This window comes from Euprymna scolopes, chromosome 46 (genome assembly GCF_053919585.1).
Source record: "Euprymna scolopes isolate OS-2025 chromosome 46, ASM5391958v1, whole genome shotgun sequence".
NCBI lineage: Eukaryota > Metazoa > Mollusca > Cephalopoda > Sepiida > Sepiolidae > Euprymna > Euprymna scolopes.
Window position 1 is genome coordinate 163080217 of NC_136527.1, and position 72089 is coordinate 163152305.

A 72089-nucleotide genomic window follows, 5' to 3' on the forward strand; every position below is an offset into this window, starting at 1 on the left:
TTCAAGTTTAACAAATTAATAATTATCTGATAAGCTTATTATCTTCAAGTTTAACAAATTAATAATTATCTGATAAGCTTATTATCTTCAAGTTTAACAAATTAATAATTATCTGATAAGCTTATTATCTTCAAGTTTAACAAATTAATAATTATCTGATAAGCTTATTATCTTCAAGTTTAACAAATTAATAATTATCTGATAAGCTTATTATCTTCAAGTTTAACAAATTTATAATTATCTGACAAGCTTATTATCTTCAAGTTTAACAAATTAATAATTATCTGATAAGCTTATTATCTTCAAGTTTAACAAATTAATAATTATCTGATAAGCTTATTATCTTCAAGTTTAACAAATTTATAATTATCTGATAAGCTTATTATCTTCAAGTTTAACAAATCAATAATTATCTGATAAGCTTATTATCTTCAAGTTTAACAAATTAATAATTATCTGATAAGCTTATTATCTTCAAGTTTAACAAATTAATAATTATCTGATAAGCTTATTATCTTCAAGTTTAACAAATTTATAATTATCTGATAAGCTTATTATCTTCAAGTTTAACAAATTTATAATTATCTGATAAGCTTATTATCTTCAAGTTTAATCAAATAAATAATTATCTGATAAGCTTATTATCTTCAAGTTTAACAAATTAATAATTATCTGATAAGCTTATTATCTTCAAGTTTAACAAATTTATAATTATCTGATAAGCTTATTATCTTCAAGTTTAACAAATTAATAATTATCTGATAAGCTTATTATCTTCAAGTTTAACAAATTAATAATTATCTGATAAGCTTATTATCTTCAAGTTTAACAAATTAATAATTATCTGATAAGCTTATTATCTTCAAGTTTAACAAATTTATAATTATCTGATAAGCTTATTATCTTCAAGTTTAACAAATTAATAATTATCTGATAAGCTTATTATCTTCAAGTTTAACAAATTTATAATTGCACTAAAGGTATCTGATAAGCTTATTATCTTCAAGTTTAACAAATTAATAATTGCACTTAAGGTATCTGATAAGCTTATTATCTTCAAGTTTAACAAATTAATAATTATCTGATAAGCTTATTATCTTCAAGTTTAACAAATTAATAATGATCTGATAAACATATTATCTTCAAGTTTAACAAATTAATAATTATCTGATAAGCTTATTATCTTCAAGTTTAACAAATTAATAATTATCTGATAAGCTTATTATCTTCAAGTTTAACAAATTTATAATTATCTGATAAGCTTATTATCTTCAAGTTTAACAAATTAATAATTATCTGATAAGCTTATTATCTTCAAGTTTAACAAATTTATAATTATCTGATAAGCTTATTATCTTCAAGTTTAACAAATTAATAATTATCTGATAAGCTTATTATCTTCAAGTTTAACAAATTAATAATTGCACTTAAGGAAACAACGAGAATACTAAAAAGAGCTCTCGGTTGGTTTCAGTAAAAACAGAACAATATTGGCAGGTGTTTTAGACCCCCATACTCAGCGTTACAATCTTCAAAGGATGAAAACTAAAAAAGGGAAAAGCCACATAATTGTTAAGTGCGTGAATATACTTCTTAAAAATCACAGTAATGCATATTAAACTTCACACTCCTTAAAAGCCATATACTTGTGAAGTGTGTGAATATTCTCGTTCTACAAAATAAATACTTAGTCATGCATATGAGAACTCGCACTGGGGAAAAGTGCCATTTGTGTGTAGTGTGTGGATATTCCCGTTCTGAAAAATCAATTTTAGTGAAACATATAAGAACTGACAGTGAGGAAACACCACATATCTGTGAAATGTGTGAATCTTCTTTTTCAAGTAAATCAGTCTTAGTTTAACATAAGATAAGTCCTTAAAAGTCCTTGTGAAGTGTGTGGATATTCTTGTTCTGAAAAATCAAGCTTATTAATACATATACGAACTCACACTGGGGAAAAGCCATATACTTGTGAAGTGGGTGGGTGTTCTTTTTCTCATATCTTAGTCTAACATAACTCATACTGGTGAAAAGCCACATGTTAAGTGTGTGGATATTCTTGTTTTCAAAAATCAAGCTTAGCCAGAAATAAGATAACTCACACTGGGAAAAAGCCACACAGTTCTTTTTCTAATCAATCAGGCTTAATCATACATATAAGAACTCACACTAGAGTAACAAGCCACATACTGTTATGTATTAATTTTAATATAGATGACAAATTATATATTTGTTGTTGCGTTTTCATTTTAGAGTGTTCATATTAGTGAGATAGAGTCAGGGTACATTTTAATATAGAGCCGGGAACATGTAATACACAATGAGAGGGAGATAGATATAAAGATAGAAGAGATATCGACATTTATACAGTTCTGACAGTTCTGGGAGTGTTTCTATAAACATATTTCTTTAACACAAATGTTTTTGAGATGATGATTATCAGTTCTTTTATCATAAAGAAGGAAGCAGTCATTACTTATAATAGATGACGGGAGAAACATTCTTAAGATGATAGACACATTACTTATATGAATCTTATACACATGAGTTGAACACAAGTTGTTATAAATACCTTTGTTGAATGAACCAACACAAGACAGCTGTTACAAAATATGATGACATCCTAAATTTCTTCGATTGGTCAATGGTTTTGCATCAATGAGTTCAACATCTTACATGAGTTCATTCTTCTAAACCTTTGCTTCCCAAGGTGGATGTCAGCTCTGTCTGTCCGACCAAATCCGACCTCTGACACGGCACTGACTCGACTCTCTCTAACTCTGTCTCACTAAAACTCTAACTATACCGACAACTCATCTCTTAGCCATGACGTCATTGCATGACAAAACGACGTGCTCACGTTGTCTAAAACACACTGTTCACATGTCTACAACAAGAGTTCTCTAACCTATTTCGGCCTAACCAACTTTCAAATATGTTATAACATTTTTCATATTTCGTTTAAAATTCCTTTTAAAATAAGCAGACTTAATCATCAAATTCCTTTTTCAATGACATTAGTAAACAACGAATCTCTTTTAACCAAACATCTGCTTATTTATTTTAAACTCTCGATAAGAATTCTCCTGAATCTTAATTCCAAACATAGCTTCCCAGGTTCGAATTCTCGGACTATCCTGTCTCATTTTTACTTACAATAACAGGCGACATGTTCTCTAACAATACTTGTGAAGTGTGTGGATATTATTGTACTAAAAAATCCGATTTAGTATCACAAATGAGAACTCACACTGGGAAAAAGCCACATACCTGTGAAGTGTGTGGATATTCTTGTTCTGAAAAATCCTTCTTAGTGATCCATATGCGAACTCACACTGGGGAAAAGCCACATGTTTGCAAAGTGTGTGGATCTTTTTTTTCTCAAAAATCACACTTAGTCATGCATATGAAAACTCACACTGGGAAAAAGCCACATATTTGCGAAGTGTGTGGACGTTCTTTTTCTCAAAAATCAAACTTAGTCATGCATATGAGAACTCACACTGGGGAAAAGCCACATACTTGTGAAGTGTGCGGATCTTCTTTTTCTCGAAAATCAACTTTACTGACACATGAGAGAACTCACACTGGTGAAAAGCCACATACTTGTGAAGTGTGTGGATATTCTTGTTCTCAATATTCAAGCTTATTCATCCATATGAGAACCCACACTGGTGAAAAACCACATATTTGCGAAGTGTGTGGATGTTCCTTTGCTACAAAATCAAACTTAGTCATGCGTATGACAACTCACACTGGGGAAAAGCCACATACCTGTGAAGTATGCGGATCTTCTTTTTGTAAAAAGTCAAGCTTAGTCAGGCATAAGATAACTCACACTGGGGAAAAGCCACATGCTTGCGAAGTGTGTGGATGTTCTTTTGCCCATAAATCAGGGTTAGTCAGACATATGAGAACTCACACTGGGGAAAAGCCACATACCTGTGAAGTGTGTGGATGTTCTTTTACTACAAAATCAAGATTAGTCACCCATAAGATAAATCACACTGGTGAAAAAACATATACTTGTGAAGTGTGTAGATCTTCTTTTACTACAAAATCAAGCTTAGTCAGGCATAAGATAACTCACACTGGGGAAAAGCCACATACTTGTGAAGTGTGTGGGTGTTCTTTTGCTTATAAATCAGGGTTAGTCAGACATATGAGAACTCACACTGGGGAAAAACCACATACTTGTGAAATATGTGGATCTTCTTTTACTCAAAAATCAGTCTTAGTTACACATATGAGAACTCACACTGGGGAAAAGCCACATACTTTTGACGTGTGTGGATCTTCTTTTACTACAAAATCAAGCTTAGTAACCCATAAGATAACTCACACTGGGGAAAAGCCACATACTTGTGAAGTGTGTGGATATTCTTTTACTACAAAATCAAGCTTAGTCAGACATAAGATAACTCACACTGGGGAAAAGCCACATACTTGTGAAGTGTGTGGATATTCTTGTTCTAAAAAATCAAATTTAGTGAGACACATGAGAACTCACTCAGCAATAACAACAATTGCTGATTCCACCACACAGAAGTAGAGAATGTTAGCTTCTTGACATCTAATTGTAATGTCATATTGGTAACGACTATTATACAATGTTACATAATGTAATGTGTAAATAACTCCACTGTAAAATCTTGAATATTCCATGTATTAGCAAGTCTTGGGAACATGTACCAGAAACAACAGTTGGTAATAAGTCATACACCATCCATTATGACTACAAAATTCCTACATCTACATACATAGAAAACGGGATATTAAGCCGGACATGTTGATATGGGACAAGAGGGAGAAAGTAACAACTCAAGTTAAAGTAAGCGTCCCTAATGATGCTGGCCTGAACAGAGCTGATAGGAAGAAAACAGCAAAATATTAAGGACTTATGTACGACATGAAAAGAAACTGGAATCAAAAGATCTGTCATTCCACTCATTATAGGAACAACCAGGCTATTGAAAAAGAATTTCAAAAACTATTTGGCGAACATACTCGGTGAACCAAGTGAAAAAGAAATACAAACAAAGAAAAGGAAACAGAAGAGGCCTAAAAACCCAACACTGGACAGTTGCACAAAAGAAGGTATTATTATATTGTTACCATAATTCAAAGTTTGAAAAATGGAGCAGAACGTTGAATGAGATCCTACAAGAGACAATCAAGAATTCTGACCTCCCTGAAGACAATAACAAACAAATTTTGTGAGACACGTGAGAACTCACTCAGCAATAACAAACAATTGCTGAGTCTGCCACACAGAAGTAGAGAATGTTAGCTTCTTGACATCTAATTGTTGGGGAACGACTATTATACAATATTACATAATGTAGTGTGTAAATAACTCAATTGTAAAATCTTGAATATTCCATGTATTAGAAAGTCTTGGGAACATGTGCCAGAAACAACAGTTGGTAATAAGTTATACACCATCCATTATGACTACGAAATTCCAACATCTACATACATAGAAAACGGGATATTAAGCCGAACCTATTGATATGGGACAAGAGGGAGAAAGTAGCAACTCAAGTTAAAGTAAGCGTCCTTAATGATGCTGGCCTGAACAGAGCTGAGAGGAAGAAAATAACAAAATACCAAGGACTTATGTACGACATGAAAAGAAACTGGAATCAAAAGATCTGTCATTCCACTCATTATAGGAGCAACCAGGCTACTGAAAAAGAAATAAAAAACTATCGGTGAATTAAGTAAAAGATAAATACAATTGCACCACAATAGACGGTTGAATCATAAAAATATCTTTCAATTTGAGTCACTAAAATAATTGGAGAATGTTTGGCATCTGGTGGAAGGCTCTGGTCCCAACAAAAACAAAGATAAGATAAAAAGCCACATTCTTGTGAAATGTGTGCCTTTTTCTTCTAAGAATTTGCATTTATTTACATGAGAACTTCAAACAAGACAACATTACATGTAACACATTTGAAATGACTCATGATTGATGCAACAATTCTAAATGAATATTGTCATAATAAAGAGAAAAAGAGAATATAATATTAGTAAATAAATAATCACAAAGACTATAATTGGGTTCAACTGAGTGAAAAGTCACAGACATGGAATAAAAGTATATAACAGTATATATTTGTGTTATAGTGTTTTGTTCAGAAGAAGATGTATTTCTTGTAAGATAAAAACCACCAAGAGAGCGAAGGTCAATGGGATAAGGTATGTTTCCCTTTTGTGTGATGTGCAATGCAAAGATGTCTATTCGTTATGTTAACAGAACTGTCTCGCATACGGTTCTTGTTCCGGTTGTAAACAATGTTTATGTGTGTATCTCCACACACAGGGAAAACCACAGAGACTGTATACTAACAAAAAATGAAAAGAAAACATTATACATACATTAATAGATAATTTTACATGAACACGGTTACATAGACACAATACAACCTGACACGTACATATGCACGTTATGTATATGTATATATGAACTAGTATACTACATCACATGCTTTCTTATCTGTCCCATGGCTTACTAATATGTACAGTCGAACATATCACATTAGAGAGCACCTTTCTTACAGCTCATTGAAATGAGAACAAGACAGATGATTAAGGTCGCTTCAAGCATTATTTCAGATATAATAACTGAAAAATATGCTTAATGTATACACCAGGAGAGCAATGTGACTTTATATTATTATACTATATATATATATATATATATATATATATATATATTTAATCAATGCCACATTCTTTGAAGCCTAATCCAGTTCCACTACACAGCCACGTGACTTTATAGAAAGCATATAGCAACAATGCGACACTCTGGCAAACGTAATCGAGTTCACTTACATAAAAGAGATAAACTTACATGAACACGTATGCACGTTATCTATATAAGTATATACACCAGTATATTACAATGCATGCTTTTACCTGTCCTATGGCCTACTAATATGTACAGTCGAACCACCTTTCTTAGATGAAAATTGAAATGAGAACAAGGGAAGTGATTCAGGTCAGATATTTATAACTGAAATAATGATTAATGAATTATGTCTACATATGTTAATGTCAAGATGTTTAAAGTAAAATGTTTTCTTTAATATTAATAGGTGGTGGTTAAATATATTTTTTCCTTTTATTTTCTTATAATAAATAAATAAAACAAATCAATTGTTAATTGTCTTCCCTTACTTTTTGCATGATCAACTTGTTTACAAATATGAAAAAAAATATTTGAACAGACAATAACAGATTATGTTATTAAATATTTTATTAGAATATCTTTTATTGAGAAATATTCAAGTATTTTTTACACAGAAATCACCACTTATCAAGGCCCGGAGGCCACTTGAGGATAATGGCTAATGGGTATACATTAGTCAATGTGATTATAGCGTAGTAAACATAAATGGTAGGAATTTTATAAATTGAACTACTTAGGGGGGACGGCTTATCAAAAACTTGTTTACAGATTGTAGTCAGCTGGAAAGCAGCCAAGCAGAAAAGAGTTCCACGGGCGTGCAGTTCTAAGAAAAAATCTTTGTTCATGGAATGCACATTTAGGTTTAGGCACAGATAAAGAGTGTAGGAAATTATTGATAGTGGGTTTTGCTACACGAGTGTTTTTCGTGAAAGTTTGGTGAGGGACCATAGATTAAAGCTCACATGATCACTTGCCATGAAAATAACGATAAAGCAGTCTTGCAATGTCTATTCTGTAGGAAACAGGTTGCAGGGAAGAGAAAAGGGCATCTCCCACTAAGCTACGAAGTTTATTTTGAACTCTGTCAAGGCAGGATAAGCTGCTTCTAACAGCTCCTGCCTAGATGTGGCAGCAGTACTCCATCATTGAATGTACCTGACTTTTATATAGGTAGAGGATTGGGGGGGTTTCAAATTTTTTCTGCCTGATGACCTTATTTTGCGCATGAGCGGCACGTGTTTGCTCCAGCAATGCAGTTTGGTCTAAGTTGTTAATGCAGCTGTAAGTCGATGGTGAAAGCTCTTTACCATCCCGTTAGCAGAAGGATGATAGGCGGTTGTTGCTATGTGAGAAACTTTAAAGGTTTGAAGGATTGGCAAAGGTCTCGGAAGGTTTGTGATGTAAACTGGGAACATTTGTCAGTGGTAACAGTCTTGGTACACCAAAGTTAGAGATCAAGTTCTCTACAAATGCGTTGGCTATGACGTCTGTTGAAATGTCATACAAAGAAATTGCTACTGGCGAACGTGTAAAAGAGTCTACCATGGTGAGCATGTGGCGATGACGATATCAGAAGGTCGCAGTGGTCCAACAATGTCCAGGTGATCAAGGGAGAAACGTGCGTCAGATACAGAGAAGCTGCCTGGGGTAGAGTTTATATTACGATGAACTTTTGTAGTTTTGCGTGAAATACGTGCCTCACTTCATCGACGTATATTACCAGTCATGCTAGGCCCAAAAGAAAATGAGCTGTGATAAGCTTGACTGTTGCCTGCTTGCTGGGTTGTGTCAAGTCCTGAAAGTGTCGAAATACTTTCTTACAACAAGAAGGAGGTAAGTAGGGTTTTTCATGCAACAGACATCTCGCACCAGATTAGCTTTCTGAAAAAAAATGTTTGATTTTCACATGAAGTCTGTCAATGACGTGTGTCATTCCTGTTCAGTCGCGATATCATCTTAATCCAGATGTTTGTCAAAACTGTTGAGGTCACAGAAGCGGGAAAGGGTGTCAGTTACATTATTCGTTTTTCCTGGTAAATATTGACTGTCAGCAGGATATTGCGTCACAATTCTTTGGGTGTATGTTTTCTAGGGGTGGAAGATGTAAGGTAAGCGATCAGAGGTTTGTTGTCGGAAAAAATTGTGAACTGTCTCCCTTCCAACATAAAACAAAAATACTTTACTGATAAATACATGGTGATTTGTTCTGGACCGAAAATGCTGTATTGGGCTCAGCTTAACATAAAAGAAAGACAGTGGTCCTGTTTGAACATTTATCACCTGGTTGAGTACGGCACCAACAGCTACACTAGAAGCATCTGTAGAAAGAAAGATTTAGCTTTGAGGTCACAGAAGCTGTCGGGTCAGGATAAAGGTAAAATGTCTTTGTGAAATTCACCAGAGCAATTTTGGATGCGTGAAAAGATGTGAGGTTTCGTGAGAGAGTCAGTCTCTAGGTGTATCAGAATTTTTGTAGGAATTTTTGACACCCCTAACACGAAACTGCGAATAAAATACAAAAAAATCTCGTAATGTCTCTGTTAAAAGTGGGTTATTTATTTTCTTTATGGATTATACTTCCAAAATAAACTATTAAAGTTGTTTTAAAAGTAATAGAATTTTTTTTAAACAGTAATGAATTTTCCGAACTCAATATTTTTCAATTTTTAAACTTTAAAAATCTATCAAAATTTTTCTATTGATTCTATTTTTACGATATTTTCAGGGTCAATGTGAAATTTTATGTTCTTTCCAATAAACCGAATATAATATTTTAGACAAACGTTTTTTTTAATTCACGCCCCCCCCATTTTCAAGTTTCTATTAAAAAGTAAATAATTAATTTACTCACCGAAAAGTAAATAATTAATTTATTCACAAATTTAAGAGAAAAGGTCAATAAATAATATATTCAAATTTAAAACAAAAAACATGTAGTGTTTTTTAGAATTTTACATGTAAAGTTTAAAGTTTAAAACCTTTTTTTAACCACGTTATTTGTTTTTTCTTTTTTTTCTTTTTTAAATGGAACCTTGGTCATTGCTCCTTTAATTGAAAAATAATTAGGGCTTGAATTACATTTTTCGAGGAGTTATAAGTTTGGAAAGACAGGGGGTCGAATAATTCACGCCTCCCATTTTGAAATGTCTATTAAAAATAAATAATTAATTTATGTACCAAAGTCTTATATATCATAAATTCAAGAGAAAAGGTCAATAAATTATATATTAAAATTTAAAATAAAAAAAGAACTGTTTTTTAGAAATTTACCTGTAAAGTCCGAAGTTTAAAACCTTTTTTTAAAAAACACGTTGTTTTTTTTGTTTTTTTTTTAATGAAACCTTGGTCCTTGCTCCTTTATTAGGGCTTGAATTACATTTTTCGAGGAGTTATAAGCTTGGAAAGATGGGGTGGAATTATTCACTATTATCACGAAATTTCTGACACACCTAGTCAGTCTCTGAGTTTGGACAGGTTATGTGAACAGTTGGCTATGAACTGGCGGTAGTAGTTCACAACTGGAATGTAATAACAAAGTTTACACAATGAAGTGGGTACGGGAAAATCCTGGATTGCTTGCACTTTTGAAGAACTGCCACTGAATTTGCAACATTGATTTTTAATCAAAAGGATTGTAAAGATTGGGAGACTCGGTGTTCTACTTGTGTGGAGCTTGCGATCAGGATGTCGGCGATGCATGTATAGACCAAGAGTAGTTCATGAAGGACTTAATATGTGAATCTTTGGAATGCCTGGGCGGCAGAGCGAATTTAGCAGGTGTAAACAGTTCGCTATGATTTTATTGTTAATTTACTAATGTCAAAATTTAATGAAGTTCATATGTTAATTTTATTCAGAGTTTATGAAAAAATAAAGGAAAAAATGTAAATATTAATAAATTGATGAACACTTGTCTTTAACAAGGTTGTCTCCCGCAGATTAAGCAATATCTAAAAATATAAACAGATTTCATGATAAAATGTATATTTAATCTTTTATTATGTGGATAACAAATATGTATTAGTTGAAAAGGCAAAAACACTATATATAGTATAGTTCATATACAAAAGTTCTGATACACTTGCAAGGATTCTGCATAATTTCAAAAAATTTTTCGTTGGGAAAATTATCCCTACCACAACAAGTGTATTTCTTCCGTCATAGTTTACTTTGTTTTCAAGTCCTTCTGTACCATTTGATTCTCGAGATTAATTTATATCTATAGGTTCTTTAAAGGATAACTTACCTTTTGTTCATATTAAGTACAGATTGAAATTACTCTTAAGTACACATCTGTATTACATTGTATATTGGTAAATGATATTATGTTAAGGCAGCATATTTCCGGTTTTTATGTAGCATGGTGGTCAGTAATGCAACATCCATTAGACGACAGTTTTTGTCAGGTAATTGATTACATTTATTTTAAGTGATATTTCGATGTGAGAATTTGAATAAGGCGCTTATTTTCATAGAAGTCACTATTTCTTAAGGCCTGGAGGCCACTCGGGGATAAGGGTTATTGTGTGTACAGTACTCAATGGAAAAATATCGTAGTAATCGCTAGTAATGGAAATCTAATAAAGTGCCTTACTTAAGGGGGCGGTTTATCAGGAATTTGTTTATTTTGGACTTTAAGACATCCAAGTTGTAGTAAGGTGGAAAACAGGCAAACGGAAGAGAGTTCTACGGGCGTGCACTTCTAAGAAAGAAGCTTTGTTCATAGAATCTACGTTTGGATTTAGGAACAGATAAATAGTGGGGAAAATTACTGACAGTAGTTTCAGCTAGACGGGTGTTTTTCATGAGAGATTGGCGAGGGGGACCTTAGATTGGAGCTCATACGAGCACTTGCCATGGAAATAAGGATAAAACAACGACAGGCTCGCAATGTCCCTTCTGTGAGATATAGGTTGCAGGGAAGAGAAAAGGGCATCCCCCACTAGGCTACGAAGTCTATTTTGTACTCTGTCAAGGAAGAATAGAATATTTTTCGCAGCTTCTGCTCAGATATGGCAGCAGTACTCCATCCTTGAACGTATTTGGCTTTTATATAGATAGAAAATTGCATCAGGAGTGAGATATCTACTGGAGCGGTAAAAGTATCTCATCATTTTCCAGCGACCCTGGCAACAGATTTAATGTACGTGTTCCATTTCAGATCAGGAGTAAAGGTCAAACCCAGGCGCTTATCAAAACATGGAGCCTTCCCAAGACGAGGGCATCCATTTCAATTGATGCCAGATGAGATCAGAGCGTTGATGATGTAAAGATAGAAGCTTGGTTTTAGATGCATTAAAAGTGACCAGCCACCTCTTCCTTACGTTTTATATATTTATATATTTTAAGTAATATTTCTTATGAGGGTATTTGTAATAAGGCGCTTTATATATTTTTAGTGATATTTCAGGTGTGAAAATTTGATTAAGGCGCGTTATATATTTTAAGTGATATTTCCAATGTGAGAATTTGATTAAACGCTTCATATATTTTCACTAAAACTTATTTCTAAACATCCAAGACTGATATAATCTTCTTGAACCTTGTTTCATAATCCGCCAGATAGCATCCTAGGTCTTCAAAAGATGGCAGTTATTTTAAGTGAGATTTCTTTTATTATGGCGGTTGATTAATTCTCCCCGAACCTTATCTCTCATCATTCGAGACTGATGTACTTTTTGGACCATTATGGTTCATCATTTGACTCGTTATATACTCTTTAACTACGAAGTATTTACAGCCAGCATTCTCTCTTAGGTATTCAAAGGAACAGGTGGTTCTCTTGGTTTTGTTGGAAGTTTTAGCTCAGGTTGTTTACATCTTCTCACTTATTGACCAGCAGATTCATTGTTACACAATATGTTGTATTTAAAACCTTGAAAATCTTAGATTATTACATAGTTGGCAGTTTTAGTGCAGTTGTTAATACTTTCTCATGTATTGATTAGCATATGGAACCAATATATTTTCTGTAGCAAATTCATTATGTTTATATTACTTTCACACTATGTTAATATTGTTAATTTCCAGTAAAGTGTTGTAAAAGTTTAAAATTGACAAAGCCATATTTTGGGGAAACATGCATAATCTTTTACTAAGTCTGGTAAATTCAAACAAAGAAAAAAGTCTATAATATTGAGACATAATGCCACAACAAGTCCACATAAATCTGCTGTGCCTCTACAATATATAAGTTTTCACTTTCCTAGTTGCATACTTCATCTATGAACCATTCTTGTCTACATCGTCTATTATAAAATAACCAACAGTATGAAGCAGGAAGTGTTTTGGCATCAAGAATCGGTTGCTGATTAAAAAGAAAATCACTGTGCGTTGTAAGAAGCTGCGGAGAAATCTAAGCATTGCTTGGATTGATTACCAAAAGACATACTATACTGTACTATACACGTATCTACTACGATGCTTTGAATTACCATCAAGTAATAAACACTAATTGAACAAATAATATTTTACATAATGATAAATCTGCTAATTAATTCTCAGTTAAGAAATGTTCATTTGGAAATATTCGTGTTTTACTAGAGAATGTTCAATAAGCCTAGGCGATGGCAAGAGATAGTGTTATGTAGCAGTGTGTACATATATCAGTGTGTGTATGTATATATCGTGTGTACATGTATCAGTGTGTGTGTGTATACCGTGTGTACATATATCAGTGTGTGTATGTATATATCGTGTGTACATGTATTAGTGTGTGTGTGTATACTGTGTGTACATATATCAGTGTGTGTATACCGTGTTAACATATATCAGTGTGTGTGTATATACCGAGTGTACATATATCAGTGTGTGTATATACCGTGTGTACATATATCAGTGTGTGTATATACCGTGTGTACATATATCAGTGTGTGTGTATATATATATATACTGTGTGTACATATATCAGTGTGTGTGTGTGTATCGTGTGTGCATATATCAGTGTGTGTTTGTATATACCGTATGTACATATATCAGTGTGTGTGCATATCTATGTACATCAGTGTGTGTGTGTGTTTGTGTGTGTATATACTGTGTGTACATATATCAGCGTGTGTGTATATACCGTGTGTACATATATCAGTGCGTGTGCATATACCGTGTGTATATCTCAGAGTGTATATCGGGATGAGAGATAACGGGGGAAACATTTTTAACGGGAATGACATTTATATTCTGGGAGAAACATTTATAACTGATGCTGAGAGACATTTATAACTAATGCTGAGAAACATATAAACTGGGGGAGAATTTAAAATTAAATAAAAACTAACTACACTTTTTTTTAAAGATTTCTAAATTTGATTTTTTTTAGCTTTGTAAATATGGATTTAAATTGTATTTTTTGTTAATCCTACTTTGTAAAATGTATTTCTCAAATTATTTCACTTTAAAACCATTTAAAAAAAAGGAATACAATAATATCGAGATTAATATAGCAGAAAAATGCCTTAGGCAAGGCAAGTACCGCCCAGCCCTTGAAATTTTCAAATGCATTTCTATAATTAAATGGAATTTTAATTAGATATTGAGATAAATTTTAAATTTAAAAGGTTAATTTTAAAATAAATATTAGAGTTAATATTTAAAAAAAATGAAATTAGACTTTAAACTTAATAAGGCGCATCCGATAAATATGGGTGGGGGTGGGGGTGTATTTCACAAAACGAGAGTTAAACGTGAACTCCTTATGTATATATATATATATATATATATATATATATATATATATATATATATATATATATATATATATGTTTCCACTTCTCGTTATAAAACAGATGAGTATTGGTTGGAGAGACCTTGAACTAATCTAAGCTTTCTGTAAACACACACACACACACACACACACACACACACACACACACACAGCCAATATATATATATATATATATATATATATATATATATATATATATATATATATATATATATATATATATATATATATATTGATGTAATGGAATAACCTAACATCCCTCCATAAATGAAATGAACTAGAGATATATTGACCCTCTGACGTGACTGAGATAGAAGGAAAAAGACAGGAAGAGAATAAGACAAGATGTCGAGTAACTCTTCCCTTGTAAATAAACCCCTTTGTTTATTATTGTATTTTTATTTAAAGTAAGGATAGATAGAACAATCCATTCCAACCCGAATTGGAGAATTGTAATGTTTACTAGTAAAGGGACATAACTTTCAGAAGAGTTACCTTTCCCTTGCAATATATATATATATATATATATATATATATATATATATATATATATATATATATATATATATATATATATATATATATATATAGATATATAAATTAAATAAACAAGTAGGGTCCAAGCAAATTACACGGCGATCTGAATGTTGTTAAATATCGATTTTTTTCTCATATTCACACCTTGGATGCGGGACATTTTACAACATTGCGTTTCTTCTCTATCAAAGGAAGGGGTAATACATGGGTGGGCGCAAAACATGACAAATAAAGCCAGATGTAAACAGTGGGAATTTTGTAAGTCTGGAATTATAAGTTAAGGTCATCGTAAAGTTAACGGAATCAAATCTGATAAAAATAAGTCGCAATTTCATAATGTAATCATTGTTTTGTTTCTTGTTGGTTCAAATCTAATTTTTGTTATTTGATTGACTTCGCTATTTGTTCAATTCCTTCTTTTGAATTGTTTATGTGAAATATTCAGTTTTGCATTTTTTGATATTTGGATTATTTGGATTACTGTTCTCATTGTGGATGTAAACAGTAGTTCGACTAATCCAAATCATAATGAAATGTTCAATCTTTTACACGAGGAACAAAATAATGATTACACCGTTTTACGATGAACATAAGTTCTTTGTTCTGAAGCAGTTGATTTTTTCTTCTTATAATAATTTCACGTTTAAATCGTGTTTTTTGTCTTTTAATTTTGATTCTTTTATATTTTCATATATTTAATTGCTTAATGAATTGGACACACAAAACAAAATTTGTATCAATTTACTAAAGATCATATTAAGAAATCCTAACAAACAAACAAATTTTCTGCGTTGTTGGACACAAAAGAAAAACGTTTTTTTTTTTCGTATTAAATTTCTGGAATGGAAGGTAAGTTTCTTTCTTTATTTTTTTTTTACTTGACAACAATATTATTCAACAACTTTAAAATAATCTTAAATATTAAAATAAGTTTATTTTTTATTGAAATCCAAGTTTGGGGCTAATTAATTTATGTTTTGTACAAACAAGGTGTTTGTTTTTTTTTTTTTTTATTTTAATTCAATATCTTACGACTTTACTTTACTAATTATCTTTGAAATAGACCCAGAAAACTTATACTTATCTTTTAAAGGATTTTTTACGATGAATTTATTTAACTTCAAAATTTAGCTGAATTGGGTAGCTCGCCGTGAGAACATTTTCATAACTTCTTTTTCACGTGTACAAATATTTTTTTTCCCTTTTGTAAATTAATCTTTCAAATACAATCATAAAGTAATCGGAAACCTACAAAAAATTATGATAAACCTGCTTTCAAAACTGTCCTCCATTTTCCGCATATTTTTGCCCGTACCTATATTCAATGTTTAAGGTTTGGGAATAATGGAATAAGGATGCTTTTATTACGTTTACATAAAATGATTCTTTTATTACGTTTACATAAAATGATTTTTTTTATTTCGTTTACATTAAATGATTCTTTTATTTCGTTTACATAAAATGATTCTTTTATTTCGTTTACATAAAATTATTATTTTATTACGTTTACATGAAATGATTCTTTTATTACGTTTACATAAAACGATTCTTTTATTACGTTTACATAAAATGATTCTTTTATTTCGTTTACATAAAATAATTCTTTTATTACGTTTACATAAAATGATTCTTTTATTTTGTTTACATAAAATTAGGCACCGCCAAAAATGGCCGCAAAATCAAGTTGTTGTTGTTTTTTAAAACGAAATTACATTTATTAAAATCCATTATTTCTGAGTAACTTTTTTTTTCCAGAAAGATAAAACCCTGAATTTTATCATATAGAAAACAGAATAATGTAAAACTTTTTCTACTATTTTTAATTCAATTTTAAATGTTAAATTTTCCCAAAAAGTTAACAATTGACATTTTTTGTCTTGCACAAAAAACGTACTTAAATATTTAAAAAAAAGGGTTTTTGAAATAATTAATTAATTTATTTATTGTCTAACTAAGATTTACGATGATTTTCTAAGAGAATATGCAAAAATATTATAATATAAGTACCTGAATTTCAAATAATTCCACTTATTCATATAGCTAACCAGATTTCGCGTCGATTTCGCGACTCTGTTTACGTTTGCGTCTGATCAGGAGAAAACTATGGAAGACCAAACAGGCCAAAAAAACTTATTTTTCAGTGACGAAAATTTCAATGTATTATTAAGCTGAGGCTGGCCAGTACCAGATGGGTGACCATTTGTATGCGTTTGCTTTTTAATGTGTATGTGTGTGGGGGCCAGGCTCCCCAAAATGGGGGGGGGGCAATTTAAAGCAGAATAAAAAAAAATTATTTCAGCGCGTTTGGTCCACCGTAGTCGAAAGGCGGCAAACGTTTTCAAACGGGATCGAAAAAAATGATGCTATTTTTAACACAAAGGGCACAATATTTATCGAATTTTTTTTTTTTTGGTATCGATTATTCAAAGCATGCTCTGTTTAATAATGGTCATGCATTATTCGGCTCGCTAAAAAAAAATTGTTAATTTATTTATCAAAAATTTTAAAATAGCTTTTTTCGTATAAATATTAAAAAAATTTTTTTTTCGTTTTGCTTAACTTAAATTAATTATTTTACTTAACATATTCACCGAATTTCACACTTCAAAACTCAAAAGCGGGATAATTAAACACAATCGAAGTTCTGATATTCAGACGTCAAAATAAGGTATGCAAACAATTTTTTTTTTTTTTTTTTGGAATCTATAATTCTGTCCCTTACAACAACACAATATGTTGATTTCAGTTTCAGATGATTATTTTAAGCATATTTGTTCCCACTTCAAAACAAGGGGGGTTTTGTAAGCAAAAAAATATATATATATATATATCGTTTATGAAAAATAAGTACACTGTTATAAAGTTCATTCTTCTCCTAATAATCGCTGAAAATTTCGTATTGATCGGATAATTACCTGATTTTTGGTAGATTTTTAAAAAGACGGTCCGTCAAAAAGTACTGACCTGCCCCCCCAGTTTTGGCGGTGCCTACATAAAATGATTCTTTTATTTTGTTTACATAAAACGATTCTTTTATTACGTTTACATAAAATGATTCTTTTATTTCGTTTACATGAAATGATTCTTTTATTTCGTTTACATAAAATGATTCTTTTATTTCATTTGCATAAAATGATTCTTTTATTTCGTTTACATAAAATGATTCTTTTATTTCGTTTACATAAAATGATTCTTTTATTACGTTTACATAAAATGATTATTTTATCTCGTTTACATAAAATGATTCTTTTATTACGTTTACATAAAATGATTATTTTATTTCGTTTACATAAAATGATTCTTTTATTACGTTTACATAAAATGATTCTTTTATTTCGTTTACATAAAATGATTCTTTTATTTCGTTTACATAAAATGATTCTTTTATTTCGTTTACATAAAATGATTCTTTTATTACGTTTACATAAAATGATTCTTTTATTACGTTTACATAAAATGATTCTTTTATTTCGTTTACATGAAATGATTCTTTTATTTCGTTTACATAAAATTATTATTGTATTTCGTTTACATAAAATGATTCTTTTATTTCGTTTACATAAAATGATTAATTTATTTCGTTTACATAAAATGATTCTTTTATTTTGTTTACATAAAATGATTCTTTTATTTCGTTTACATAAAATGATTCTTTTATTTCGTTTACATAAAATGATTCTTTTATTACGTTTACATAAAACGTTTACATAAAATGATTCTTTTATTTCGTTTACATAAAATGATTCTTTTTATTACGTTTACATAAGATAAGCATATAATAGAAACTTAATAAAGAAAAAAATAATTGATAAATGTTTACAATCGAATTCAACATAGTTTTAATAAAAAAAATTAAATAAAATAAATTTTTTGTTTGCCATTACGTCTGAAAAGCCATTAAAAATATTCCGAAAAATAGAATGAAAAAAAAAAATTAATACTGACGCCTTTGTTTCATAAATTCAAGTGAAAATGAGCACCCACCCCTTCCTAATCTTTTTAATAATAGATGATTCAATCTGATACTTGGATTTTTTTAATCAAAAATGAGTTTATTTATTTTTGTTATTTCTGAGAAAATAATAATGTTTACCATGAACAAAATAAGTTGATCCAAAGTTTGTCGAATTGTCAGACAACTGAGCACAAAATGTTTTTTTTTTATATTTTTATTCTTTTTTAAAAATATTTTTACAAATACTTTTCTGTCAACATTTACCTAATATGTCACTAGAGAATTGTTTGAATTTTGATATTTTATTCAATATTTGGGATTTTCGAATAAAGATAATTTTATTTAAGTTTACATAAAATGATCCTTCATTTATTGGGCATCACTAATTAACAGAAACTTTATATAGAACAAAATAATTTGTAAATATTTACAATCACAACCAGTATAGTTTTTCGGGGTTTTTTTTAGAGATTTTTTTATTTGTTTCTTTTAGATGTAGTTTTATGTCAACAATTATCTATTATGTAGCTAAATCATAATGTTTATCATAAACACAATAATTTGATTCGATTTGGATTTCTAAGAGTACTAGGAGTCGGAGTCGGAATTTTTTTATCAAACTCCGACTCCTTAAGTCCAATAAATTTACTTTTTTATATGGGTCTCCTGTTTGGTTTTACCCGTTATTTTTTAATTATACAAAACACGGCACATAGGTCCCTGATAGTAGCCCCCTACATCAAAGTGCCAAAGTTGCAGGGATACTATGTAGGGAGTTGAGCAGCAAAGAGTGTGTTTACAGTAGGTGTATCAGAATTTTTGTAGGAATTTTTGACACCCCTAACACGAAACCCTGTATAAAATATTTAAAAAAAAACTCGTAGTTTCTCTTTTAAAAGTGGGTTGTTTATTTTCTTTATGGATTATACTTCAAAAATAAATTATTAAAGTTGTATAAAAAGTCATAGAAATATTTTTAATTTAAAAAAAACAGTAATGAAATCAATTGAATTTTACGAGTTCAGTATTTTTCAATTTTTAAACTTTAAAAATCTATCAAAATTTTTCTATTGATTCTATTTTTACGATATTTTCAGGATCAATTGAAATTTTATGCTCTTTCCAATAAACCGAATATAATATTTTAGACAAACGTTTTTTTTTAATTCACACTACTCCCATTTTGAAATGTCTATTAAAAAGTAAATAATTAATTTATTCACCAAAGTTTATATATATATCACAAATTGGAGATAAGATCAATAAATAATATATCCAAATTTAAAACAAAAAAGTAGTGTTTTTTAGAAATTTACCTGTAAAATCCGAAGTTTAAAACCCCTTTTTTAAACCACGTTGTTTTTTTTTATTAAATGAAACCTTGGTCCTTGCTCCTTTAATTGAAAAAAAAATAGGGGTTGAATTACATTTTTCGAGTAGTTATAACTTGGAAAGACAGGGGTCTAATTAATTCACGCCCCTATTTTGAAATGTCTATTAAAAAGTAAATAATTAATTTACTCATCAAAGTGTTATATATCACAAATTGAAGATAAAAGATCGATAAATAATATATTCAACTTTAAAACAAAAAAAGTGTTTTTTTAGAAATTGACCTTTGAAGTCCGAAGTTTAAAACCTTTTTTTTAACACGTTGTTTGTTTCTGTTTTTTAACTGAAACCTCGGTCCTTGCTCCTTTAATTAAGAAAACATTAGGCGTTTAATTACATTTTTCGAGTAGTTATAAGCTTGGAAAGACAAGGGTGGAATTATTCAATATTTTTCACAAAGTTTCTGACACACCTAGTCTAGAAGTTCTAGGGAAGAAACTATTAGAATAGAAGGTTTTCATACATCTAGGGATTTCTACTGTGTTGGGGTGGGACTTTGCTGCCTGTCGGGTTTGTCGGGGGTATTTTCATTAAGAGGGTTCAAGAGCTTGTAGTTCATCAGAACATATACCATTAAAATACTTGTAAAACAAGCGGATGGATGCAATATTTTGTTGATGGGACAGGGGATGAAGCTTAGATGACAGTTCAGGATCTATCAAGTTGGTGACTCTCTTTTGAACCCTGCCCAGGAGCGATAGACTAGTAGCTGATGCACCAGCCCAAATGTCACAACAATACGCCATACATGGGCGAATGTTAGCTTGGTAGAGGTATAGGATATTTTCAAGTGTAACTAACTTTCTAGCAAGGTAGAGAGAGCCCACATTTGCAGCAGTCTTGGCAATGATCTCGATGTATCTATTCCAACTCATGTTCTCTGCCTTGGCAGAGTTAAAAGTAGACTTCATAGTCTAGTGGGTGATGCCATTTTCTCTTCCCTGCAAACTCTTTCTCACAGCCTGTCTCTGCTTTATCATTATTTTCATGGTACATGCTCGTCTGAGCTTCAGTCTATAGCCCCCTCGCCAAACTTTCACGAGAAACACTCGTCTAGTTGAAAAAAATTATCAATAATTTCCCCCACACTTTATCTGTGCCTGAACATAAACATAGATTCCATGAACAAAGTTTCTTCCTTAGAATGCACACCTCTTCCATTTGCCTCTTTGCCAGTTGACTATAATATCGTCATTTTCAAGTCCTACCTAAGCATGTTCTTAATGAGCCGTTTCCTTTAAGTAATCGAATTTTTCAAATTTCCATTTACAATTAAGACGACAGTGTTCCATTGACCACTGTATGCTTATTAACCCTTATTCTCGAGTGGCATCTGGGCCTTGATAAATGCGGACTCTTTTGTAAAATAACATAAGTCAAACGTAGGTATATAAAATTTCAAACATAAAATTTTCACTGACAAAAAAATATAATAATTTAAAACTTTTCTTAAACTTGAAAAAATATATTAATTATTGTGTAAAACCACTTTTGAAAAATATAATAATTAAAACCTTTTCTTAAACTTGAAAAAATATATTAATTATTGTGTAAATAAAACTTAAAAAATATGATAATTTAAAACTTTTCTTAAACTTGAAAAAATATATTAATTATTGTGTAAAAACAACTTTTGAAAAATATAATAATTAAAAACTTTTCTTTAATTTGAAAAAAATATATTAATTATTGTGTAAAAAACTTTTAAAAAATACCAACTCTTACAAACTCTTAAAAGCTGGGGTCACAAATTTAAATCCAAAAGGTTTCAGCACTTTGTAAGAATATATTCTGTGGAGATCATAAAATTCTATAAAGTCTCTCCTGTGAACAACTTGTGCTGTAGTTCTAATTAAATAACTTCATACCTATTAAGTCTGCATCTTATAAACCACACACAAAATGGATAGTGCCAGCTCAGAAATGTTAGGTAAGCCTATCTAATCCAATGCTCACCTAACAATGAAGTACAACCGCACAATATATATATTGTCTGATTATTATGTGAAGATGAATCACTATTGATACAACACATAAACATTTTAAGGCCAATCGATTTGGCAGGTGAGTTGTTACACACTCCGTACACATAATACAATTAAATGTCCGGGTAAAGTTTGCTATACAAACAGTAAAGATGATATTTAATGACAATATGGATACTCAATACTAATGATAATCATATGAAATCCTATTTAATTCAATACAACAAACTCAATAATGATAATCATATAAAATTTTACTTAATTCAATAAAAGCTCAATAGTAATGATAATTATAGGAAATAATATTTAATTAAATATAACAAACTCAATAATAATAATAATATCAAAACACAAACCATGGCCGACAATTAATTTTGTGCTCGTTTGACTTGTTGATCTAGTGTTACTTTTCATCAATTCTCTGTTTAGGTAACTCATTATAATACATCATCATATTCCAGTACCTTTCTATTCAAAGCTGTAAACTTATATGAGTTTTTTTTGTTTCTCCCTTTCAATTTTGACTTAACAATGACAGAAAAAAAGTTCATGAAAACATTTGTAATTCTCTCCCTGTTCCTTGTTTTCCTGACTATATAGACATGCTAAACTTAAATGTGATGTAAACAGACATATCACATCACAACTTACAGGGAAAACCTCTGCTGATATGGCCCATAATCCATAGTATCTCATTATGTTTCAGTTGCAATGTGTGTTGTTTTTGAAACGCCAATAAGGATACTTTTTCAGTATATTTTGTTTATTAAATTTTTACATGAATTTGTAGAATAGTTAACGACACTTGGCTCTTATTCTCCCTCAACAAACACAAGAAAACTGAAACCGATACAACTTCCTCTCTACCACAATAAATTGTAACCATATTGTTTATCATGTTAAATGCGTAAAATATAAACGACATGCAAAATTTGTCTTACTAATATTTAAATATAAAACATTAAATTCGCTTAATATAAAGGTCTATGATTGCAAATTATTTTAACGTTTAGATGAATAAAAAAATGAACAAATATTTTAAGATAAAACATTTCAATCCAATTTTAAATTTGTTTCGTCTCAAACAATAGAAGCCTTACAATCAACAAAGGAGAATGGTTGGATTTTGATGTTTGTCCGATTGGTCGAGAGTAGGTATGTTTGTGCAGAGCGTATATTTGAGACTCTCTTACTATGTGAATTGTGTATTAAAAATATTTTGTTTTAATCAATAGTTAAAGATTAAATATAAACTTGCTGATGAGATATATATTGTCTGATTATTATGTGAATATGAATTAGTATTGATACAACACACAAACGTTTTTAGGCCAATCGATTGGCAGGTGAGTTGTTACACATTCCTTACACATAATACAATTTAATGTCCGGGTAAAGTCTGCTATACAAACAGTAAAGATGATATTTAATGACAATATGGATACTATGGGTTCGTTGAATTAGCATATCTTTCAATATAGCACTTAAAAACTTTCGATGTTAAAGGGAGAAACACTTTAAAGTCGTTAACAAATGATAGTCATATGAAATCATATTTAATTTAATAAAAATCTCAATAATAATGAAAATCATATGAAATAATATTTAATTCTATAAAAAACTCAATATTACTGATAATCATATGAAATATTTAATTCAATAAGAAACTCAAAGATAATGATAATACTAAGAAATCATATTGAATTCAATAAAAAAAATCAATAATAATGAAAACTATGTGAAATCATATTTAATTCAATAAAAAACTCAATAATAATGAAATAATATAATCAAATGAAATAATATTTAATTCAATAAAAAACTCAAAAATCATGAAAATCATAATTCAATAAAAACTCAATAATAATGATGATCATATAAAATAATATGTAATTAAACAAAAAAACTCATTAATAAAAATAATCATATGAAATAATATTTAATACAATAAAAACTCAATAATAATGATAATCATATGAAATATTTTATTCAATAAAAACTCAATAATAATGATAACTATATGAAATAATATTTAATTCAATAAAACTCAATAATAATGATAATCATATGAAATAATATTTAATTAAATAAAAAAATCAATAATTATCATGATCATATGAAATAATATTTAATTCAATAAAAACTCAATAATATTATAATCATGAAATAATATTTTATTCAATAAAAAACTCAATTTAATGATGATCATATGAAATATTTAATTCAATAAAAAACTCAATAATAATGATAATCATATGAAATCTTATTTATACAATAATAATGATAATCATATATCTTATTTTATTCAATAAAAACCCCTATAATAATGATAATCATATGAAATAATATTTAATTCAATAAACAACTCAATAATAATGATAATCATAAAAACTCAATAATAATGATAATCATATGAAATACTATTTAATTCAATGAAAACCTCAATTATAATGATAATCCTATGAAATAATATTTAATTAAAAAAAAACAAATAATAATGATTAGCATATGACATCTTATTTTATTCAATAAAAAAACTCAATAATAATCATAATCATATGAAATAATATTTTATTCTATAAAAAACTCAATAATAATGATAATCATATGAAATCTTATTTATTCAAAAATAATGATAATCATATGAATGTATGAATGGTGTTCAATAATAATGATAATCATATGAAATAATATTTTATTCAACAAAAAAATCAATAATAATGACAAGTTTCTGCTCGTTTGACTTGTTTATCTAGTGTTAATTAATTCACTGTTCAGGTACCTCGTTATAATACATCATATTATTCCAGTACCTTTCACTTCAAAGCTGTAGACGTGGAGCTCTACTCTGTCCGTTTTTATTGCCTATAACAATTCACTATAAAATCTCTTAAAACTATATTCCTTAAAAATAGGAAACAGAATTAACTTTCTAAACATAAAACCATTTTCATAGATTTATTATTAAATGTGCTGATCTTACATGTGATTATGTTTTAAAAAATATGTTAAGCTGAATTAGAGATGAACAAATATTTTTCTTCATTGGTTTGGAATAATAGGATTGACACATTGAGAAATACACGAGAAGAAATAGAAAATGTAATTGTCCCAAGCAAGGAAAATATTAATCTATATGTGGTAGTTGTATTGTTATAAAATGTTTAGTAAAAAATCAAAATAATATAATTAGGTTAAGTGTTTGTTATATGTTAATAATAATTTAAATATTTAGTCTTACTAATATTTAAATATAAAACATTAAACTCACTTATAAGTTAAACGTCTATGATTCCAAATAATTTTAACGTTCAGATGAATTAAGAATGGACAAATATTTTAAAATAAAACAATTCAACCCCATTTTTAAACTTTTTTTCTCAAATAATAGAAGTCTTACAAGCATCAACAAAGGAGAATGGTTGGATTTTGATGTTTGTCTGATTGGTCGGGAGTAAGTATGTTGGTGCAGAGCGTATACCTGAAACTTTTTTAGAAGTCTAAGACAAATATGGTCTTGGTAGTTGCACGAAGCCATATTTGGCTAGAATACATATGGTAATCTTAGCTTTGTTTACGTATAGAATACTCTTATGTAATTTTCTAGCAAGTTTTAAGCAGGCTTTGTAACATCCTTACTATGTAAATTGTGTATTAACAGATTATTAAATAACAATTTTGTTTTAACCAATAGTTAAAATGACGTTAAATGGGCTGGTAAGTCCAGCTAGAATTCGTCACATAAAGATTAAATATTAACTCACTGATAAGTTAAACACGTAGTAACAACAATTTCTATGTTCAGATGAATTAGCGATAAACGGATATCCTTAAACAATCTATAAATGTTAATAATATGCTTTAAATTTGATAAATATATATACGGAAAACAAAAAATAACTAATAAAAAATAAATGTACAGATTTTAATGTAGGTTTTCGAACCGAATTAGTAACGTTTTCGGCATTAAATAAATCCTTTATAAGAAATAGTCGATAATTTTGATAAATTTACATATTTTATATACAGTATATGCATGTGCTTTAGGAAGGCAGAAATAAACCTAGATATATTTCTCTCATTATAACAATGAAAAATATTACATCAAGATTGTCACACACACATGCGCACATGCATATTTTCCTTAAAACAATATACGTTTATAATGTATTTATTCAATAAACATATCTTAAAATGCAACGGTTTATTTAACTCAATGAAAATGATTTACACTTTCAGAGCATATGTAACTTTATTAAGCATTTAATTCACATTCATATTGTTTAAATTACTGCGTCTTACACGTGTTTCATTGCATAAACCAATCAAATTATCAGACATTTTTATCAGTTCATCAAAGAAGAAACTGTTCACTTTTTCTTGGTTCAAAAAGGAAATATATTTTAAAAGCTGCTTAGAAACGTTTAACAGACATAAAAATCCAAAATCCAGTAAAAAAAGTAAATGAAACGTAACTTCAAAGCGAAATAAAAAGGTTTAAAAGACAGTAAGACTTGTTATATATAAAACATTAAAGACAGTAAGACTTGTTATATATAAAACATTAAAGACAGTAAAACTTGTTATATATAAAACATTAAAGACAGTAAGACTTGTTATATATAAAACATTAAAGACAGTAAGACTTGTTATATATAAAACATTAAAGACAGTAAGACTTGTTATATATAAAACATTAAAGACAGTAAGACATGTTATATATAAAACATTAAAGACATACTGATATGCAGAAGAAAGACGTTTAGTTCGTAGAGCATGAATTGAATAGACTCATTTTACAGGCCATATTTAAATTTATACTAAACTTTCAACATTAATACATTTTAATAATTTATACTATCAGAAGGTGAAAATAATCAGAATAAAATATCATAAAGAAACAAAAAATATATGAATAACAAAAATATGCTAAAAAAGTTGAATTAAATAATTTCTTAAATTGCAATACAAAAATACTTATTTTAATAAAAATTAAAAAAGTAACTACTAAGAATATCAGTTCTGTAATGGAGGTAAGGTAACCAATTTACAGCTTCGAGAGCTTTTTAAGGTATATTAATATGTATTATCAGACGTTAATTAAAAAATAAAACTGCACTAATCGATTATTAAAATAAATAAATAAAACTGCACTAATCGATTATTAAAACGGTTTATATCAGTGGGATAATAAAATATAGGAATTATAGTAATGCATTCACAAGCGTTCGATAAAATAATTCGTTGAATGAAAAACTGTTGATTTCTAAAAAAAGTACAAAAAATAAGAACCTAATTCTGTTGCATTAAATTATTATGAATATTAATAAATATGTAATGTTATGAAAATATTCAGTTTAATATCAAACACATTAGAAATAAGCGGTTATATTTCCACACATATGACTTAAAACGAAAGCTATTTTAAAAGACCATATTAGTATCCATTGCTAAGTAACTAGATTATATATTGATTTGTATTATTAACTTTAATTTAATGAGTATTTAAATTCAATTTTCCTGTAATATAAACTTATAATATTTCTATTGTTTGCAATATATTTTTATTATTATCAGTAGCAACTATGGTAGTTGTATGGGTACTGTTCCTACAATTCTTACTATTATTGTTTATTTTACTTTATTAATTGCATAATTCATTTATCTATTACAAAATACTATGAATAGTATTAAATATTACAACAATATGAATGTGAATTAAGAGTTTTTGTGATTTGGAAATGTTTTATAAGGTTATGTTTCTTGTTTTGTTGGTACGATTAAAATAAACAATGATATTAAAATATTTAATTTAATTTGTTTTTACTTACAGATGTTCCTGCTTGAACGTTTTAATGGATATTAAAGGATCACCTTACTCCTTAAAGAGTATTCTTTACACAATTATATCTTTACGTAGCTGTCAACAGAAAACGTCTGCACACAACTTTATTAGAAAGATATGTGTGAAGAGTTATTTTATCTGGATTGTTTAGCAAATAGTGATAAGAACATCACACATAATTCAATTTGTGAAATTTTTGTTTAATGTTTTAATAAATCATAAGATATCGAATTTAACATTTCAGAAGAATCTCCTAATTTACAAAATAGAATATTTTAACTTTTACACAACGACATATATCTTATCAAATAAAGTAAGTGATACAAATTGAAATTTCTTTAGTATAAAATCTAACTTGCATCAACAACTCAGATTAAAATGTTGTTTATAACTTGGAAGTTATAATCTTGCACCAGGAGCAATTTATGTTTAAATATGAATATACATCTGAAGGGAAAGCCACATTCTTGTAAAGTGTGTGGATATTCGTTTACTCAAAAATCAAATTTAGTGACACATATGAGAACTCACACTGGGGAAAAGCCACATTCTTGTGAAGTGTGTGGATATTCCTTTACTAATAAATCACATTTAGTAAGACATATGAGAACTCACACCGGAGAAAAACCGCATTCTTGTAAAGTGTGTGGATATTCTTTTACTGAAAAATCGAAATTAGTGATACACATGAGAACTCACACTGGGGAAAACCCACATTCTTGTAAAGTATGTGGATATTCGTTTACTCAAAAATCAAATTTAGTGAGGCATATGAGAACTCACACTGGGGAAAAGCCACATTCTTGTAGAGTGTGTGCATATTCTTTTTCTCAAAAATCAACATTAGTTAGACATATGAGAACACACACTGGGGAAAAACCACATTCTTGTGAAGTGTGTGGTTATTCGTCTATTCAAAAATCAACATTAGTTACACATATGAGAACACACACTGGGGAAAAGCCACATTCTTGTGAAGTGTGTGGATATTCGTCTATTCAAAAATCAAAATTAGTGAGACATATGAGAACTCACACTGGGGAAAAGCCACATTCTTGTAAAGTGTGTGGACATTCTTTTACTGAAAAATCAAACGTAGTGAAGCATATGAAAACTCATACTGGGGAAAAGCCACATTCTTGTGAAGTGTGTGGATATTCGTCTATTCAAAAATCAGATTTACTGAGACATATGGGAACTCACACTGTGAAAATAGCAAATAGCAGCCATAAAGGGAACAGCATCTATTCTTAAAAGAGCCCTCAGATATAAATTTAAATCATAGCAGAATCAATTGTTAGCTCCAGGAGGGAGTCCCTTGATCTCTTAATACTTACTGAAGTAAAATAAATAAAAAAAAGGGAAAAACCACATTCTTGTAAAGTGTGTGGATATTCTTTTACTGAAAAATCAAAATTAGTGAGACATATGAAAACTCACACTGGGGAAAAGCCACATTCTTGTAAAGTGTGTGGATATTCGTTTACTGAAAAATCAGATTTACTGAGTCATATGAGAACTCACACTGGGGAAAAGCCACATATTTGTGAAGTGTGTGGATATTTTTTTACTGAAAAATCAACATTGGTGTTGGTATTCTGATATCAAGTTGCAAAGTTCTTCTAGGGGACGGCTACTATACAGCGAGACATGATGGAGTATGCAAGTGCCTCCACTGGATCATCTGTAAAAAATTAAACATCCTGTGTAACAGCAAGTCCTGGGGAACACCAACCTGAAAAAACAGTTGGAAATGATTTATATACCATACATTACGACCATGTAATCCCTACAGCCACCTACCTTGAAAATGCTGCTGTGAAACCTGACATAGTTATATGGAATAAGTCAGAGAGAGTTGCAACCTTGATTGAAGTGAGTGTTCCTAATGATGGCGGTCTTAACAGAGCTGAAAGAGAGAAACAGACCAAATACCAAGATCTCATGTATGATATGAAAAGAAACTGGAACCTAAGGGGATATCGATCATACCAGTTATCATAGGTGCCACAGGACTTATGAAGAAGAACCTGAAGTCCTACCTAACTAATATTCCTGGTGAACCAAGTGCAAAAGAGATTCAGACAATCGCACTTAAGGGAACAGCGAGGATACTAAAAAGAGCTCTCGGTTGGTTTTAATAAAAAAGCGGGGCAATGTTGGCAGCTGGTTTGGCTGCCCCATACCCGACATTACAATCTTCAAAGGAAGAAAAATAAAAAATAAAAATTAAAAAAAAGGGAAAACCACATTCCTGTGAAGTGTGTGGATATTCCTTTACTAATAGATCAAATTTAGTTAGATATATGAGAACTCACACCGGAGATGAGCCTTACAAGTACCTTGCCATTGAGGAAAACGAGAACATACAACATGCCAAGATGAGGGAGAAGATTAGTAAAGAATATGTACGCCGGGTGAGGAAAATATGCAAAACCCAGCTCACCAATAAAAATAAAATTACTGCCATAAACCAGCTTGCTATGCCAGTAATAACATACAGCTTTGGTATCATTGACTGGCCACAAAAATACATCAACCGGCTAGATGTAAAGACACGGAAGCTACTAACGCTTCATAAAATAATATATAGAAATCAGTGTCTACCAAGGCTGTATGTGCCCAGGGGAGAAGGAGGTCTGGGACTCTCAGAGATTAATCATCAACATAGGGCAACTATTGTGAGCACCGGTCAGTATCTGAGAAGCTCCCAGAATGACACCCTCTCAATAGTATATGAACATCAGGAGACAAGAGCCAGCAGAACAACATCAGTCACCCAGCTGACCAAACATTTTGGTAAGAGTTGTCTCTCAGATGAGGACGAAACACCAAACAAGTGTGCCACAGAAATAGCAAGAAAGAGCCGTCAGAAATATACCGAGACCTTTCAACAGATGAACCTTAAATAATGGGAACAACATCAGCGTGCAAAGTATTTTCTGGGGGAACTTTCTCGGGAATACATAGATAAAGAAGGTTCTTTGGACTGGCTCAAAAGAGGATCCCTCCACCACGATCAGGAAAGGGTCATAATCGCGTCCCAAGACCAGGGATTGATGACCAATGCATTCAAGAAGATGGCAGGGATCAGTAATGACAATAAATGCAGATTCTGCCACACAGAATTGGAAAGTATTGGTCATCTGATATCAAGTTGCAAAGTTCTTCTAGGGGACGGCTACTATACAGCGAGACATGATGGAGTATGCAAGTACCTCCACTGGATCATCTGTAAAAAATTAAACATCCAGTGTAGCAGCAAGTCCTGGGAACACCAACCTGAAAAAACAGTTGGTAATGATTTATATACCATACATTACGACCATGTAATCCCTACAGCCACCTACCTTGAAAATGCTGCTGTGAAACCTGACATAGTTATATGGAATAAGTCAGAGAGAGTTGCAACCTTGATTGAAGTGAGTGTTCCTAATGATGGCGGTCTTAACAGAGCTGAAAGAGAGAAACAGACCAAATACCAAGGTCTCATGTATGATATGAAAAGAAACTGGAACCTAAGGGGATATCGATCATACCAGTTATCATAGGTGCCACAGGACTTATGAAGAAGAACCTGAAGTCCTACCTAACTAATATTCCTGGTGAACCAAGTGCAAAAGAGATTCAGACAATTGCACTTAAGGGAACAGCGAGGACACTAAAAAGAGCTCTAGGTTGGTTTCAATAAAAAAGCGGGGCAATGTTGGCAGCTGGTTTGGCTGCCCCATACCCAGCATTACAATCTTCAAAGGAAGAAAAATAAAAAAAAAGAGAAAAACCACATTCTTGTAAAGTGTGTGGATATTCTTGTTCTCAAAAATCAACCTTAGTTAAACATATGAGAACTCACACAAGGGAAAAGCCACATTCTTGTAAAGTGTGTGGATATTCTTGTTCTAAAAAATCAACCTAAGTTAAACATATGAGAACTCACACAAGGGAAAAGCCACATTCTTGTAAAGTGTGTGGATATTCTTGTTCTCAAAAATCAAATTTAGTGAGTCATACTAGAACTCATACTGGGGGGAATTGAATGCGTACTAGACACCAACCTCGGGTTTCAGTCTCTTGGTATAGGGGTCTACCATGAACTCTGGTATGGAGAAACTGTCAATTGTCATTTATGTAAACCTTGATCATATATTAAAATTTAAATGAAAATAAAAAAAATAAAACTAAATCAATAAACTGGCAGGACGTCGTCCAAAATAAAGAAAAATCCCTTTAGCTTTGCTATTTACTGGGTTATATGAGAAAAATAACGGTGCACCTTCTTCTAGTGATGTTTCCACAAGTAACAACACTAAGCTGGACACTCCACCAGACAAGTCAAATTCTAGTCCTGAAATCCGGCAAGATAAAACAAAGACTACTAGGAAAAGACACTATAACCAAGTAAGTGATCTATTGAGGAGACGAAAATTATTTTTCATTGTTTCGCATATTCAAGGTATGAAAAATGGAGGAGGAAGAAACGGTATTTGAGGTTCAATTAAAAACTTATCCCTTGACAAAAGAAAAAACATTACTAAATACAAGTAAGAACATACTTTCAATTATATCTAAAATACATAAATATCTCCAAAAATATGTTAGAGAGTACATTAAGAAAGATTTTAGTGAAGCAACGATTGATTTCACCAAATTTAACACTGCTGAAATTGCCCAAAGCCAGTGGAATAGGGAGAAAGATTGGACAGTGATTTGGTCAATGGAATACGCAAATATAAAATATCAAAAATTCGCAGAAAGTTGTAAGCAAGCTTTGAGAAGGAAAAGTTAACATGTCAGAAGTCTAATTCTTTGAGGAACAATGTCTGTCCTGTTTAGCAAATGTTCCAACTAAAAAAATATCCATGAAATGGCTAAAAACGTCATTTGTCAAATCAGCAATACACTCGAATCTCGTCGATGGGGTTTGCATCTTATAAGAATGTGAAGTTTGCATGAATAAGAATGCAGCGGTAAAGCAATAACGTTATCGAGTATTAATTAGGGAAAAGGAGGACGATAATAAAATTCGAGATTTAAAAAGACGAATGAAAATCGGGAAACCGTCCAACATGGAACAAAAAACTTTATAGTAGACGAAGTCGTATATTATTTGTTTGTTCTTTGGTCGTAATTTTTTGTTGATTATATTAATCTGATTACGGAATAAAAACTCATGACGGTAAATAGCATTTCGGTAAATAACTTAGATGTAAGTTGTCTCCTATTTGCGTCATTATCAGAGCAAATTGATAGCGTTAAATAGTCATTCCATACTGAGAACCGTCATTCGTGTGTGCATGTATATTTCAGAGTGTTTATATATATTATTCGTGTCTATATTGGCGGGGGCATAGAGAACGAAAGAGTGTATATTATAGACAAGTTTATTCTTCATCCGGATGAGATGATGCCAGAAACTCAAGCTTTTATGGCTACATGGTCTCATTTTCCCTCCTTCGCCTCCAACGGACATCAGCTCCCAGTCTGACGGACTCCTCTGGTCGATCTTGCCTGCTCTCTCCTAACCTGTCTTTCAACTGACTCGAACACATCTCAATATATTGGGAATTCCATTTTCCGGCATCAGTGTGGTTTCTTCACGTTTCAAATTACACGTGTGCTTTGAACATGCATTCACATGCCTTTGGTAAACAAAGAAATTCCTAAATTGAATTGTATCGTTTTTAACCTATTTTGTTAATCATTATTTCTAACCTCGTATTGTCCATTCTTTTAACTGACATATTTAATATCCAGTTATTTCTAAAAGAATGAACAATCGCTGCATTCCTAAATTGAATATCCATTATCTGTTTAAACTTTGCTTACTGGGTTCGATTCTATCCTTTTCAAATATCATCTTCAAACATATCTATTTAATTACTGGGGTCTGTCCCCTCCTCATGTAGCAATAGTATTATGGTTCAAACGGAGATAAATAGGAGTGGCACTGAGAAAGAGGGAATCAGATAGACCAGGAGAAAGGGAAGGATCCGGAGAAAGGGAATTGCTAAGGATGGGTAAAGATTATAAATTCTGATTCTATATTATTCTCTATTCTAAGATAGACATTACAGAAATTAACTTGCGGATATCAAATGTTATTTAACTGGTATAAATTTAACAAATGCAACGCGGTTACTATTGATGCTTAATGAATATACGTCAGAGATATCTCCAGAAACAAACAAAGTACGAAAATAACCACCTCCCCTAAAAAACTGGACTTGTTTTATTGTCTGTAAAATATAAAGACTGGTGTGTTTTTAAATTAAAACCCGTTATAGAAATTGTGATGAACACACACACACACACGAGGAAAAAAGATAAAACTGTATAACAGAAAACAGAAAAACAAAGAAAAAGACAGAAAATCATCGATTCAATTGGAAAAAATACTAATGTGATATTTTGTATTATTTTTGAAAATATGGAATGCCTTGTTTTAAATAATTTATTTGTTTTGTTGATGTAAATATTTAAAAATTGGAATGATAAAAAATATAAAATATTTTTTTTTGTAAATGAGGGTTTCGAATGGTGGATATTGAGCCGGGGCGACGCCGGTAAAATCGAAGGTGTATGCACACGCCAGATTTTTTACTGGCCTATAAAAATGACCTGAATTGTAATTATCACCGAAAACAAAGAAAAGCTTACATTTCAGGTTGGGAAGTTAGAATTGCTTAATGCCAAATAAAGAACAATAAAAACTTGTAAAGTGAAAACAGTTGTCTGCTTTGATTTTGAGAACAACAAAAGAATTGTCAGGTATAGATATAATTTTGCAAGCATCTGAAAAGGGCAAACCAGAAAATATTATATATATATATATATATATATATATATATATATATATATATATATATATATATATATGATAAGGGAACATAAGATCATGATATTATTAATATGGGAATAGATACTTAATCGAAGGGGCATTCTCATTCGAAATAAAAAAAAACGAGGGCATGTTAGCATTACGGACCCTCAGTATATTAAAATTAGCTACTTCTCATTTTGGGCAGAGTTCACAAGAGAGTCGCCAACCTGATAGGTTGTGGACTGTCATCTAAGTTTCAGCCTCTGTCCCATCGACGAAATGTTGCATCCCTCTGCCTGTTCTACAAGTATTTTAATGGTGAATGCTCCGACGAACTACAAGACCTTGCACCCCTCGACGTAAATACCTCCAACAGACCAATCAAGCAGATAAATCTCACCCCTACACAGAAGAGATAAGAAGGCCGTCTACTATAATAGTTTCTTCCCCTGGAACTGCTAGACTTTTGAACTCGCTTCCGGGTTTTTGTTTTCCCAACTGTACTGACATGCAGATGTTCAAGTGTAATGTGAACAGATATCTTGCTACTCAACTCCCTACATAGAAGGATATTCGACACTATAAAACACGAACAAGGAAGCGTTAGACAAAACATCTCATATAAACAACGCTGCACACTTAAGAGCCTCAGCAGTAGCCCTAATCACCGACCACATCTCCTCCTACAACTTACACTGCTTCGGCCTGATTCCCTCAGACATCCGCAAACTCCTACTTATAATAGTAGACAACACATACTTCACCTACCAACGCCAAAAATACAGACAAATTACAATGCTGCCCATAGGTTCCAGCCTCTCAGGAATATTGGCCATCTCATACATGGACAGACTCGAACGCCGAGCCCTCAACACGTGCAACTCTATCATATTCCTCTCGAGATATGTTGATGTTCTGATCCTCACATCATCACGCACCGACGCTGAGAACATCTACGCTATCTTCTCTGATTCTGACCAACACATAGAATTCACCATCGAATACCCCAGCGATGACGGATCCCTATCACTCCTAGACTTCAACCTAAAAATATCAGATGACGGGGCCAGCATTACTAAATTCTACCGAAAACCAGCCAGCCGAAGTATATTTATACACTACAAGTCTGCCCTCCCTACTAAGGTCATCATCAAATATGCTAGGAATGAGATAACCCGCATCCAAAGCAAATGCAGCAAGCCAAAAAACAAGACAGAATGCACAAAACGGTTCCACCAGGTCCTAGAGGCTAACGGATAACCCAGCACTGTCATTAAACACCTTTGGAACACGAGAAAACATGTAAGAGGTTTCTCCACTAATACTTGCTTCCTTAAAATGCCCCATCTCAGCGACAAGATCACAACGGCTATCTGCAGGGCTATCAGAAGAGAGGGTCTCAATATGCAACTAGCCCACTCTAGAAACTTAATAAATAAACAGCAGTATATATTTAAACGAAAAAAAAATTAAAATTAAAATATAGCTAGCTGAAGTAATACAAACCAACTAAAAAAAAATCTACCACTCATGAAAATAAATAAATTAACAACTCCCAAGGAATGTCATCCCTATTCCACTCCCCTTCCCCTCACCTATTTTCCTACCCCCAGCAACACTAACCTAAACACCCAGCTGCCGACCGAGAACACATCACCCCGCACCCCACCTCCCTCCTCTCTCACATCCGACCCCTACAGTAGTCGACCGGACACAGTCCAGTGGCGATTTACGTGAGGCAGAAAAGCAGAGACACCGCACACGTCAGCAGAAAAAATAAATAAATAATAGTAATAATAATAAAGACAACATAACAGAGAACATTAAAAAAAGCTCACGCTAAAACAACAAGTTATAAACAAAAAATAAAGACAAATAAATAAAAATAATAAAATCATAAACATATTAATTACCACACCATACCTTACACAAATCCCTTACTCACATTTGCCCCGAGTCCTACACAATTTCCGCTCCATCATCCAGCATGCTTTGAATCGACCTGTTACGCACACCATTTGAAAAGGGAAAATTTCCGACATTAATAATGGAATACGTCGCAGAGACTAACAAGTAAGACATTTTACCAATACAACTGAAAAAAAAAATATATATATATATATATAATAAAAACAGATATCATAAAACTCTAATACAAAAAAAAACTATCTAAAAATTATTGCGGATCAATAAGTGCACTAGAAGCTTTTTATTATTATTATTATTATTATTATTATTATTATTGGCGTCTGTTATAAAGCAATATTATTTTTTGATCGGTTACATTGAAAACAAACTTGTTATAATATTTAAAACTATTTTAAAAGTTACTTAATTGAATGTATTTAAATTGTAAAAAAAAACCTTACCTTTCATTCCAGGAATTCAATACGAAAAAAATCGGAATTAATTCTTTGTTCGATTTGTTTTTCTTGCTATGATTTCTTTAATAAATTGATACAACTTTTGTTTTGTGTGTCTAATTCATTAAGAAAAAAAATATATGAAAATATAAAAGAATCCAAATTAAAAGATGAAAATCACGATTTAAACGTGAAATTATTTAAAGAGAAAATCAATTGCTAAAGAACAAAGAATTTAGGTTATCGCAACACGGTGTAATCATGATTTCGGTCTTCGTGTAAAAATGTTCGTTCATTAGGTAAGTGTGCCGAATTTGTTTCCATATGAAGTTAAAATTATATTTGCCAATGATTAAAGCTTATTAGGTTAGTTCAGTGTTCGGATTTGTTTTCCTATCAAGTTTGAATGATATTTGTTAAATTTCTTCAGTGAATTTTTTTTGTGTGTCAACTTCATTAAAAAATAAATTATATGAAGATATAAAAAAACTTTTTTTAAATTTCCATTTTCACCCCAAACAAGGTACAGTGCCACTTTGATGTAGGGGCAATATGTTTCAGAGATACTATGTAGGGAGTTGAGCAGCAAAATATCTGTTCACATTACACTTAAACTTCTGCAGGTCAGTACAGTTGGGAAAGCAAAAACCCGGAAGGGAGTTCAAAAGTCTAGCAGTTCCGGGGGAAGAAACTATTATAGTAGACGGCCTTCTTATCTCTTCTGTGTAGGGGTGAGATTTATCTGCTTGATTGATCTGTTGGAGGTATTTACGTCGAGGGGTGCAAGGTCTTGTAGTTCGTCGGAGCATTCGGCATTAAAATACTTGTAGAACAGGCAAGGGGATGCAACATGTCGTTGATGGGACAGAGGCTGAAGCTTAGATGACAGTTCACAACCTATCAGGTTGGCGACTCTCTTGTGAACTTTGCCCAGGAGCGAGAGCCTAAAAAATATATATATGTACTTATTGATTTGTAAATCGCCACTTGTTCTCGTCTCCTCTTACCAACAACGACTATAATTCATTTCTCGCATCGTGACAGCCTTCGAAACCTCTATTACATACCTATCCCACACAATGCTCAAGCAAACTACATATCAAACATAATAATGTTTACCATAAAAAATAGTTTAATTTTAAGTTGCTCGAATTGTTAGTCAATTAAGTAGAAAAAATAATTTGATGTTTTTTACACTTACCTAAATATCTCCTCAAAAAAATCTAAAAATATATTATTGTAGAATATTTGATATATATATATATATATATATATATATATATATGTGTGTGTGTGTGTTTTTACTATAAACACAATAATTTCATTCAAAGTTAGTCGAATTATAAACAAACTGAACACAAAAAATAAATGAATTTGTTTTAACATGTTTAAAAGCTTTTTTCTGTTTACACTTATCTATTATGTGGCTTAAAAATTCAATTAGCTTGTTTATAGTTCATCCAATATTGTATATTTTAGAGTGCTGATCACTTTCTTTTATAAAATTTACATCAACTGAGCATTCTTGTATCTGTCACAACCAATTAGCAGAAACTTAATGTAAAAAAATGGTAAATCTGAATAAATAAAAATCGATTTTATTACGTTTAAAAAAAGCCACAATTTATTCACAAAATAAATAATTGATAAAAAATGACAAACATTTTAGAGTGGAGTATCATTTAACCTGTAAAATGTTTTTTACTTGTGATGGGGGTATGAGACGAATGGATTCGCCAATCATTTTTTTAACCAACGGCTGTGCTAAACAACCAATCAAAACGTCGCAAAATTATTATAAAAATTGTCGAATTTTGGATTCAATCAGTTTGCTGTTAACCACGCCACAGACCGCATTTGATTCTTGACCGCCATCTTGGTTACTGATCTGAACAACGCCGCCATCTTTGTTCAACACAATGTCTTAAAACTTAACAGGTTATGGGCCCAGCCATCATCTTTTCTTTGACGGATCGGAATCTAAAATCGAATTGTGGCAGTTAAAATTTCCGGGATATCTAAGGATTCGAAAACTACACAAAGTGATACAATCTCAAACGAGCCGAATTTCTCGAAAAGAACGTGACTGTTTTTGCAGAACTGATTCAATGTTTAGACGATAGTAGTCTTTCTCTGATTATAAGAGACGCCTTGGTTGATGGACGAAAAGCATAGAACATATTAAGAGAACATTATTTATCAAAAGGGAAAATGAAAATTATATCCTTATATACCGAACTAACGTCTCTGAAACGTAACGAGGATGAAACGATCACCGACTACGTCATAAGGGCAGAAACAATCGCCAATGCCTTAAAACTCTCAGGTGAAATAATAAGCGATAGCTTCTTGATATCGATGACCCTCAAGGGACTTCCAGCCGATTTTAAACCATTTACAACTGTTATAACTCAGAAAGACAAACCCATAAATTTCAGCAAATTTAAAGTGGCATTGCGCAGTTACGAAGAGACTAATTGTATGCTCGTGGACAATAATAACTCCAGCAATATTATGAAGTTCAAAAATGCTTCTCGAAAGCAGACACCACCAAATTACGCAACTCACCGCAACGTATTCTCCAAAAGTAATTTTCCCAAGAAAAAGAAAATTATCTGGTATAATTGTGGACGACCCAACCACAAAAATCTCCAATGCCAATATAAACGCTCTAAAATGGACTCGGTAAAAAACGTTGAGAACTTTGAGGAAGAACATACATTTCTATTCACATGTAACTTTGACACAAACGGAAAAAATCTCCTTGTAGACTGTGGTGCTACAGCGCACGTTATCACCAAGGAATCTGATTTTATTAATTTTGATTCAAACTTTAATCCTCAAAGTCATTTTGCCGAACTTGCCGACGGCAGTGAAATAAATGATATAGTCTTGAAAAGAGGCGATGCTAAAATATTCCTAAAAAATAATAAAGGCGAAATCTGTAACTAAAAAATGCTCTTTCTTAAGCAAGACATATTTTCCGTGCAGTCTGCAATTAAACAAGGCGCGAATATACAATTTGGCCAAAATAAATCAAAATTGGCATACCCCAATGGAACTGTATTTGACATTAAAGAAAATGGCCGACTATATAATTTAAAATGTATGGTTCCCGCAAAAACTGCCTGTCACGACTTGGAAACCTGGCATAAAATTTTAGGACAGTGCAATACATCTGATATTAAAAAATAACCAAATGTAGTCGAAGGCATGAAAATAATACCTTCAGACGATCTCTCAAATTGTGATGTGTGTGCACAGGGGAAAATGACAAAAGATATAAGCTGAACGCCAGACAAAAAAACTACGAAAATTCTCTTACTTGTGCATTGTGACTTAGCAGGTCCGATCAATCCGATGGGGAGAAACAATCTAAGGTACGTTTTAAACCTTATTGATGATTTTTCCGGTTTAATTATAGTTTATTTTCTAAAAAACAAATCCGACACTATCCTCGCCACTAAGAAATATTTAGCTGATGTTGCCCCGTACGGTTCAGTAAAATGTATTCGCTCAGACAATGGGACTGAATTTACTAGTAAAGACTTAAAACTTCTATTAATTAACCACCGTATTAAACACGAGAAATCTGCGCTGTATTCCCCTTTCCAAAATGGCATGGCGAACCCTTTTGGAGATGACAAAATGTCTATTTATCGAATCGAAATTAGTGCATACTTTATCGACATACGCTTTAATAGCAGCAGCATATATAAGAAATAGATCGTTCAATAGAATATTAGGCAAACCACTGTGTGAAGCGTTTTGCGGTGTAAAACCCAAAATCAACCGAATGCATATATTTGGTTCAGATTGTTTTGCATTTATAGAAAATACCAGTAAACTAAATACTAAAACCGAAAAAGTTATTTTCGTAGGTTACGATAAAAAGAGTCCAGCATATTTAATCTACTTTCCAGCCTAAAATGCCATAAAAGGGTTAGATGTGTAAAATTCAATGATACATTAAATTTTAAAAATGGCGATTCAGTGGATGAACAACATGAAAGATACAAGACTACGCAGTGGATGACTGTTACTCGTTGAAAAACGCACCGGAAAGTTATAATAAGGCGATTAATTCAGAAAATCATCAAGAATGGGAACAAGCTATGATGTCCGAATTGAAAACTTTATCTGAAAATAACACCTACGAAATAGTGGCAAAACCAACTGATTAAAATATTATTTCTTCATGCTGAGTTTTTTCCAAAAACTTAACAGCTTCTGACAGTGACACTTTTAAAGCAAGATTTGTTGCAAAAGGTTTTTCACAAATTTCTGGAGTGGAATATTTTGCAACATTTTCACCAACGACAAATTTAACGACAATTAGAATTTTATTACAACTTGTCGCTCAATACAATTTAAAAATACATCAAATGGATGTAAAAAATTGTTATTATAATGCTCCGATTACTATGAAATCGATATTCACCCTTCAGAGGGATTTAAAATGAAAAATAAAAATTTCGTGTAGAAACAGAAAAAATCGTTATATGGACTAAGACAAAGTGCTCATAATTGGAATTTACTCATGCAATGTCCCGTAAACTCGTGCATATGTAGAAAATATGTAGGTAATAAACTATTGATTTTGGTTTTTTGGGTTGACGATATATTACTCGCCTCAAACTGTGACAATACTTTAAAAGATGTTAAAAATAAATAAATAAAAAATTTAAAATGGTCGATCTTGGAAGACTGTCGTGGTTCCTCGGTATAAAATTTACCTGTGAAAATGAAACGATAACCATGAATCAATCACGATACATTGAAAAAATTCTGCTCAAGTTCGAAATGCAAGATTGCAAACCGCGGACAACTCCCATTGAAATCGACGTAAATAAAAATATAGAGACTGAAACAAAATAATTGGTCTCATACTCCCCCATCAGGAGTCAAAAACATTTCACACATTGTTCCTCAGAAAATTAAATTTCTGACGTAGTAAGATTTCTTTCTCAATCTACTTCTTATTTGGGCAGTGGTGCTTAAAAATCTTTTGCCATTGCTTATAACTTCTGTTAATTTTTGATATTTTATTTTTACATATTCCATTGACCAAATCAATGTCCATTTTTCTTCCTATTCCACTGTGTTTGGGCAAATTCAGCAGTGTTAGATTTGGTGAAATCAATCGTCACTTCACTAAGAGCTTTCTTCTCAATTGACTCTCTAACATCTTTTGGGAGATATTGATGTACTTCAGATACAATTGAAAGTTCTTAGTTGTAGTTAGCGATGGTTTTTCTTTTATCAAGGGTGAAGATTTTATTTGAGCCTCAAATACTGTTTTTTATTCCTCCCCTATTTCTCATTCCTGGAGTATGCGAAACAGTGAAGAATATTTTTTCTCCTCAAGAGACCACTTTACTTGGTTATAGTGTCTTTTCTTAGTGGTTCTTGTTTGGTCTTGCCGGATTCCAGGACTAGAATTTGATTGGTCTGGTGAAGTGTCCAGCTTAGTGTTGTTACTTATAGCAACATCACTAGAGGGTGCACCGTTATTTTCTTCACATGACCATACTGAATGTACGTTTGTATCCTGGGCGACATCCTGCTAGCTTTTTGATTTAGTTTTATTTTTCATTTTCATTTAAATTCGAATATTTGTTCAGGATTTACTTTAAATTGAAAATTGAAAATGTCCTCATACCAGAGTCCAGTGTAAATCCCTTATACAGAGAGACTGAAGACACCCGAGGTTGGTGTCTCGTAGGCATTCAATTTTCCCCCGAGTGTGCGTTTTCATGTGTCACTAATGTCGAATTTTGAGAATAAGAATATCCACACACTTCACAAGAATATGTCTTTTTCCTTTTTGGTTTTATTTTCCTTCAGTCGAAGTTCTCAGAAATCAAGAGGCCATAACCTGGGGCTAACACTTGAAGTCTATATGAGATATATAGATATGCGAATGTTCCATTAAAGTTCTTTATCTCTCAAACACTGAGTTAGTAAAGAAATTGAGAACATAGTTTTATTCTCCCCAATTAACCATTTTTATAAGTTGTATATTTCATTTGGTCTCTTGGTTATGCAGTATATCTTTTATTTTGGTCTCTTGGTTATACTGGATTCCATGACAAGAATTTATCAAGTCTGGTGAGTGTGAGTTCTCATATGTCTCACCGTTATTTTCCTCATATGACCATATTGAAGGGATCTGTTTATCCCGGGCGACATTCTGCCAGTTGCTTGATTTAGTTTTATTTTTCATTTTCATTTAAATTCGAATATTTGTTCAGAGTTTACTTTAAATTGAAAATTGAAAGTATCCTCATACCAGAGTCCAATATTAATTCGTGAGTTCTCATATGTATCACTAATGTCGAATTTTCAGAACAAGAATATACACACATTTCACATCAAAACAAGAATATCAACACACTTCGCAAGAATATGACTTTTCCCTTTTTTATTTTATTTTACTTCAGTCGAAGTTCTCAGAAATCAACAGGCCCACGACCTGGGGCCAACACTTGAACTCTATATGAGATACTTAGATATTCGAATGTTCCATTAAACTTCTCTCAAAGTTAGTAAAGTTAGTTAAGGAATTGTGAACATAATTTTCTTCTCCCCAATTTACCATTTTCATACATTGTATTATATCTTTGATTTTGGTCTCTTGATTATACTGGATTCCATGACAAGAATTTATCAAGTCTGGTGAGTGTGAGTTCTCATATGTCAAACTAATGTTAATTTTTTAGTAAAATACTTCACACGAATATGGCTTTTCCCCAGTGTGAGTTTTCATATGCTCCACTAACTTTGATTTTTGAGAAAAAGAATATCCGCACACTTCACATGAATATGCCTTTTCGCCAGTGTGAGTTCTCATATGTCTCACTAATATTGATTTTTGAGAAAAAGAATGTCCGCATACTTCACAAGAATATGGCTTTTCCCCAGTGTGAGTTCTCATATGTTTCACTAAGTTTGATTTGACAGAACAAGAATATCCACACATTCTACAAGAATGTGGCTTTTCCCCAGTGTGAGTTCTCATATGGTTCGCTAATTGTGATTTTTGAGAAAAAGAATATCCACACACTTCACAAGAATGTGGCTTTTCCCCAGTGTGAGTTCTCATATGTGTGACTAAAAGTGATTTTAGAGAAAAAGAATATCCACACACTTCACAAGAGTGTGGCTTTTCCCCAGTGTGAGTTCTCATATGTCTCACTAATGTTGATTTTTGATGACAAGAATATCCACACACTTTACAAGAATGTGGCATTTCCCGAGTGTGAGTTCTCATATGTCTCACTAAAAGTGATTTTCGATAAAATGAATATCCACACACTTCACAAGAATGTGGCTTTTCCCTAGTGTGAGATCTCATATGTCTCAGTAAATTTGATTTATCAGAACAAGAATATCCACACACGCCACAAGAATATGGTTTTTCTCCAGTATGAATTCTCATATGCCTCACTAAATATGATTTTCGAGAACAAGAAAATCCACACACTTCACAAGCATGTGACTTATCTCTAGTGTGAGTTCTCATATTGCTTACTAATGTCTATTTATAAAAACAAGAATGTAGGTTTTTTCACCAGCTTGTGTATCTATCTTTATTGCAAAAGTTTTCTTCCACACACACGTCTTTTTTTATTTTAATTTTTTTTATAATTCAAGCTGAGGCACTATACAGATGCCAAACACCTATAACTATTACATATATTTACACCGAGATATTTCTTTTTAAATTATATATTGTCTTTGAAATAGTAATTTTAAACATTACTTGTCTGTAATTTGTGATTCGATTTCTTATTACCTTTTGATTTATTTGAACATTAAATATCTTTTTCACAAACATTTATGTTACCTTCATGCCGTGGTTTGTTTTCACCATTTCGTTGTTTTCAAAAATTCCTTAAAAAGTAATGTCCAGTATAATAATTTTCTCACAGATGTTACTGTAGTGTTGCAAATAAAGTAATAGATGTTTACACCTTAATGTTTATGGGTCATGATACTTCATTCACATTGAATAATAGGGTTCAATCCGGATCATCTGGAAAATATAAATAAATTCAATATTTTTAGTATTTGCATTCAGATATGTGTTTGTTTATTGTTGTCAGTATTATTAAATTGAACTCAATACATGTAGATTAATTTAATCTTAATGATTAATATAACATGACAAATATGACCGGATATTTTCAAATTTGGCACAGAGTTAATCGCTTTTTTACGCTATAATAGTCTAATTGACATTGTATCTAGCGTTTTGTTGTATTTCATCTTAGTGAGAATACATACACACACACACACACATATATATATATATTAATGATACAATAAGTGTAAATTACAATAAGTCCATGAAAATGTGCCTTGTCCAAGAACATAATTGATATATGAATATGCAAAAGTATAAAAAATATATTGAAACATTTCCTTAATCTGTGTTTGTTTTATACTTCCCCACTTGTGAAAATTTTTATTTTTTTTATTTTTGTGTTATTTTTTCGTATATATTTGTAAATTTTTAGTTCATCTTAGGTTTGTTCGAGTATATAAAGCCGTTTATTCATCTGAATATAAATATATGACTGTAATTTTTTTGACATTCTATAAATTATAATTTTAATTTTTTTTTTACTAATTCTCACCTGAAAAAAAGCACTTGGACGTAAGGGGATTAGTGATTGAGAACACACGGATAATAAAGATGTTGATTTACATTACATTTATACTTCTGTCTATCAGTACAGTTAGTGAAACAGGCAGCATGAAGACTAGCTGTTCTAAGGAAGAAGCTATTAAAGTAGGAAGCTTTCTGGCATTCAAGAACCTCAACAGTGAAAGGATGTGATTTTGTTGTGAAGCGGATTTGTTGTGGATATGAACGTCGAAAGGGCACACATGTAATGAGTTCATCAGAGCACATTCCATTAAACATGCTTATAAAACAGGCACTAGGCTGCAACATTGCAAGAATGTAAAAGTACAGGATTCTCTTTGGTGTGAGTAGTTTTCGAGCATGATAGAAGGAGCCATCTTCCTTGTGGCAACCTTCACAATGTGCTCAATGTATTTGTTCAAATTTTCCTTAAAAGGCTATGGAACCCCATCCAGAAAGAGAAGGTGTCACGGTTTTGCTCATCTGGAGATGAGCATTGGAGGTTCAGAGGGTGTTTATCTGATGCGCAAGAGATACTACACCTGAACATGATAGAAGGAGCCATCTTCCTTGTGGCAACCTTCACAATGTGCTCAATGTATTTGTTCCAGTTTTCCTTAAAAGGCTATGGAACCCCATCCAGAAAGAGAAGGTGTCACGGTTTTGCTCACCTGGAAATGAGCATTGGAGGTTCAGAGGATGTTTATCTGATGCGCAAGAGATACTAGACCTAAACATAGTAGGAGCCATCTTCCTTGTGGCAACCTTCACAATGTGCTCAATGTATTTGTTCCAGTTTTCCTTAAAAGGCTATGGAACCCCATCCAGAAAGAGAAGGTGTCACGGTTTTGCTCACCTGGAAATGAGCATTGGAGTTTCAGAGGATGTTTATCTGATGCGCAAGAGATACTAGACCTAAACATAGTAGGAGCCATCTTCCTTGTGGCAACCTTCACAATGTGCTCAATGTATTTGTTCCAGTTTTCCTTAAAAGGCTATGGAACCCCATCCAGAAAGAGAAGGTGTCGCGGTTTTGCTCACCTGGAAATGAGCATTGGATGTTCAGAGGGTGTTTATCTGATGCGCAAGAGATACTACACCTAAACATGATAGAAGGAGCCATCTTACTTGTGGCAACCTTCACAATGTGCTCAATGCATTTGTTCCAGTTTTCCTTAAAAGGCTATGGAACCCCATCCAGAAAGAGAAGGTGTCGTGGTTTTGCTCACCTGGAAATGAGCATTGGAGGTTCAGAGGATGTTTATCTGATGCGCAAGAGATACTAGACCTAAACATGATAGTAGGAGCCATCTTCCTTGTGGCAACCTTCACAATGTGCTCAATGTATTTGTTCCAGTTTTCCTTAAAAGGCTATGGAACCCCATCCAGAAAGAGAAGGTGTCACGGTTTTGCTCACCTGGAAATGAGCATTGGAGGTTCAGAGGATGTTTATCTGATGCGCAAGAGATACTAGACCTAAACATAGTAGGAGCCATCTTCCTTGTGGCAACCTTCACAATGTGCTCAATGTATTTGTTCCAGTTTTCCTTAAAAGGCTATGGAACCCCATCCAGAAAGAGAAGGTGTCACGGTTTTGCTCACCTGGAAATGAGCATTGGAGGTTCAGAGGATGTTTATCTGATGCGCAAGAGATACTAGACCTAAACATAGTAGGAGCCATCTTCCTTGTGGCAACCTTCACAATGTGCTCAATGTATTTGTTCCAGTTTTCCTTAAAAGGCTATGGAACCCCATCCAGAAAGAGAAGGTGTCACGGTTTTGCTCACCTGGAAATGAGCATTGGAGGTTCAGAGGATGTTTATCTGATGCGCAAGAGATACTAGACCTAAACATAGTAGGAGCCATCTTCCTTGTGGCAACCTTCACAATGTGCTCAATGTATTTGTTCCAGTTTTCCTTAAAAGGCTATGGAACCCCATCCAGAAAGAGAAGGTGTCGCGGTTTTGCTCACCTGGAAATGAGCATTGGATGTTCAGAGGGTGTTTATCTGATGCGCAAGAGATACTACACCTAAACATGATAGAAGGAGCCATCTTACTTGTGGCAACCTTCACAATGTGCTCAATGCATTTGTTCCAGTTTTCCTTAAAAGGCTATGGAACCCCATCCAGAAAGAGAAGGTGTCGTGGTTTTGCTCACCTGGAAATGAGCATTGGAGGTTCAGAGGATGTTTATCTGATGCGCAAGAGATACTAGACCTAAACATGATAGTAGGAGCCATCTTCCTTGTGGCAACCTTCACAATGTGCTCAATGTATTTGTTCCAGTTTTCCTTAAAAGGCTATGGAACCCCATCCAGAAAGAGAAGGTGTCACGGTTTTGCTCACCTGGAAATGAGCATTGGAGGTTCAGAGGATGTTTATCTGATGCGCAAGAGATACTAGACCTAAACATAGTAGGAGCCATCTTCCTTGTGGCAACCTTCACAATGTGCTCAATGTATTTGTTCCAGTTTTCCTTAAAAGGCTATGGAACCCCATCCAGAAAGAGAAGGTGTCGCGGTTTTGCTCACCTGGAAATGAGCATTGGATGTTCAGAGGGTGTTTATCTGATGCGCAAGAGATACTACACCTAAACATGATAGAAGGAGCCATCTTACTTGTGGCAACCTTCACAATGTGCTCAATGCATTTGTTCCAGTTTTCCTTAAAAGGCTATGGAACCCCATCCAGAAAGAGAAGGTGTCGTGGTTTTGCTCACCTGGAAATGAGCATTGGCGGTTCAGAGGATGTTTATCTGATGCGCAAGAGATACTAGACCTAAACATGATAGTAGGAGCCATCTTCCTTGTGGCAACCTTCACAATGTGCTCAATGTATTTGTTCCAGTTTTCCTTAAAAGGCTATGGAACCCCATCCAGAAAGAGAAGGTGTCACGGTTTTGCTCACCTGGAAATGAGCATTGGAGGTTCAGAGGATGTTTATCTGATGCGCAAGAGATACTAGACCTAAACATAGTAGGAGCCATCTTCCTTGTGGCAACCTTCACAATGTGCTCAATGTATTTGTTCCAGTTTTCCTTAAAAGGCTATGGAACCCCATCCAGAAAGAGAAGGTGTCACGGTTTTGCTCACCTGGAAATGAGCATTGGAGGTTCAGAGGATGTTTATCTGATGCGCAAGAGATACTAGACCTAAACATAGTAGGAGCCATCTTCCTTGTGGCAACCTTCACAATGTGCTCAATGTATTTGTTCCAGTTTTCCTTAAAAGGCTATGGAACCCCATCCAGAAAGAGAAGGTGTCACGGTTTTGCTCACCTGGAAATGAGCATTGGAGGTTCAGAGGATGTTTATCTGATGCGCAAGAGATACTAGACCTAAACATAGTAGGAGCCATCTTCCTTGTGGCAACCTTCACAATGTGCTCAATGTATTTGTTCCAGTTTTCCTTAAAAGGCTATGGAACCCCATCCAGAAAGAGAAGGTGTCGCGGTTTTGCTCACCTGGAAATGAGCATTGGATGTTCAGAGGGTGTTTATCTGATGCGCAAGAGATACTACACCTAAACATGATAGAAGGAGCCATCTTACTTGTGGCAACCTTCACAATGTGCTCAATGCATTTGTTCCAGTTTTCCTTAAAAGGCTATGGAACCCCATCCAGAAAGAGAAGGTGTCGTGGTTTTGCTCACCTGGAAATGAGCATTGGAGGTTCAGAGGATGTTTATCTGATGCGCAAGAGATACTAGACCTAAACATGATAGTAGGAGCCATCTTCCTTGTGGCAACCTTCACAATGTGCTCAATGTATTTGTTCCAGTTTTCCTTAAAAGGCTATGGAACCCCATCCAGAAAGAGAAGGTGTCACGGTTTTGCTCACCTGGAAATGAGCATTGGAGGTTCAGAGGATGTTTATCTGATGCGCAAGAGATACTAGACCTAAACATAGTAGGAGCCATCTTCCTTGTGGCAACCTTCACAATGTGCTCAATGTATTTGTTCCAGTTTTCCTTAAAAGGCTATGGAACCCCATCCAGAAAGAGAAGGTGTCACGGTTTTGCTCACCTGGAAATGAGCATTGGAGGTTCAGAGGATGTTCATCTGATGCGCAAGAGATACTAGACCTAAACATAGTAGGAGCCATCTTCCTTGTGGCAACCTTCACAATGTGCTCAATGTATTTGTTCCAGTTTTCCTTAAAAGGCTATGGAACCCCATCCAGAAAGAGAAGGTGTCGCGGTTTTGCTCACCTGGAAATGAGCATTGGATGTTCAGAGGGTGTTTATCTGATGCGCAAGAGATACTACACCTAAACATGATAGAAGGAGCCATCTTACTTGTGGCAACCTTCACAATGTGCTCAATGCATTTGTTCCAGTTTTCCTTAAAAGGCTATGGAACCCCATCCAGAAAGAGAAGGTGTCGTGGTTTTGCTCACCTGGAAATGAGCATTGGAGGTTCAGAGGATGTTTATCTGATGCGCAAGAGATACTAGACCTAAACATGATAGTAGGAGCCATCTTCCTTGTGGCAACCTTCACAATGTGCTCAATGTATTTGTTCCAGTTTTCCTTAAAAGGCTATGGAACCCCATCCAGAAAGAGAAGGTGTCACGGTTTTGCTCACCTGGAAATGAGCATTGGAGGTTCAGAGGATGTTTATCTGATGCGCAAGAGATACTAGACCTAAACATAGTAGGAGCCATCTTCCTTGTGGCAACCTTCACAATGTGCTCAATGTATTTGTTCCAGTTTTCCTTAAAAGGCTATGGAACCCCATCCAGAAAGAGAAGGTGTCACGGTTTTGCTCACCTGGAAATGAGCATTGGAGGTTCAGAGGATGTTTATCTGATGCGCAAGAGATACTAGACCTAAACATAGTAGGAGCCATCTTCCTTGTGGCAACCTTCACAATGTGCTCAATGTATTTGTTCCAGTTTTCCTTAAAAGGCTATGGAACCCCATCCAGAAAGAGAAGGTGTCACGGTTTTGCTCACCTGGAAATGAGCATTGGAGGTTCAGAGGATGTTTATCTGATGCGCAAGAGATACTAGACCTAAACATAGTAGGAGCCATCTTCCTTGTGGCAACCTTCACAATGTGCTCAATGTATTTGTTCCAGTTTTCCTTAAAAGGCTATGGAACCCCATCCAGAAAGAGAAGGTGTCGCGGTTTTGCTCACCTGGAAATGAGCATTGGATGTTCAGAGGGTGTTTATCTGATGCGCAAGAGATACTACACCTAAACATGATAGAAGGAGCCATCTTACTTGTGGCAACCTTCACAATGTGCTCAATGCATTTGTTCCAGTTTTCCTTAAAAGGCTATGGAACCCCATCCAGAAAGAGAAGGTGTCGTGGTTTTGCTCACCTGGAAATGAGCATTGGAGGTTCAGAGGATGTTTATCTGATGCGCAAGAGATACTAGACCTAAACATGATAGTAGGAGCCATCTTCCTTGTGGCAACCTTCACAATGTGCTCAATGTATTTGTTCCAGTTTTCCTTAAAAGGCTATGGAACCCCATCCAGAAAGAGAAGGTGTCACGGTTTTGCTCACCTGGAAATGAGCATTGGAGGTTCAGAGGATGTTTATCTGATGCGCAAGAGATACTAGACCTAAACATAGTAGGAGCCATCTTCCTTGTGGCAACCTTCACAATGTGCTCAATGTATTTGTTCCAGTTTTCCTTAAAAGGCTATGGAACCCCATCCAGAAAGAGAAGGTGTCACGGTTTTGCTCACCTGGAAATGAGCATTGGAGGTTCAGAGGATGTTTATCTGATGCGCAAGAGATACTAGACCTAAACATAGTAGGAGCCATCTTCCTTGTGGCAACCTTCACAATGTGCTCAATGTATTTGTTCCAGTTTTCCTTAAAAGGCTATGGAACCCCATCCAGAAAGAGAAGGTGTCGCGGTTTTGCTCACCTGGAAATGAGCATTGGATGTTCAGAGGGTGTTTATCTGATGCGCAAGAGATACTACACCTAAACATGATAGAAGGAGCCATCTTACTTGTGGCAACCTTCACAATGTGCTCAATGCATTTGTTCCAGTTTTCCTTAAAAGGCTATGGAACCCCATCCAGAAAGAGAAGGTGTCGTGGTTTTGCTCACCTGGAAATGAGCATTGGAGGTTCAGAGGATGTTTATCTGATGCGCAAGAGATACTAGACCTAAACATGATAGTAGGAGCCATCTTCCTTGTGGCAACCTTCACAATGTGCTCAATGTATTTGTTCCAGTTTTCCTTAAAAGGCTATGGAACCCCATCCAGAAAGAGAAGGTGTCGCGGTTTTGCTCACCTGGAAATGAGCATTGGAAGTTCAGAGGGTGTTTATCTGATGTGCAAGAGATACTACACCTAAACATGATAGAAGGAGCCATCTTCCTTGTGGCAACCTTCACAATGTGCTCAATGTATATGTTCACGTTCATATTTCTTGTACATATTAAGCCAAGAAGTTTTAAGGAATAATTCTCAGGAAGGTAGTTATTTATACTGTTTTATTGTTTGTCTCATCTATTTGTCAATTTTCTTAACTGTATTAGTCTTAGGTTTCTTTGATGAAATATATTCGTTCATTCACTTGAATATACATTATTTGTAACTGCATACTTTTATCTTATCAGTTGTGTTTTTTTAATTATCAAATAATTTGAGAATATTACAAAACGTATTGAAAAGTGTATTTTTCAATTTTATAGAATTTGCTCTTATGAATTTATAGTAATTGTACCCCTCTATGTACATACTTCCTAATAACCCAACAAGCAGCAAAAGCACACACCTTCCTTGTTGATGTCTAAATTTTCCGGAAATCCTTTTACACAAATAGCTACATCCCTCGCTCAAAAACGATTTTAAATTCCTTTCCTATTTCTGGCTTCTCTGGTTAAAACGAAGCAATTTAAATGACATCTCTCTACTCCCATATTTCTTAGTAGATTGTAATAATTAATTCATTAGATCATTGCGTTTTTAGAATTCACTTTGAAGGTATGATTCAAAGTGTCGTTACAATATTTTGTTTGTGTCCCATCAATACTTGTTTAAGTATTGTCTCAAGATTTTTTTTTTCTATTTTGTACATGCCACTATTCTGTGTGTTGTTTATAAGACTTCAAACATATGAAATTATTGTTTCCCCTTCACATAATAATAATAATACAGTATGTAGTGTGCATTGGATAAGACAGGGTTACATAACAATTTTTGTCTATGCCACTATTTTGTGTGTTGTTTATAAGATTTGAAATGTATTAAATTATTGTGTCTCCTTCACGTAATAATAATATTACCTTATGTAATGTGTATTGATTAAGACAGGTTTACATAACAAATTTGAATATGCCACTATGTGTGTGATTTATAAGACTGCGAATGTATAAAATTATTTGATTCGAAGTAGAGCACAAATTATTCAGGATAGACACCAGTGCTTTGGGTAGAGGTGGGACCTGGTGTCGCAACGATATTGCAAGACAGTTTCAGCAACACTCTCAAAATTCAACAAACACTGAATACCCATATTGTAATTTATTATCCTCTTACAGAACACTTAATCACTCATTAAATTAAGATTATGTGACTGAGAATTGTATGCGTTTCACATATCATGTCTTCAGGAAATGTTGAAATATGTTGCAATCAAATTTGTGACACCAGCTAAACGGACATTTTAATAGTTACTTTTTAAAGAACAGTTAAAACGTTTTAGTAAATTTAAGACAATTGTAATTCTGATATATTTTTGCGAATGAAATAATTTTCTGTTTGTAATTTTACACATCTATGTTAGATCTTTGTTATTTCCATTCATATATTCCTGTATATCTGCTTCTGTTTATAATTTGTTTTGTGAGCATCAAGTAACCGTTAATCTATGAACCCCAAACAAAAAATTATATCAATTTAAAAGCTTTTTAAACTTGTAAATAGTTTATTCCTATTCTATAAAAATACTCTAAATCCTACACGAAGATTGGTATATCGTTGTCAATTGTTTTCAATCCTTTTATCACAGCATAAAGACGTTTTTTGTATTTTCCAAAAAATATTTGAAGCATTTTCATTAATTAAAATGTTAGTTTACAACTGATAATAAATAACGTTAATTTTGAAACGCTCAAGTTTATAGAACTTGCATTTATTAGTTGAACACAAAAATACGTTTAACGTCTTATTTGTGTTGTATGCAATTATTCAAAAATTTGGGAGAGAGGGAGAAAATGATAGACGACATTGTAGAACATAGATTATTGATGTGTTTATTGCAAAGTTAATTAAAACAATTAAAATGGACTTTTATCAAACATAACTCAATCCCTACACAAACTAACATCGTGATGTTATATTTTATAATATTTATATACTTTTAACACCACTGGCTAAACTCATGGGAGCAGCTCTGCATAGCTAGTACATATCCTCTCGCTCATCAAGACTCCTACAGTGCCTCCATGTTAGCCACACACGGTAACTGTGTTCCTTGCGGCCCCAGGCTAAACCTGTAGGATATCTCATAGTAGGGGACCCGTGAGATAGTGTGTTATGGCCCACCGATGTATGGGCATGCCATGGCACACTACCAACCCCTACTACCAACTCCATCCAGAAAGAAAAGGCGTAGTAGCGGACACGATAGGGTGGCTGTCTAGCTCACTGAGATTATTTTCGACCAGAAGCTGTGGCCTCCTCTGCTGCCATTCGTTGCGGTTTTGCTCACCTGAAAATGAGCATTGGAGGTTCAGAGGATGTTTTTTGGATGCGCAAGAGATACTACACCTAAACTGTGCGAACAAATTAGGAGCCAATGTGCAAAGTTGTGTACCGATGATGATGATGCTTTTAAGATTTAAATGAATATATTGACATATATAGAGATAAGTTACTTGACGAAGTAATTTCAAACTGAAACTTTTTAGAATTAAAATCATTTTTTAAATGTAATGCAATCCTGATAATGTTATATATTTTTAATACGTATTTTATTGGATTCAAATCTAAACGTTAGTGTAACAACTGCTGATTAAAATAGTTAATCATTAATAAGATACTTCTAATACATTGTTATTTACTTAATAAACAATTTACATTCACACCAAATAAAGAGCATTGAGACATAATTGGATGCTATGTGAGAGAGAGGCATACAAATGAAGGCACCGTAAGTAATTAAACTAAATGTAAAAAATTGTTTCCCACTTTTTTTACGATCACCAATGTAAACAGGTTTTTATGTGAAACACTTAACGTGCATGCGGCTAGATAAACAGTTTAAATTAAATTTAATAGATAAACCGTTTGGTTTTTTCATCTTAAAATTTTATCTTTTTGGCTTTCCTTTGTTTTTTTAAGGAGGGATAACAGCCTGTGTGTTGTTTGGAGAGAGTGCATGTATTAATAATACATTCTATGTTTTGTGGTTTTAAATAAAAAACACATGCCATCATAAATAATAAAATTTCAATTTAAATTCTATTTTTTATTGTTTTAAATAAACACCTCCCTTCATAGGTAATACAATTTCAATTTAAATTCTATTTTTGTGGTTTTAAATAAAAAAAACACCCCCCTCATTAATAATAAAATTTCAATTTAAATTCTACTTTTTGTGGTTTTAAATATAAAAAACACCCCGCTCATTAATAATAAATTTTAAATAAATTCTATTTTTTCTGTTTTCAATAAAAAAAAAAAACAGCGCCTCTCATTAGTAATAATGTTATCATTTAGAAAGCTATTCTTACCACGAAAAAGGAGGTCCTTGCTTATTAATTTATACTTTCACCCAACAAATAAATATACGGACATTTTCTGTGTGATGACTTATTTATTTTTTTTAATAGTACTTTACGTTACGTTAGAAGAAAAAATGGTTGATACAAAAATGATCATCTCGGAAGTCCCGATAATCGTCCAAAAAATTGCAAAAACAAAAAATACTTATAGAAAACAATAAGAATCAGGATGACAGTTTTTGCAAAATGTTATGTCAAACGATTTTTACAATATTTTTTTTTTTTTTGCTTTTTTTTTTTCAAATTATGAAGTGAAAGTACAGAATAGTTAACATCATATGTCATCTAATCCCCATCTAAAAAACGTAAGGAACCAAAAACTAATATGAATCCCCCGTCTCCTCCCCTGCAACAAAAATTTGAAACTGCGAACGATTACAAGTACCATTGACTGGTAACTGGTCATAAAGTGAGTGTTAATTTTACATTAAATAAAATAGGAAAGTGATCCCCACTCTAAAATCTGAAATAAGTATTATTAATTTATAATTCCTTTAGTGGATATTGTTAAGGCTGTATAAACGTAATAGCAAAAAATAAACTCATTTTTTTAAAGGGTTAAACTATGCTGGGTTAGATTGTAAAGACTTACGAATATTGTTTTCTATATTAAGTAAGTGTTAATTGATGATAATTGATCATTTTGTGTGAACTTTATAAAAGACAATGACGCATCTTTTAAAATATTACATATTGGATGAAACATAAAAATTAAAACGGAATTCTCCAATGATATAATATATTTCTTTAAATCTTAAAACAATGAAATATAAAAAAAAAAAAGTTTTCGTGATCAGATGTATTAACAAAAAGCTTAATTCAATCAACTTCAAATTAAATTATTTTCTCAGAAATCACACAAGTTTTACAAAAATAATCATATTTTTAAGAAAAATCTAAATATCACATTGAATAAAATATTTTAAAGATATTTTTTTAAAATCATACTATTATTATCATATTTTATTGGATTGCAAAAACAAAAATAAATGAACTTATTTTGATGGTTAAGATTATATCAAAAGTTATAGATTGGATTTTTTAGTGAAAAAAAAAAAGAAAAAAAGATACAAACTTACGTATATTTCCAGGATTTCAATACGAAAAAAAAAAAACATCGGGATGAATTCGTTTTTCTTTTGTGTTCAAAACACAAAAATTGTTTTTTTTTTTTTTTTAAGATTTCTTTAGTAAATTGAAACAAATTTTGTTTTGTGTTTTCAATTCAAGATTTTCAAGAGATAAAATATATGAAAATATAAAAGAATCAAAATTAAAAGAGGAAAAACATAATTTAAACGTGAAATTATTTAAATAGAAAATCAACTGCTAAAGAACAAAGAACTTAAGGTCATCGTAATAACACGGTGTCATCATTATTTCGTTCCTCGTGTAAAAAATGTCCGTTTATTAGTTAAATGTGTCGAATTGTTTCCATATCAAATTTAGATTGTATTTGTCAATGTTTGGGAATTTCTTTATAAAATGTCTTTTCGTTTTTTTTTTTTTTGTTTTTTTTTTGTATGTCTCATTTATTAAAATAAAAAAAAATAAGATACATGAAGATTTAAAAATCAGGTTTATTTTATTTTATTTTTATTTATTTATTTTTTGAAGACTGAACATTTCATTAATAATTGAATTAGTCAAACTACTGTTAACATCCAAGATGAGAAATGTAGTCAAAATAATCAGTAGATTTACCGTTTAGTTGTACAAATAGCCTCGAACCATATAATCACTAAAAGGTACTCTTAAAGGTCAACACCGGTATCGAGCAGAAGTTTGTTTACATGTTTCACAAAGTTTAAATGGCTAAAATATAATCACGTAATTATTGAAAATGTGATCATGTGATTAAAATTTAATTTTTTTAACCACGGTGTTAAACAAATTTTAAAAAATAATGAAAGATGAAGTTTTAAAATGATTAAACGTGTTTTATTTTATAATTTAAAATGAAAAACGTTGAACAATAAAAATAACATTTTCAGTACTTATGTATTGTTAGTACTGTGCTGCTGAAATGATATTGTTATTTTATTGAAAGCCATTCTTAACATGGGGAGGGTGATTTGTAACTATTCTGTGATTCCACCATACAATTAAAAAAGAAAAAAAAAAGATATCGTAAAACTTTAAGTAAACCTGAAAAACTATTCAAAAATAGCGCGGTAACAAAAATGCACAAGCATCAAATTTTGATTTAATTTTACAATAGATATTTTTCTCGGATGCATATGTCGGCAAATGGTACCGTGCTATTTTTATATAGTTTTTATTTTTTCAGTTTAAATTCAAGTTTCAAGATTTTTTTTTTTATTACATAAAGTTGTAATGTGGAAGCATAAATTAGTTACAAAACACCATCACCTCCTCATATTAAGAATGGTTTTCAAAATAATAACGGTATTATTTCAGCTCGGCACCAAAAATACATAACTACCTAATATTTAATTTTTATTGCTCAATGTTTTTTTCATTTTAAAGTATAAAATAAAATGTGTACTCGTACAGTTTATTAAAGACATTAAAAATGAAAATATCGAGAAAATAAAAGAGGTTATATTGTACGTATCCATTATGGAATGAAGTTCTCTGGAAAAACTTTCACTTAATTTGGTCAAGTAGTTTTTTTGTTTTGTTTTTTTCTTTGCTAAAAAAAACAAACAATTTGTTATGAGACCAATCAAAAGGGGCAGTGTTGTACTTTGTCCCGAAAATGTTCGATAACTCTTGGCGGTTCACAATTTACTATGACACCGTCTAAGCAGGTGCGCGTTCATATTAATTTAATTTTACACAGACGAATTTGAATAAATAACCCGACGCTTTTTCATTAAAGTTTCGATAAATTTGCACTTTTTTTTTAATACGCACGTTAAAGTTATTTCAAGTTATTACAAATACAAAATTATTTAATTTATTTTTAATTTTCACGTTTTAATTTTTTTTAAGTTATTTCAAGTTATTACAAATAAATTAATTTCGAACAAAGAAAATATTGAATAAAATGACAATTGTATTAAGTTTTTGAATAAAAATTATTTAACACGAACTAACAAAATATTGAATAACAGGAAAATTATTTAACAGGAACATTTTTATTAAGCATCTTGCTCTCGAAACAAAATATTGAATAAAATGGTACTTGTGCAGTTTTGCATAGACATTAAAAAATGAAAAATATTGAATAAAATTTATTTAACACGAACAAACAAAATATTGAATAAAATGATAATTATTTAAGAACATTTGTTTAAGCATATTGCTCTCGAATGCATTTAATGATGCGAGGAAATGCATGCTCCTTCTCACGTCGTCTACACAACTCTTCCATGAGATGAGTGGAACAAATTCTCATTTGTCGCTAACTCTCCTAAGTTTTCTTTTTATGTGGGACCAAAATCCCTCCACAGTTTGTGTGTGGACTGATGAGTCTACTGGATTTATGAAATTTTGTTCGTGGAGCACCTTATCGTGACTGCTGCTGCTGGGCATACTTCCGTAGGCCGCCCATCCGTCACTGATGATCCTGGTCCCTGGCAGAATCCAAGATCTTATAATTGGAAGTAGTGTGTCCCGATCCCTTCGTTCTACCACTGTAAGGTTGCATCGACTACTTCCTCTTTCTACGGCTCCAAAAACCCACACTCCATTTTTTGCTCTCCCTCTATTATATTTCCTTCTGAAGAATAGAGACTCGTCGATCTCAACTTCTTTTGGTACATTTGTCTATTTGCATTCCACCCAGTTGGGTTGTCTATGATATCTTTTTCACAGACTTCTCGGATGAAAGACATCCAGTTAACTATTGTATGTTCCGATACACCGAATTCATCTTTTATTCTGCGCTGGATCATTTCCATGCTCCACCACTCCAACTCCACCAGAATATTAATGTCAGCAACTTACTTATTGGCAAGTGGCTTCTTTCGAAGAAGGAGCCTTTCCTGACAGTGGCTGTGGATTTGCAAGAATCTGAGGGACAATTCCACACATATCCATCAGAAGTTTTTGACCGTTTATGCAGAACCCTACGATTGTTGCAACTTTGGCATACGCTGGTATTCTGTATCAGGCCTAAAGAAGCTGCAGCGTCTGATCAGTTCCAATGACTTCGGTAAACTTTGCAAATGTCCAACTCGTTTCATGTATTTCGGCAATTGTTAACACACGGTTAACAATTTCTGTTCTCATATTGAACAGATAAATAAAAAATAAATAAATAATATAAAGATAAATTAATTAATTTGTAATAACTAGAAAGAACTTAAAAAATTAAAACGTGCAAATTAAATAAATTAATTGTGTATTTGTAATAAATTGAAATAACTTTAACGTGCGTATTTAAAAAAACGTGCAAATTTATCGAAACTTTAATGAAAAAGCGACCGCGTGCTGTTTAGACGGTGTATTTTATTCAATATCATTTGCATAAAATCAAATTAATATGAACGCGTACCTGCTTAGACGGTGTCATAGTAAATTGTGAACCGCTAAGAGTTATCGAACATTTTCGGGACAAAGTACAACACTGCCTCAAAAGGTAGCCGTGTTTCGATTTTTAAGAAGAAAATCTATTATTTAAAATTCGAAAAGATGTATCGGCACTTTAAACTGAGTTATCTCCCCGTGACGTATTCTAACAATCCAAACACGGCCATCTTCAACGCGCTGTCATATTAACATGTTTCCCCGCTGTAAAAAAAAAAATAAATAAATAACTTCTCTGAATTTTTTTTCAGAGAACTTCAGTCCAAAACGGATGCGTACAATATAACCTTTTTCCGATATTTTCATTTTTTAATGTCTTGGTTCAACTGTACAAGTACCAATAAAATATATTTAATCATTTTCATAATTTTGGTAACGAAAAATACCCGTGCACATCATTCAACTTTGTTTGGATGACCAATTTTCGAGGTGATGGGTGGGATTCAATCAATTGACACACTAATTATGCGGTAGTTTTCCAGAGGTTTTCATTCATCAATCAATATCGAAAGAAGACACTTGCAGTTGTTGAAGGCGACAGCTCGGCAGATTTCTTACGCTTACGAGATTGATATGTTCAGAGCAAACGTTGGTAATGTATACATGCAGATTAGATTATATCAGAACGTTGCGATTGAAGTGGATGATAAACTGGTCGAGAGAATTGGCCTTTTTGTGGCGTGTATAGAGACGGGCGATTGGGAAAACAGAAACAAGGACGTCCTTACACACGTCTGTGAAAGCCGAGGACATACAGACAGGAGGTAGCTGGGAATTAAAGTAGTTTTCTGCTCAGAAGGAGAAACATGGTGGAATTTCTGATTTTGATTATATTATTGGGGTGAGCGCGGACGCAGACCCCACACTTAGAAATAATGCGTCCGAGTCGTCCACATTTGAGACGATCGCAAAGGTCAACCCAACCGCAGTGCAATGGAAGGGCCTCACTTTGAAGGAACGACCTAAATGATCATCGTTGACCTTTACGCCAGGTAAGTATAATATTTAGCCCCTCGTCCCCGGCCTTGACATTATCTACTGCCAAGGCCTCATTTGGGGTACGAGGAAGCTTAGGCACTAAGGCCAGTAAGGGGGAGTGGGGAAAAAAGGGGTCTTTTCTAATCCTTAGCTAGACTTGCGTAAGATAGCAAGTACTTTATTATAAAACCTACACTAGAGTTTCTATCATGCACTGTTTCGCCTAACATTCTTACCCGGACCTACTTAAAATAACAGCTCCCCAGCTTACGGGATGGCAGGCGACATTCACGCTGTGATAAAAAAAGAGGAAAAAACATGTAACATTATATACAAAAAAAACTAAAAGGGAAAGATATGTACAAACTAAAGAGTTTTAATATTTTTTTATTTTTTTTTGTGATGGGGGTGAGATGATGGGGAGGGGGGCAGCTAGAATACACCCAAAAAGAAAGAAAAAGAAAACAAATTAGCAAAATGCCTATGGGGGCGGGTTAGTAAGGGGACCCTCCCTACCTAACGGCTGGTCTGTCGTTATGAAACGCCCACTGTCTTCCGGTCCTCTTCCCCCGGGGGTAAAGGGTGAAAGCAAGCAGGTCGTTCCCTAAAGGGGAGTTGAGGAACTAGGGACATGTATGAAAAAATAAATTAGGGTCGGGGATAATAGGGATTGATGGCGTCTTCCAAGATAAAGTACGTAATGGGCGAAATAGGCCTGGGACAAAATAAAACAAGTGGACTTTTGGGCATCTTTGGAAGCTCTCCTAGTGCCAATCTATCAAAAAATAAAAAGCTATGGGAACAGGATCCACACGCATACTACCTTAATCTAGGCCCTATAAAAAGCACAAGCTCTCCACTCTCACTACCCAATATTATAAGGTGAACCTTATATTACTTGTCTTGATGGGGCTGGGTTCCGAGAAAAAAGAAACCTCAGCACCCTAGGACCAATACCACTAGGGTGGAAACACGAACTTAAATCTAGCGCCTCGTCGGATGCACAAACTAGTGTTGTGCACCCATCTTCTATCAAAGTCGATGTGGGGCAATCTTTTCCAATCACATCTAATTTTCGTTTTAAGTTGATGCTTAAACCGAACAACCAGATCGTGATCAGAAACGGATTGCCCCCTATAGACAATGTCCAGACGTGAAACCCACGTCACTAACCTAGCCACCGCTAGGATCGCTAGAAACCCCAACCGTTTCTCCCTATCAAACGGCGGATCCACATTGTCGACTACGTACGCTAAATCAAGTGGCACCGACCGCTCGGGGTCGATGCGAGCCGTTACCCCTTCGACATACTCCCAGAGACTCCGCACCCCGCTGCAAAGAAAGAACGCGTGTTCTCTCGTCTCCTCCTCTTCTTCATCATCGCAGCGTGGGCACGGGGGATAGTAATAATCCCTATCATAATCGTCCCTGGCTAGTTTGCCAAAGAGTGGCAGCGCGTCTCGGACTAGCCTCCACGTAAGAGAAAATTCAGCATTGTTGATATAGCTACTGGCAGGCGCCCAACTCCACAGCGAGAGAACTTCCCCCCTCGACAGATGTAGCCGCTCCACCAGCGGGTCTTTCGCAGTCCCCTCCACTACATCCCTATATAGCAACCACCTAGGCCGTGCAAGGTCACTGGACCCCGGCAATGCCCTAAGGGCGGCTCGGCATTCGGTCAGGAAACACCTTTCCCCCGCCGGTCTTCTGCGACCTTCAGCGGCAGGGTTGGATATGAGCCGTGGGAAAGCTTGCTCCACGACTGGTACCCAGGGCGTTTCCTCCATCAGTGTCCGACTCAGGAATGCCAATCTTTCTGCGTGCTTGTGACTTAGCAGATCAGGCATCCCCAAGCCTCCCTCGCTAAGCTTCTGTGTACAGACCTGTCTACGGACATACGGCTTTCCTCCTACCCAAAGAAGTTTGAATAGGAGTTGCTCTAAAGCCTTACAGCGGTCCGCAGGCAGGGGAAGAACAGATAAACGGTAAAGGATCAGCGGAAACACGTATGTAGCACATGCCTCCGCACGACCCTTCAAGGGCAATTTCCTCCGAATCCAAGTCCCTACTGCCGACTCGACCTTAGTCTGTACTTCCGACCAATTCTTGTCCAGCTGGAGGTCCGGCCCGAACCACACACCGAGGATCTTTACTGGGCCATCTGTCCAGCCGAACGCACCTGGAAGCGAGTTTACCCCGGTCCAGGCGCCCAACCGCAGGCCAACGGACTTGCTGCGATTGATCACGGCCCCTGTGACAACTTCATACTCAGCGATCGCCTCTATCACCGCTTTAATGTCGGTTCGTCGTGCGACGAACACGGTGACGTCATCGGCGTACGCGGACACCCTGGCAACTTTGCCGCCAGGCAGAGCTATGCCGCGTAGGACTGGTCTCGCCGCCTCGTCCCTTAATTTGCGAAGGAAGGGCTCCAACGCCAGGACATAAAGCAGAGGCGACAGCGGACAACCCTGCCGCACCGACCGGGAGACCCCAAAGGACTCCGACAACCTACCATTAACTTGCACCACCACCGCGGGATCACGATACAGGGCGGAGATCCACTTGCGGAAGTCCGGACCAAAGCCGGCGGTTTCCACAACAGCCCTCAGGAACCCATGGTCCACCCTGTCGAACGCCTTGGACTGATCTAAATTGATCAGCGCGGCTTCTGTGTCGTCTTCTACCCCCTCTAAGATCGTGCGAATCAAGTGCAGATTGTTTTGAATCGATCGATCCTTCACAGCGTAGTTCTGATCCGGTTCGACCAAGTCGCCGATAACAGCCTGCAGTCGATTCGCAAGAACGCGGGACAAAATCTTGAAGTCTGCGTTAAGCAGAGTGATGGGCCTATAGTCATCTAGATTCCCCCCTCCATGTTGGTTCCCCTTCTTCAGAAGCGTGACCACTCCTTTGGTTACCTGCCTCGGGATCGAGTCCTGGGCAAACCAGTGGTTAAACACGCCCGTCAGAAGGGGCACAAACATGGGCGACAGCCTCAAGAACAGTTCGTAAGGTAAACCATCGAGCCCCGGAGATTTGTTGCGGCCAACCTGCTTCAACGCAGTAATGACCTCACGCTCCGTAACCATCCCCTCGCAGCTAGCCGCTCGGGCCGCAGTAAGGCGGGGCGAGCCAGCTAAATAGCTGCCAAACTCCTGGCCGCGGAGTCTGGGTAGTTTGGTGAAGCGCTCCTCCAAATGTTGCCGAAACCCATTGCAGATCTCCCGTGTCGACACGAGAGGACGCCCTCCCAGGTTATTCACCTCCCGAATGTACCCGTCCGAGCCACGTCTTAGGGCAGCCTTACGCTCAACAGCGTCAACGTTCACGGCTTCGTTGGAAACTCTTTCTAACCTAGCCCTAATTAACTGACCTTCATATCGCTCGCTAGCCAAGCGATTGAGGTCCCCCTTAACTAGAGCTAGTTCTAGGGAATCCCCCCCTGCCACCGCCCGGGTCAATCTATCCTCTAAGTGCCTTTTGGTCCGAGCCCTAGTTAACGCGAGGCGTTGGCTGTATTGGACACAAAAGCGCCTAATGGTAGCCTTAAGGTTAACCCACCATCTACTCCCGGTAACCGCCCCCACTAACTCCCTCTGAATTAGTAATGTCAGCTGCTCCCGGAAGTCGACCGACTCCAATAAGGAGGCGTTCATCTTCCAGTAGCCTGCCAACCTAGGCCTATTACCTAATTTCAAACGGGCCAAAACAAGTTTGTGGTCCGAATGACCTAACCAGTGGAACGTGGGACAAGATAGGAAATCTGTGTCGCCCCTTCTAATTAACATCCTGTCCAAGTATGAACTTGTAAAGGCGGCCGAGCTAGATTGCCACGTCCACATCTCCCTCCCGGGGTGATCCAGACGGAACCTATCGACCAGATCGCACGAGGCCATCAGGTCAGACAGGCTGCTTTCACACCCTCCCGACCCTCTAACCCCCCCGACCCTATCTATGCTGGGGTCCAGGATGGCATTCCAGTCCCCCATTAAAACTACCCGCTCCGGACCCGAAGAGAGAAACACCTCCACCCGCCGAAAAAAGGAAACCCTCTCGCTGGGGATGTTAGGCGCATAAACTGCCACGATCCGAAACGCGCCGCTTTTAACGGCAACATCGACCACGACCAACCTCCCATGAGCATCCGCGTGGACAAGTGTAACCGTCGCAGACAGAGTGCGACTCACTAGTACAGAAACCCCCCGGCTATAGAGACTGCCATATGCTGAGTAAACATCAAAATCGTTCACCAGCACATCGCAGTCCCCGGCCCCAACAAAGTGGGTCTCTTGCAAGGTGGCTATGTCTACCTCAAGGGCCACGAGATCCCTCAGCACGCGAACAGCCTTGCTTCGGGATCTCATGCCCCTCGCATTTAAACTAGCTAAATTTAAGCTCGTTTCCATGTTTCCACTACCTAGTAGTATTCCTCTACTAGGGGTCTAAAGTCCTCGGGGGTCAGGACGTCGAAGGCCTGACCGAGACTGCCCGTGAGCAGGTCGGACGTAAGCCGTCCGTCTCGAGCCAGGCCTCCCACGTCCAGGGGGAACGTCATCTTTAGTGCCCTATAAAAGGAAGGGTGAACATAAAGTGGGACCCTCCCTTCACACTGTTTGGCTATCTTGCCTAGTGATGGGTGCTCCCCGTCGACAATTTTACATTCTTTGAAGGCCTTTTTGCCTTCTTCTATCATTTTCCAAAGAGCTTTTGCTCTGCCTCCCCTGTTCACACGGACGAAGGTTATAAGAGATGGAGCCTCACTGAAATTCTTTGGGTCAGTGACCTCCTTCCCATCAACGATCTTTAGAGCTTCCAGTTCTTTTAAAAATTTTTTCTGACGGCCGTTGAGGTCACTGACCGTGTGGCTTAAGTCGGCGGAGCAGATTTTTTCCCCGGGCCAGAAAGGGAGTTTCCTGGTCCTTTCCTCACTCGGGGCCGCCGGCTTTGTCAGTTCTTTTTCTTTCGGTGCTTCTATGGTGGGTTTCGGATTTTCAGGAGCTCCCGATTGCTCCATCTCTGAATCCTGGGTGGTGAACAGGGGAGGGGTGGGCTGAACTTCTTTCTGGGGGGTGGTTTTATCAGGAAGCTCAGGGCGCTGGTCTTTTTGCTCCTCCTTTCTCTCTCTTTTCTCCTGGTGCTGGTCTTCTTCACTCTCGGAGCCGGAGGAGCTGCCCCTTTGTTTTCTTTTTGTCGTGGTTGCCGTCGGTCGTGGTGGTGATTGTGGAGCCGGCTCGGCCTTCTTCGATTTTTTTGCTGCGACCGTACTCCATTTGCTGGTGCTAGCTTCGGCCTCTTTTAGTGTTTCTTCTTTTCCATCAGCTTCTTCTTTCTTTTTGGTCGTCTCGGCCGTTGTCTTCTTTAGAGGGCAGAATATGGCAACGTGGCCCGTTTTCTGGCATTGCCAGCATTGTGGCCTTCTGCCCTCTACAATGACGACCATCGACCAGCCCTCGCAGGTAAATTGTGCTGGGATTGCAAAGAATTCTTTGCGGGTCAACCGCATCTGGAGCTGGTAGTCCCCGGTGTGGATGTTTCTGGGTCCTTTTATGGGTTGAATGTCTTCCACGTCCCCATATTGGGATAAGATGGCCCCCAGCTGCTCCTCGATGAGGAAGCACGGTACCCCTGTTACCGTTATGGTCGTTCTCCTCTTGGAGAGGTACTCTGGGCGAATCTTAATGTCTTGCCAGACGACGTCTCCTCTGGCCAATTTCTCGGCATCTTCTTTTGTCGGCAAGAGTACCTCCCACATTGCATTGAAACGCCTTACTGCATATTGGGCGTTGATGTTTAGTTCGCCCAGTAGCACCATCATCCTATCCTTGGGCACTCCTTTTAACCCCTTGCCCTTGGCGTCTAAGGTCAACAGGGATACGGACCTTTCCCGGATCTTGTCGAGGGCTTCCGGGACGACTGAGATGTTGTTGCCCTCGACGTAGTTCTTGTATTTCTCATCGAAGAGCTGCTTGTAATACTGGGGGGATCTTGTTTCCTTTGGTTGGGGACCCCAGCTCCGCTGTTCTTGTTGTTGTTGTTGTGTTGTCCACCCTGGCGCCGCAGGGGTTGCCGGTGGTGTCCTTTGTTCCTGTGGTATTGGAGGCGAATCTGTGTCTGCGAGGACTGGCCACTCCTCCTTTCCTGCCGGCTCGACGCTTTTGGCTTTCCACCCCCCCCGGGGAGCACCCATCAACCACAATAACATCCAGTGACCTGGTCTTCCTGAGGTCGGTTTCGACTTTCTGGGGGCTGCTGGCTTCCGACTGAGATGGCCTAATGGCTGCTTGGTCGTCCAGGGCCCACCATTTCTTTACTGGTCTCCTCTTCTTGCCGGGTGCGCCTTCTCAACCAGGTGTGCCCTGGACGAGTTTCCTCCACGCAGCCAGCTCGTCCTCCCTCGTGGTGTCGACTAATGATGGGGAAGATGTTTCTGGCCTGTCGAGGTCCACCCAGGCAGCAGCCCCCGAACTAGCTTTCGACTTAACGACCCCTGGTACCGCTCTCGAACTGGGGGTGGCGACCCCCGGGACAGCCCACTGCACTGGAGCACCACCGGGTGTGGTGCCCCCTGTCATCGGCACAGGGATATCACCAAAGGTGATGTCCCCAGGTATCGGCACTGGGGTGTCACCGGGTGTGACAGCCCCCCTTCTCGGCACTGGGGTGTCACCGGGTGTGACAGCCCCCCTTCTCGGCACTGGGGTGTCACCGGGTGTGACAACCCCCCTTCTCGGCACTGGGGTGTCACCGGATGTGACACCCCCCCTTCTCGTCACTGGAGTGCCACCGGATGTGGCACTCCCCCTCCTCGTCACAACACCAGGGGCGTCCCCCATGGTGTTAGAGGCAGAGGCCTGCCTCTTTTTTTGTTGGCCCAGTGCCCTTCACCGACCCGCCGATTCGGAGCTAGAGGGCCTTCGCCTAATGGCACGTCGGTTACCTCTAGTCCTGCCGGCTGCTTAAGTCGGATCCAGACACTGGACGGACCTGCAAAAAAAGAAAGAAAATCAAAGGCAGTTAGTGAGCCGAAAGGACCACACTCCCAAAGAAGGGGTCGGTCCTTTTAGGCTGGACAAAGAATAAAACCCTTAAGTGGTCAAAAGGCTGACCAAGTGGGCACCTGCTTTCGAGAACTTCGTCTGGTCTAGTGCGTGTCTTGGAACAGATACTACACTTTGATCATGACTACGTTGCTCTATGCAAGGTAAGTATTATATTTAGCCCTTCGTCCCCGGCCTTGGCATTATCTACTGCCAAGGCCTCATTTGGGGTACGAAGAAGCTTAGGCACAAAGGCCAGTAAGGGGGGAGTGGGGGAAAAAAGGGGTCTTTTCTAGTCCTTAGCTAGACTTGCGTAAGATAGCAAGTACTTTATTATAAAACCTATACTAGAGTTTCTATCACGCACTGTTTCGCCTAACATTCTTACCCGGACCTACTTAAAATAACAGCTCCCCAGCTTACGGGATGGCAGGCGACATTCACGCTGTGATAAAAGAAGAACATATAACATTATATACAAGAAATTAAAAGGAAAAATATGTACAAACTAAAGAGTTTTAATTTTTTTTTTTTTTTTTTTAATGGGGGTGAGATGATGGGGAGGGGGGCAAACTAGAATACACCCAAAAAGAAATAAAAAGAAAACAAATTAACAAAATGCCTATGGGGGCGGGTTAGTAAGGGGACCCTCCCTACCTAACGGCTGGTCTGTCATATGAAACGCCCACTGTCTTCCGGTCCTCTTCCCCCGGGGGGAAAGGGTGAAAGCAAGCAGGTCGTTCCCTAAAGGGGAGTGGAGGAACTAGGGACATGTATGGAAAATAAATTAGGGTCGGGGATAATAGGGATGGATGGCGTCTTCCAAGATAATGTACGTAATGGGCAAAATAGGCCTGGGACAAAATAAAACAAGTGGACTTTTGGGCATCTTTGGAAGCTCTCCTAGTGCCAATCTATCAAAAAATAAAAAGCTATGGGAACAGGATCCACACGCATACTACCCTAATCTAGGCCCTATAAAAAGCACAAGCTATCCACTCTTGGTGGTTACTGCCTATCTAGCCTTAAAACTAACCAATATTATAAGGTAAACCTTATGTTACTTGTCTTGATTGGGCTGGGTTCCGAGAAAAAAGAAACCTCAGCACCCTAGGACCAATACCACTAGGGTGGAAACACGAACCACAATCTAGCGCCTCGTCGGATGCACAAACTAGTGTTGTGCACCCATCTTCTATCAAAGTCGATGTGGGGCAATCTTTTCCAATCACATCTGATTTTCGTTTTAAGTTGATGCTTAAAACGAACAACCAGATCGTGATCCGAAACAGACTGCCCCCTATAGACAATGTCCAGACGTGAAACCCACGTCACTAACCTAGCCACCGCTAGGATCGCTAGAAACCCCAACCGTTTCTCCCTGTCAAACGGCGGATCCACATTGTCGACTACGTACGCTAAATCAAGTGGCACCGACCGCTCGGGGTCGATGCGAGCCGTTACCCCCTCGACATACTCCCAGAGACTCCGCACCCCGCTGAAAAGAAAGAACGCGTGTTCTCTCGTCTCCTCCTCTTCTTCATCATTGCAGCGTGGGCACGGGGGATAGTAATAATCCCTATCATGATCATCCCTGGCTAGTTTGCCGAAGAGTGGCAGCGCGTCTCGGACTAGCCTCCACGTAATAGAAAATTCAGCGTTGTTGATTTAGCTACTGGCAGGCGCCCAACTCCACAGCGAGAGAACTTCCCCCCTCGACAGATGTAGCCGCTCCACCAGCGGGTCTTTTGCAGTCCCCTCCACTACATCCCTATATAGCAACCACCTAGGCCGTGCAAGGTCACTGGACCCCGGCAATGCCCTAAGGGCGGCTCGGCATTCGGTCAGGAAACACCTTTCCCCCGCCGGTCTTCTGCGACCTTCAGCGGCAGGGTTGGATATGAGCCGTGGGAAAGCTTGCTCCACGACTGGTACCCAGGGCGTTTCCTCCATCAGTGTCCGACTCAGGAATGCCAATCTTTCTGCGTGCGTGTGACTTAGCAGATCAGGCATCCCCAAGCCTCCCTCGCTAAGCTTCTGTGTACAGACCTGTCTACGGACATACGGCTTTCCTCCTACCCAAAGAAGTTTGAATAGGAGTTGCTCCAAAGCCTTACAGCGGTCCGCAGGCAGGGGAAGAACAGATAAACGGTAAAGGATCAGCGGAAACACGTATGTAGCACATGCCTCCGCACGACCCTTCAAGGACAATTTCCTCCGAATCCAAGTCCCTACTGACGACTCGACCTTAGTCTGTACTTCCGACCAATTCTTGTCCAGCTGGAGGTCCGGCCCGAACCACACACCGAGGATCTTTACTGGGCCATCTGTCCAGCCGAACGCACCTGGAAGCGAGTTTACCCCGGTCCAGGCGCCCAACCGCAGGCCAACGGACTTGCTGCGATTGATCACGGCCCCTGTGACAACTTCATACTCAGCGATCGCCTCTATCACCGCTTTAATGTCGGTTCGTCGTGCGACGAACACGGTGACGTCATCGGCGTACGCGGACACCCTGGCCACTTTGCCGCCAGGCAGAGCTATGCCGCGTAGGACTGGTCTCGCCGCCTCGTCCCTTAATTTTCGAAGGAAGGGCTCCAACGCCAGGACATAAAGCAGAGGCGACAGCGGACAACCCTGCCGCACCGACCGGGAGACCCCAAAGGACTCCGACAACCTACCATTAACTTGCACCACCACCGCGGGATCACGATACAGGGCGGAGATCCACTTGCGGAAGTCCGGACCAAAGCCGGCGGTTTCCACAACAGCCCTCAGGAACCCATGGTCCACCCTGTCGAACGCCTTGGACTGATCTAAATTGATCAGCGCGGCTTCTGTGTCGTCTTCTACCCCCTCTAAGATCGTGCGAATCAAGTGCAGATTGTTTTGAATCGATCGATCCTTCACAGCGTAGTTCTGATCCGGTTCGACCAAGTCGCCGATAACAGCCTGCAGTCGATTCGCAAGAACGCGGGACAAAATCTTGAAATCTGCGTTAAGCAGAGTGATGGGCCTATAGTCATCTAGATTCCCCCCTCCATGTTGGTTCCCCTTCTTCAGAAGCGTGACCACTCCTTTGGTTACCTGCCTCGGGATCGAGTCCTGGGCAAACCAGTGGTTAAACACGCCCGTCAGAAGGGGCACAAACATGGGCGACAGCCTCAAGAACAGTTCGTAAGGTAAACCATCGAGCCCCGGAGATTTGTTGCGGCCAACCTGCTTCAACGCAGTAATGACCTCACGCTCCGTAACCATCCCCTCGCAGCTAGCCGCTCGGGCCGCAGTAAGGCGGGGCGAGCCAGCTAAATAGCTGCCAAACTCCTGGCCGCGGAGTCTGGGTAGTTTGGTGAAGCGCTCCTCCAAATGTTGCCGAAACCCATTGCAGATCTCCCGTGTCGACACGAGAGGACGCCCTCCCAGGTTATTCACCTCCCGAATGTACCCGTCCGAGCCACGTCTTAGGGCAGCCTTACGCTCAACAGCGTCAACGTTCACGGCTTCGTTGGAAACTCTTTCTAACCTAGCCCTAATTAACTGACCTTCATATCGCTCGCTAGCCAAGCGATTGAGGTCCCCCTTAACTAGAGCTAGTTCTAGGGAATCCCCCCCTGCCACCGCCCGGGTCAATCTATCCTCTAAGTGCCTTTTGGTCCGAGCCCTAGTTAACGCGAGGCGTTGGCTGTATTGGACACAAAAGCGCCTAATGGTAGCCTTAAGGTTAACCCACCATCTACTCCCGGTAACCGCCCCCACTAACTCCCTCTGAATTAGTAATGTCAGCTGCTCCCGGAAGTCGACCGACTCCAATAAGGAGGCGTTCATCTTCCAGTAGCCTGCCA

The 72089-nt window shown here is 35.5% G+C and overlaps 1 long non-coding RNA gene and 1 other non-coding gene across 2 annotated transcripts; one reads left to right on the forward strand and one right to left on the reverse strand.

The window, feature by feature from the left end:
• The first annotated feature begins 15534 nt into the window (after positions 1 to 15534).
• On the forward strand, positions 15535 to 30340 carry LOC145271319 (uncharacterized). The gene is made up of 2 exons (XR_013865820.1): positions 15535 to 15806; positions 28123 to 30340. It is a non-coding gene; the product is annotated as an uncharacterized LOC145271319 (long non-coding RNA).
• Positions 30341 to 61065: 30725 nt separating this feature from the next.
• On the reverse strand, positions 61066 to 61229 carry LOC145271539 (U1 spliceosomal RNA). The gene has a single exon (XR_013865949.1). It is a non-coding gene; the product is annotated as a U1 spliceosomal RNA (small nuclear RNA).
• Positions 61230 to 72089: the final 10860 nt, after the last annotated feature.